Source organism: Peromyscus eremicus, chromosome 14, assembly GCF_949786415.1.
Source record: "Peromyscus eremicus chromosome 14, PerEre_H2_v1, whole genome shotgun sequence".
In the NCBI taxonomy this organism is placed as follows: Eukaryota; Metazoa; Chordata; class Mammalia; order Rodentia; family Cricetidae; genus Peromyscus; species Peromyscus eremicus.
The window spans coordinates 45875870-45947958 of record NC_081430.1 but is presented as its reverse complement, the minus strand read 5'-3'; the positions used below and the strand labels follow the sequence as shown (position 1 = coordinate 45947958).

The window sequence follows — 72089 nt, the reverse complement described above, 5'->3', positions numbered from 1 at the left end:
ATCCTCTCATTCCCTAATTCTGGAGTCCAGATTTTAATTAAAATTCACCTTGCTCTTTGTTTTCCTAGTAGAATGCAACAGAATTTAATCCACAATTTTTATGTTAACTAGCTTCTTAATCATCCCCTTTTGTCTCTTTTTGCGAGTTTCTGTCTTGAAAGAGAAAGATCTATCTAGTGACTCTGTCTCTCTATTGAGGAAAGTTATTAACAAGAGCTGTCAGCTGCGAGGGCCATTCATCCAATCTATCAGTAGAACTCATAGAAAAGCTTCTGTAAGTCTATTTCTTGGGAAAGCCTCACAATGCTGGTGGAAAGCAAGGGAATGAATTGAACGGCGTAGCTTGCTTTCTGTAATTTGGGGCTCAGAAGTGCTATTAAAAGTCGATCAAGTATTTTATCAGCTTCGCTTGAAGCTGTGGATGATGGCTTCATGTTGAAATTCTTTTCCCACATGCTAGTGACAGTATCAGAAAATACGTGGAGATGAATTTTCACATTTTCCTTTCCTGGCTAGGGCCTGCTGGAAAGCATTTTCCATGTGAGTGATGTGGCATGTACATCTTTAAATTTAGATATTAACACAGCATGCATACCAAACGCACAATGCTGGAATGATGAAATGAAATAGCCAAAGGGGGACCTATTTTGGGCCAATTCACAGTTAATCATGCAAGCATCAATCAATTAAACATCTCTTCCCATGGTGGGGCATGAAGCTTATATACTCTGATCACAGATATACATTTGGCAATGGTTAAAATATGACTTTATCATTCCTGTGTTAACATTTCACTCTTCAATACCTTAACATTCAGCATTTAGATTTGACAATAATTCTCAAAACACAAAGCGACAGTTGTTTTCAAAGTTACAAACATAGCCCTGGATCCATTATGACTTCTTCAGATACTTTGTCTATGACATCAGTTGGCTTGCTACAGAAAAACCCAGGCAAAGGTCACCTGCTTCTTCAAAATGCAATACTTCATGGCACATTTAAAATTGAGTCTTAAAATGCAAGGTTTGATGGTAGGAGCTGAGTGCAGCATCCTGGTGGCATCTGGCAGTTTTTGATCTAAGGCAAGTAAGTTAGGAGCTGCTGGTCCCCAGCAGCTCACCCTTGTGGAGCTCTGTTTAAGCAGAAGGATAGAAATGAGGACTTAAGTGTCGTGGGTTTCCTGCAAGAAAAATTTAGATACACATTCTGTTATTTCAGCTGCCAGCTTCCTAAAATGGGTAAAGATCCTTGCAGTCACTCCATGTGGCTTATTTTGTGTGTGGAACCAGCTCTTGGCAAATTTAGAGAAAACAACAGTGATAGAAGTTCAGCAAATATTTCTATCAACCCCAAAGGATATAAACAATGACTAAGAGGCTAGATAGCCATCCTTACACACACGTTTTATTGCTTCCTAACTGTGTGCTGTTCTCTGGAGCCTGTGGGCAAGCGAGAAAAGGAACTGATTCATTGCTGATGCTGCACCAAAAAACAAAACCAAAAACAAAACAAAAAAACGTTTCCCTTTACAATGAGCTAATGAGCACTTATCATCTAATGATGAGGGTTAGAAAACACAACTTTGAACAATTAGATATTAAAGCAACATTTTAAAGTTTTTCACCTTAGCTTTTCTTCTTTTGGCTTCTTCAGAGGACTCCCACACCAAAGGGAAAGTGAGAACTTCCTGTGGCCTGGCTTGTTGTTTGTTTCTACTCTTTTTTGGGGGCCCCCGTCCCAGCTCCCAAATAAACCACACAAGGAGGCTTATTCTTAATTAGGACTGCCTGGCCTTAGCTTGGCTTGTTTCTAGCCAGCTTTTCTTAGCTTAAATTAGCTCCATCTGTCTTTTGCCTCTGGGCTTTTCCCATCCTCTTACTTCTGTAAATCTTACTCTTACTCCATGGCTTACTGTGTAGCTAGGTGGCTGACCCCCGAAGTCCTCCTTCTTCTCTGGCTACACCTCCTTTCTCCCAGATTTCTCCTTCTATATAATCCTCTCTGCCTGCCAGCCCCACCTATCCTTTCTCCTGCCTTGCTATTGGCCATTAATCTTTTTATTAGACCATCAGGTGCTTCAGACAGGCACAGTAACACAGCTTCACAGAGTTAAACAAATGCAACATTAACAAAAGTAACACACCTTAAAATAATATTCTACAACACTGGCTGACTTCTTCATGTGCCTCAGTTTCCATGTTATGTGTGATGTGATACACAGCTGTTCTCTCACTGTAGAGGTAGAATTGATTTCTTCACCCTATAGGATACAGCAGAAGTGGCTACATGCTACCACTGAGCATCACCTCAAACTGTCTTGCCATTTATTTGTTTTCCTTTTGGTGCTTTTGCTGTTGCCCAAAGCAAGACTTGGCTATATATGCAGGAAGAAGGTGCTGCCATGTATAGCCATAGGAGAGAGACAGTTAAGAACTGCCTAGCAAACTCTCAATGGCCCACATCACAGAGGATGTCATAAACCACTGCATTTTGAATAGTTGACTGAGCAACCCCTCTGGGCAACAGCCCATCAACAAACACACAGATATGTACAAAATGATAATATAAAATCATATTTGCAACACTTCTGTATTTTTACGCATATATGTACAAATATGTATTGATAGATAAAATATATAAATCACACATGTATTTATTCAGTCTTATACCACATATGTTTCAGACAAAGATTAACACATACCCAACAATGATCTATCAAGATTGTTTTGGAGCAAGCCAGTTGGTGGTGGCGCACACCTTCAATCCCAGCACTCGGGAGACAGAGACAGGCAGATCTCTGTGAGTCTGTGAGTTCGAGGCCAGCCTGGTCTACAGAGTGAGATCCAGGACAGGCTCCAAAGCTACACAGAGAAACCCTATCTCAAAAAACCAAAATAAATAAATAAATAATAAAAAAAGATTGTTTTGGAGCTGGAAAATACCTGTCATCCAGTGATGTCATGACCATCATAATGTCTTACCCCATGCTTGTTGTCATGTTGGTACGAGCAAGTCTATTGTGCTGCCAGTCATGGGAGCATATATTACACATCATTATGTACTAATCTTTACATAATGTTAGTGTTAATAAAAGATTGAATTTCTGCTCTATGTATTTTATATGGTTCTTTTATTACTACCCTGGCATCTAATCCTGTTTATACGAAAAGGTTGCTGTAGAACAGTGTGCTGTATTACACTGATATCAGCTCCATACTTCTTGGGTTTAGGTGTCTCTTGATTAGGTTAAGAGGCAATGTCAAGCAATTAATCTATACCCTTTAGCTTTGTGCAAGTTTATTCTGTGATGTTTGTATAAGCACAAAAAAACATTTATCAATATGTTTCCTGGACATTTTCCTCATCATTAGGTGATGTATAATTGTACATAGAAATGTGAGTTTCACCTTTCTGCCAGAATAGACCTTTCTTTGTTTTGCCTTTGACAATTCCCCTTTGAAAGCTCAGCTGGAGTTTCTTGGTTTGTTGCAAAACTCACACAGAGTGAATGAAAGGCAATTGTTCATATATCATGTATTCAGAATTATATAGTTTAGTGTCCTATTGAATTTGATTTTGGGAGCTGTGACAGTTAGTGTTAATTGTTCACATGACTGAATCTAGAGTCACCTAGAAGAAAGGTCTTCGAGAATGCCCATAGGGAATTACTTTAATTGTGTTTACTAATGTGGCAAAACTCATGTTAATTGTGGATGAGATCAAACTTTGGACAGGAGATCCTGGATGGTATAAAACAGGGAAAATGAGGAAGACACTAACATGTATGTGATGTGGGGTATTCACAAGAGAAGATCATGCAGACATAGGTTTAAGCCAATAGAAAGTCTTTATTATTTGGCAAGCACTCTGGGTATTCAGGATCCAGCGGAGCCCTGAGCCTTCCTCAGGGTCAGCTTTTAAGCACAAAACCCATGTTCTAGGTTGACATACTTCAGTGAACAGGGACGGTTAGCCAGAAGTAGAACTACAGAAGCCATAAAGCAAAGTTAGGACATTTAGAAATATTCCCAGAACTGTGGATTTTTATGGATTAGGCTTTTGTTTTAGTTTTGGCTGGTGGTGCTGTTGATGTGCTGAGTTTTACAACCTGAATGGCACTTCCATCATGGAGTCAGTTGTGTTAAGGTCTGGGGGTCTAGCTATATTTGGGGCCCTATTACGATATGTATTACTCTCTTTCTGCTTCCTGACTGTGGAATCAATGGGACCATCTGCTTCAAGCTCCTGACTCCTTGACTTCCTTACCATGACTGACTGTACCTGGAACCACGACACAGAATAAGCCCTTTCTTCCTTAATTTGCTTCTGTCAACACATGTTGTCTCTGTGACAGAAAAAGAAAACAGTCCAGAAACAGTGTGACTTATTTATAAACATTCTGTTTGTTGAGAGATCATGCAAATCAAAATAAGTCGAGTGTTGAAACAAGACGGCAACATTGACCTCCATTCTCCCTGAAAAAGAAGAGATGAATAATGTAATTTTCTTAATGTAATTAATTTCCTAGTTGCTACTGTGCCTTTAAAATACCAAAAGGTCTGTTGTTGGGAAATACAGGGCTTTGCTGCAGGAACCACTCAGAAGCAGTGTCTTCCACATTTGTGCCACAGTTGCATTTGATGAGACTAGAGAAGGATTAATTAATTTCTCTGCTCAATGGGAGTTTAATTATAGCTTGCTAAGTAAGGCTGGAAATAAAACTTGGAGTTGATAATGGTATCTCTGCCTTCTGATCGATCTCTCTTCCTCGACATGTTTGGCATGGCGTTTTCCCAGAATGAATAAAAAAGGCTTGGCTTTTTGGAAATAAAGGAAGTGGTATTTGACACGAAACTAATCAAATCTCTTATTCCCAAGACATTTTTAAGTTGCTAAAATTTTATTTTAGTTTGCTTAGAATATTTGAAAAATAAACATAGAAAATTTCGTGTGCTTTATTTTGTTGCTGTTGTTTAGGTCATTGAATGTGAAATAAATTTAATTTAGTACAAGCACCATTGTTACTGGGGTGTTAAGTTGGAGCTAAGTTTAAGATTACTGTGTAGAGATCTTTGTAAATTCTCTTATTAATGAGGCTAAGCAACCAGAAAGCAGCCCTGATTTCCCCAGTAACATCAATAAGGATCATCCAAAGTGAGCATTTCTATAAGTTCCCAGAATACCATGACAAGTATTCTTGTTTATTGCTTTATACATACATCTACTATATGCTTGTACAATCTACTATTGATTTAGCATTTTCTTAATGTAAGCAATAAAATACTGCATATCATTATAAACTAAGGAAAATCAATAAGTAATCCCCAAAGAAGAATATTCTTTATACTCTCTAAAAGCAATGCATTGTCTATAAAATGTATTTATGATAGCAATCCACAACTTGCAAGTATTTTTTATGTAGTTCACATGATGCAGCCTAAGTTAGACCAACTGCATGGAGTTAGGGAAGTGGCTCGGTGGATAAAGAACATTTGCTGTGTGGGCATGAAGACCTGAGTTCAAATCCCCAGAACCCATAGTTAAAAAGAAAGATCAGTTGTCTCCACACTCATTTCTTAACCCCAGTGCTCACAGAAGGCTCTTTGGGTCATGCTGGCCACAAGCCTTGCTCCAGCTTCAGAACTAGACCCTGTCTCAAGGGAATAAGGTAGAAAAGTGATCAAGCAGGATATTAGAAGTCCTTATCCAGCCACTGTCTGCATACAATCACTCCAATCTGCATATATCACACGTTCACATTCACTTGCACACACACACACACACATACACAATCATACACAAACACATATGTACACATACATACATATACACATATACATACATGTACACAGACACACACATACATATATACACACAGACACATACATGCATACACACAGACATACACACACATACATACATACACACAGACACATACATATACACACACAGACACACACATACATACACACATGCATACACACAGAGATACACACACAGACATACACACATACACACACAGACATACACACACACACAGACATACACACACACACACACACACACACACACACATATACACACAAAACCATAACCTTGAAAACATGACAAAAGATGTCAAAAATGCCTTTCTCCGAGTGTTTAACTTATTTGAAGACAACATTTCCTAATGAACAGAAACATTTAATTGTATTTCTTGGTTTTAATCTTTTTATGTTTAAGTATATTTCATTTTCTTAGAAATTCCAAGTGACTCTGATATTCCTCTATTACTTTTGCATACTACAAATGATGATTTTTGTGGAGTGTGAAATTAATGACTTATCCACGTAATAATTGAAAATGAAGGACTGTTATACATCTTTAATGTTGTCTGCATATTTCCCAATGATAAAATTTTGATAATGGCTGGTTGGTAACACCTCTCATTCAGCATCTCATCTGCATTGTCTATGTGACATAAAACCAGGAAGTGGATCAGATGGTGAAACTTTTTGCAATGAGAGATGCTCAGTGATAGCAAAAGCTATATGATGACTAGGGACCGGAAAGGTCAAAGGGGGTTGTTGTCCTCAATTCTGTCTTCATTGAGCTACAGCACATCTATTTGGCAGGCAGTGGGACTCTGCCTCAGGACAAAGGGGGATAAACTGAGGCAGAAATAATTATGCTGGGGAAGCTGACATGAGAAAAATATAAAAATGCCAACAATTGTTTTCGTGGCTGTACAAAACAAATGTTGATAAAACTGGGGAGAGCTTTGCTGAGTGATGTTTGAGCGGGCTCTTGGAGAATCCCAGCATTATCATAATAAATTTACATTCTTCCTCCTTTATCCACATATCCAATTGATCACACATCTTGTTACGTATGCTCTCCAAATCTATGTGGAACCTGAGCCTTGCTCACCCCTTCTGATCCCTTTCTCTAGTTCACACCACTGTAATTGTGTCATGGAAACTTTTAGACTATTTTGTTGCAGGGACCCCTGCTGTCCTCCATCAGTGTGTCTCAAGAGCCAAGTGAATCAGCTCAGCACTCACAATGTGGTATCAGTGGCTTTCAATCACTATTAAAGTATGGCTCTAATCTTCACTGTGCCCTTGAAGCCCACATCTTATCTCTGACACTGTTATTTCCTCACATTGTGCTAATCTCCTCCTGGCTCATTTTCCAAGGAAAGCCTTTTCTTTTTGTTCCCCCAAAGTGAAAAGACCAATATAATAATAGTTAATTCTATGTCAGTGTGGCTAAGCGATAGTGCAGATATTTAATCAAATGGTATTCAGTTGTTTATATGAGACTAATACTTAAAGTGGTCAATTTTAAGTAAAAAGAACATTTCCTTGCACAATTGATGGCCCTCTGCCAATCAGTAGAGAGAGAGACTAGAGGAAAGATGACTATATGAGGTAAACTGAATAGGCAGCCAGCAGCCTGTGGTCTCCTGATTGCGCTTGCTCCCTGGGTGTCTAGTTTCTCAGTCTCCCATTTATGTTTTGTGTTTATCAGACTTCCATATCTGTACAAGATAATCCTTATAATAAATCACTCTGTCTTTGTCTATCTATCTATCTATCTATCTATCTATCTATCTATCTATCTATCTATCTATCTATCTATCTACCTCTCTACTTTTCTACCTTTCTACCTATCTCACAGTCTGTTTCTCTGGAAGCTCTGACTAGTGAACCCCTCAAAGCCTTCACATATGCTGCTCACACCACAGGAAACTCTTCCAGCTAACTCTCATAATTTCCTGTTTCAGCTTAACTGAAACAGAGATGTGAGTTTTGGTGTTTTTTTCTTTTTGTCTAAACTCAATCAGACCTCTTGTTTAAATTTACTTTTATAAATTTTGTGTTGCTTCATTGTACATGTGAGAGTGAGTATGTTCATGTATTTGTGTAATTATATAATATATGCAATTCACTTTAGGACTGTATTTTACAATCCCCCCCCCACCATCATTTTTAAGGGATCCTTAGTAGACATTTTCACCAATTTTATGACACCACAAATATATTATGTACAAAAAAAAATAGCCAATTCAACACCCAGAGGGAAATTGCTCAGTGGTGATCAGGTGCACCATGATAGAGGCTTTGTGGCATCCAAGACACTGCCTTCCCTGTTACTATCTTCTTGACGTCATGCTAGAACAGATTCTGCAACATAATGTGTCCTTAATAAACATACTATGGAGGGATTAAGTCAACACAGAGTTAGGGATGACTTCCTGGAAAACACTTCTTGAATCAACATAGCTTGGTCCAACTCCTGATTTATTTCTTAGTTCCCTTGTGTTCTTGGGCATACATCTTCAGCTCATTCCTTATTTTTAAAGTGGGAATAATGACCAGTTCTAAGTCATAGTGTGTTACCATGGGCAAAGTAGAAAATGTATGAAAAGTCTCAGTAGAGCACCCAATATAACATTAAATATTATGTAAATAAAAACATTCCCTTTGCCATGTGCCGTGCTTACACCGGGAGGTGGGTAGACAGTGTCAGCAAAAGACGAAAGGTAGAAGGAACATCACACACAGCACTATCTCACTCTTTCCCCTAATCTAGAGTTAGGGATCATTTAGTTCTTCTTATCAAGAACTCTGACTAAATATATCTGAATTTCCCAAGACAGGGTGCTTGGGACAGCTATGAATATTTCTGTAACAGTCAGTGCACTGGGGAATAAGACCAAATCACCAAGAATTGGGGAGTTGGACCATTGGGTGGTTCCTGGAAGTCATTCAATCTCTTTAATTCTAATTTTGTAAGGCAGTGGTGTTGATCACAGCTGCCTCCTTCACTTATACTGACATTTAAGGAGGAGGAAAATTAACATGTCTTTGTGACAGAAAGGTATGTTTGTTTTTTATGAAAGTATGATTATTTAATATTTTTTTTTCAGTGTACGCCTGAATTGTGCTAAATGGGTATAGATGAGTCAGCTTAACTGCTGTTCACCACATCTCTGGAATGAAGGAGTTATCCTTGCTTTAGAGCTGGGGAAACTGAGGCTGGAGCAGAGTTATTTACCCACTGAAAATTACAAAAGTGGTGAAAGATGAAACCAAGATTACTCCCTAAGGGGCAGTATTCTGATAACAGGGCCAATCTTAAAAAACATGGTTCTTGTTGTGACTCCAGTGAACTGTCAGGATTGGTGATGGCTAATCTTGGTTGTCAACTTGATACAGCTTGGAAGAGGGAACCTCAACTGAGGAATTGCTTCCATCATATTGGCCTATTTGCATGTCTGTAGAGCATTTTGTTGATTGCTAATTGATGTAGCTAGGTCCAGCTGACTCTGGGTTGTACCATCCATTAGCAGGTCAGCCTGGTTTTGTATAAGGAAGGTAGCTAAATGTAACCCTGTTAGGAAGCCAGTAAGCTGTGTTCCTCCATGCTCTCTGCTTCAGGTCCCACTGTTTAGTCCTGCCTTGAGTTTCTACCTTGGTTTTTCTTGATGATGACTATAATGAGTAAACAAATTAATCCTTTCTTCCTTAATTTGCTTTTGGCAAGTGTTCTATCACAGTAACAGAAAAACCAAATGAGTATAGGATTATACCATGATGATTGCTTAATACTTTGCTTTAAAATTAACCCACACTGAAATTTTGTGATATGAATATTAGTAAATTATTTTTTATATGCAACAAATTTATTTTCAATAAAATACAGTTACAATTTAGCAAACTAGAAAAACACATTGTGTGGAAAAAAGAAAATGAGAAGGGAGAATATTAGTAAATTATTAATTTCAATATAACAAGTTTAAAAAACCCAAGATTTAAGAGTCAGACAGATATTGTCCTGGTCTGTGTTTGAAGATGCTGTTGGACAAGGTCACAGTTTGAATTGATAAATTTAATAAAACAGGTTATTATTAATAATATATATAAATGTTAGTTATATAGATATATGTCTAGATACATACACACACACACACACACACATATATATAGGTGTGTTTAGATAGAAGCATTTATACACATTAGTATTTATAAATACATGTCTACATAGAACATACATGTATTTGTTTATGTGTAAAATAAAACTGAAATATAACCTGACATTTTTTTTTTATTTTACGTATGTGGAAATGAAAAGAAACCAAAGGTGGCAGGTCTATCTGTGTGATATTTATAACAAGACCTATAAAGAACCAGTCCAGTTGTTAATGTCATGGTTTCAATGTATATTCTGGATGATGTTAAAGGATGTTCTTCAAGTGCTTCATCCACTGGGGGTGGGGTGGGGATGGGGACTACACAAAGTCGTATGTAAGAGCAGAGTCAGTTCTCATTTAATGCCTATGTTTGCATGCAGGAACACCAAAACAAAGTTTTATATGTCAGAGAAGCAGAAATGTAAAGAGAAAAGTGGTCTGCCATCCAACTGACATGCTCAGGTTAGGAACTGCATAATCAGGGAGCAACTGGCTCATCAATGTATTGTCAGAAAAGCACCTTGAATTGTTACTTCCATCAGGTGCCTGTGTTCGTTAAGTTTTTGGCTCCCTGATCAAAATCCTTGACAGAAACAACTTAAAAGTGGAAAGGTTTGTACTGGCTCATGGTTCCAAAGGATTTGGTCCATGCACAATCCATGCAACTCAGCTAACGTCATGGTAGACCAGAAAGGGGAGAAGAAAATAGGAGTGCCTGGCTGGGTCTCTCGTTCTTCCCTTTTTATTCTATCCACTCATGTAGCCCACCGGTATGGTGTCACTCACTCAGAGGAAATCTTTTTTCATTTGTTATTCTATAGAAAGAGTCTCACAGGCACGTTAATGGGTGTGTCTGAATATCCTGGTGATTTTACTTATAGTCTGGTTGACAAGGTGAAGCACCGCATTTTCCAACAAAGGTAATCTTTCTTAATATTTTAGTGAGATGAAAGATCAGTTTTAATTGCATAGTTCTCCAAACATTTTAACTAAATGAAATTATTATCTATTTTCAGATAATTGTTCAAAGTGCAAACTGCTGCAGGGACGTCCGTGAGGATCTCTTAGGAAAGGAAGTCAAAATTCTTTTTGTTCCTTATTTTACTTGTTTCTTTTCTTCTTCTTTCTCTTTTGTTTCTCTGTCTCTTCTTTTTCATTCCTCCATCCATGCATTTCCTCTTGACGTCTGTTCTGAGTTGTCTTAAGGGTGAGAGGACTTGAGGCTGGTATGAGGACCATTTCCTCAAGCAAATTATCTAGTCACATCTTTTCTGTGACCAACTTGGTTTTCCTTCTCATCATGTAAGTTTGTAATTTAATGGTGCTAAATGTATTTTTAAGGTGATTTAGCCTATCACGAATAATGTGTATTCTGAGACGATAGGGATCTGAAAAAGCATTTCTTTATATTCTTTACTCAGAAACCGAAAGAAATGGGATCTTAGAAGATGGTATTCTTCTTAATTACTAGTGATGCCTCAAGTGAGGCAATTTGAATCTGAAAGGTCCCTCAAAGGCTTGTGTGTTTGAATATTTGGTCACTAACTGATGAAACATTTCGGGAGTGAGGACTTGAGTGATATAGGCTACTGGGGATGAGTCAGAAAGTTTTACAGTCTTGCTCCACTTTCTGACTGAGGATTTAGTGTGGCCAGTGAGTTTGGTCTCCTGTCCACAACACCTTTTTAGCTTTGGTGATGGATCTCCTCTGTCTGTAAGCCAGAATAAACACTTCTTCCCTAACCTGCTTCTTGTCTCACCAATGGAAAAGTAATTAATATCCTTTGAACCTCCCTAGATTTCTTTATTTTTTTCTTTTCTTTTTTTTTTTTTTTTTTTGAGACAGGATTTCTCTGTGTAGCTTTGTGCCTTTCCTGGAACTCACACCGTAGCCCAGGCTGGCCTCAAACTCACAGCGATCCCCCAGCCTCTGCCTCCCAAGTGCTGGGATTAAAGGCATGCGCCACCACTGCCTGGCCCTCCCTAGGTTTCTATGGATGAGTCTGTAGATTATAAGATTTCATTTAAAAGGCAAGAGGAATTCTAATAATGAAGATGGGAGGAAGTATTGATTTGTGAGCATGAAGGTTGTGCAACTGTGAATGAGTGGATTAAAAGTGGGCTATCTACCATGATGGGCCACAGCCTTCCTCCTGTCCTGTGTCTACAGTTAGGGTTCCACTGTGACCCCGACAAACCTGAAAAATGTTATTCTTCAAGTGTTGACAGTATAATCAAAAATACCTTTCACAAAACAATATGTTCTGTTCTGTGGAATTTTATTTATACATATTTTCATTAAAACTTTTTAAAATTTATTTATTTTAAAAAAGTTTTTTTTTTCATTTTATACACCCATCCCAGTTCCCACTCCCTCCCCTTCTCCCATCCCCCCACCTCTTCCAATCACCCTCCCCATCCACTCCTAAGAGAGGGTAAGGCCTCCTTTGGAGAGTCAACAAAATTTTTAATACTTTATGATAGGTTTAATTTACTTTGGAGATTACAATGTATTTACATCATTTACCCGCCCTTCCCTCCCTCAAAACACTCCCAAATACTCTCCCTTGCTCTCTTTCAAATTCATGGCCTCTTTTTTCATTAACCGTTGTCATATGTGTATATGAGTATGTATGTACCTATATATTTGTAAATCTTATTCAGTCTTTATGATATTACTTGTAAGTACGTTTTCATGACCGACCTAACACTGGCCTTCAATAACCTCACTAGCCTTTAACTGGTCAATTCTTAAAGCTGAATTGAGAAATAACAGTTCTTCCAAAATGACAGTAGAGTTCTTGACTCCTAACCCTTCCATTGTCATGTCTCCTTCTGAGAGAGACCACGGAATCGTTTATTCTCCCAACAACAAGATCAATGGAAAAATAGCAGATTTAAAAAATATGAGCTTCTGCAGATAATACTACACTGTTTATGATTTACTGCCTGCCTGGTATGTCCATGTGAGTGCATGCAAATGTGTACTTGTATATTCAAATGACTACTCACTGGGAGAGGCACTATGCCAATTTCTTTTTTCACTGAATTTGAGGAGGGGATTAGACAGGTGAATTCTTGAAAAGCACCTATTTTGGTGACTTGCTGGAGCAGTGCTTTTTTATTATGGTTGCAGAGGAGAAGACAGAAACCCCAGAGGCTAAATTACTAGAGACGGTATCACACATCTCTTCATTGTTGGAGCTGATGGTTGAGTATAGACTTGCTCTACTCAGCCTTTGATCTACGGTAAAATGTCAAGGGAAAAACTGTGTGTTTACTAGCAAACAACAGTCAGCAATGGGTGCAGAGTCTCTTTTCCATCATTGTGTGCTGTCTTTGATGATTATTATGTCAAAGGTTAAAGGCTCATTTGTGTACTTTGTAGTGTTGTTGTCAGCTTTCCTGTGATTCAGCTTGGGAGTACATAAAAGGTTCTCTACTTTGGTTTTCCCAGAGGCAGGTGGGATTACTGATGTGAAATGGGATACAGGGTAGCTTCGTAATTTGAGGAGAATGTCCGGTATCACACTAAGATTAAGTTAATACACAGACTGATGAGCAAACTTGTAGGTACCACACGATGAGGCTGAGTCTCAAATCAGACTGAATGAACTCAAATATCATCTTCACTGCTTTCTAGCTTTTTGACCTTTATAATCCTACTCAACTTTTCAAAGCTTTGATTTCCTCACTGGTGAGATGAATAAAAGTATTTGCATAGATTTATTGTGAAGGTTAAATGGGTCAATAGTTACAAAGGACTTAAACTTCCAGGTGCAGAATAAACATTCAATGCAATAATTCATAATAACAATAAATAAATATACTCTCGATGTTGCCATTAGATGTCTTCACAGAGCTTGGAAATATATAAGGGAAGCAAGTAGAAGGCATTTGGCCTTCATTTGTCAGGCTAAACTCATGTAATGGTGTGTAATTTGCACTTTTTAAAGATTCCATGAATTCAGTTGGGCCATGAGAGTGGGGAACTACCAGCTGAATGTGGAAAAAAATGAAGCATACATTCTTAAAGGTGTGCTATAGCCTTCAAGAGCTGCTGGAGGTGAAGATCCACAGTGAAGGGAGTGTTCTCTCCCGCACAAAGCCCTGTGGTTTATTTGGGGCTTGGTCGAGGAGAACATCATGTGTGATAATGTGCTGTCTCTGAGTCATTCTTACATGGAGTATCATTGCTTATCTGGAAGTGATCACATACGAGATGGTGTTCCTTTAGGTCTGTGGGCAGAGAAGAAACCTTATACTATAGTTCCTTCCTCACCAACCTTCGTGAGAACAAACCTTTATTTTAATATGAATTGTAGAGATAGCTCTTTCATTAATTTGAGTGGCTTTCCTGTTATTAAGTTTGAACTTATGAAAGAGGAATTAATAGTAATGTTTACACCAAACTCACAATGGGGTACACTCAACATCTCTGGGGAAGCATTTTAGAAATGTGTATTTCCTGACCTTAATCAAGCCTAATAAACACACACTTCTAGGAGGGGAGATGTGGGCAAGAGTACAGAAGAGGGTAGGATTTGGGGTCACGCATTTCCAGTGCTCTAAACTCTTCCTTATTTCTACATCTCACTGCTCTCTCTCTCTCTCTCTCTCTCTCTCTCTCTCTCTCTCTCTCTCTCTCTCTCTGTGTGTGTGTGTGTGTGTGTTTATTCTTTCACAGTCCCACACATTTATATGACACTCACATATATATGAATGCATGTATATTGATCATGTTTATCTATCACTACTTCCCTCCAACTTTTCCTAGTGTCCCCTATTCCCTATCTTCCTGTCTCCCTGTCTTCTTTTTTTTTGTTATTAGTAAGCCCCTGAGTCGAATTAGTGTTACCCATATACAAATAGATGTGTGGTCCTCCAGGGAGGCTTGTTTTCTTTCAGAAAAGACTAAGGCAATTGGGAAGTCCCTTTTGCTTTTGAGCATCTTCAATGTTTGGTGCTAGCAGATTGGATCTCCTTGAGTTGGATGGAAAACTATTTACAAGGAGGCTGAATTTGTTGTTCTGATTTACCACTCCATCTGGAAACTGCCATTTAGAAGGAGTTTCTGACTTCCAATGACTCCCAAGAGCTCTGGAAAATAAGTTCCTAAGGACCCCTTGTAACTTTGAGCCAGAGGTCAAAATGTATTTTTCTCAAGTCACTTTCCTGCTCCAAGCAGGATGACACCTGGCCAGATAGGCACTTTCTTTAGCTTCTGGCTTTGATGCTCTCTGGTGGGACAGTGCCTAGCTCAGAGGAGTGAGAGGGGAAATTAGATGAGGCAAACCAGAGTACACGTAGCAGACAGCAAATAATATTATGGATATCTTCCAATTCACATACCTTTATTCTGTACCCGTTTTTCATTATAAACACAGTGTCTGGGGATTACAAAGATGCCTAACTAAACAAGCTACTAAAGTAACTAAGATTACCATCAATATAGATCCACACTCTGCTTCCCTATGTGGTCTTCATTTCATGTAGGAAATGTGTGTTCATCAGAGGCTTAGAAATTCTTCGTTAGCAATTTCACTGAATCAATGAGATCAGGAATTCCCAGCAGTCAATTTCCTACACCTACTCCCTCATGACACCTCTGTGGTCTTAGGGTTGTTTTTGTCTGTTGTTGTTATCAGGCTTTTGCTGGGTTGTTCTCACCTAGACAGCAGTTTCCTAACTTTATAGCTATAATAAGACATCACTTTATTTTTTTTTACACTGTGACTCCATTATGTGTGACAATCCTCCTGTAGATCCTTTATCCCCAGCCATCATCCCTATGACCCCTCCCTAAAACATGGCCTCCCCAGAACTGCATTACCAATGCATCACCATGGAAACCCTGAAACATGTAGTCTAGCATCCCTGATTGAATATCTTGACCCTTTTGATGTTTTACTTGTTTGCTTTGAGACAATGTTTCTCTCTGCAGCCCAGGCCAGCCTTGAACTCTGAAACCCTTTCTATACAGCCTGGTTAGTGCTGGGATTACAGATTTGTATCACCATGGCCAAGTACACTTATGTTCTTAAGAATGTGAATTCTTGTACCAATTAAAGGGTGAAAACTGATAAACACTCCTAAACCAGAAGCCTCATGAGCCCTTTCATGTCTTCAATATATAAACATAATTTGGAAATGTACCAGTGTGAGAATTTAGACTCACTACTGGGAAAGTTTGCTTGATGCAAACTCCTGCCCTGTTACTTCCATCTGTTTTTCTGTTTGGTGTTTATTGCCCTGAGAACACAGCTGACATTCTTGTAAAGCTCATCAGCAAACTGGTATTTTTATTGCTAAGGAAAATGGGAAAAATTACAGTGCTAATGAGTCCCTCCCTGTATACTATCCTCTTTCTGCGTCTATTAAATGATTTTCAACATTGTTCTTTGTTGTTGTTATTAGAACAATATTTATGAATTTTTTGGTGTCTCAATGGGGCAAGTCCATTATAAAAAAAAATGAGAGGGGGGTATGGTATGACAATCACTTTGCAGTTATAGTTGTTTTCTCCAAGATTAACTTATTTCACCTAAATTGAAGAAATACAAGTTGAAGAAGTCTTGTTAATTCTCTTTTTAAATCTATCTCTCTCTCTCTCTCTCTCTCTCTCTCTCTCTCTCTCTCTCTCTCTCTCTCTCATCTGTTCCCAGCCCCCTACATTAATTTAGACAACTTAATCGCAATGTTCTAAAAAGAGACTCGATGTAGCAGGAATCTTAAAAGTTCTTATTAATAAAATCAAACCTGATGCCAGTTATTGGGGTAAACACTGGAAGATGAGAGAGACAGAACAAGCCAGTTAACCTCACCTGGCCAACTTCTCAGCTGATCTTGTTTTCTCAGACTGGGAGCCTCTGTGTCCTCATATCCGAATGGCTCTCAGCTGAACTGTGCTGCTCAAAACCTAAAAGCTTGACCAACCAAATGCTTCTAGTTTCTGGTCCTCATGCCTTATATACCTTTCTGCTTTCTGCCACCACTCCTTGGGATTAAAGGCTCGCTTTCTAGCATTAAAGGCGTGAGTCACCATGCTTGGCTGTATCCTTGAACAGATGGATTTCTCCCTCTGGAATCCTAGGATTAAAGGCGTGTGCTACCATTGCCTAACTTCTATGTTTAATATTGTGGCTGTTCTGTCTCTGACCCCAGATAAGTTTATTAGGGTGCACAATATTTTGGGGAACACAATATCACCACAAGACTCAGTTTTGTTCAAATCCTGGCTTCATTGTAAATTAGTTATGTAACTCTGGGCAAAGTATGTCTCTTTCTAATCTGGCTTCTTTGTTTGCCAAATAAGAATATGAATTTTGCTTGTGCAAATGTGGTTATAGTGCTCCCTATCCATTTTCTAGAGCTGTAACTGAATGCCCCACACTGAGTAATTTATAAAGAATGAAGGTTTATTTAGCTCATTTGGAAGAAGAGCACTACAGAGGCATCTGTTCATAATCTGGTGAAAGTTTCATGTTATGGGAGTATTGCCTGATGAGACACAGCAAGCCTTTACATATAGAGAGACTGCTTTTATAGCAAAGCCATACCCCCATAACCAATGAATCTGTAAATACATCTATGACATCAGAATCCATGTGTTCCAATCACCCCCCCAAAGGCTCCAAGTCTACATAGTAACATACAACTCTAGAAATGCTTCCAATATATGAATTCCAGGAGACATACCACAACCATAAAGGGTTACTTATGCCAGATACCAACTCAGTTCCTCTAGAATAAATGACTCACTTTCCTCCAGATTCATATCTCAGCAACGTGATCTACCATAATAAAAATTGCAGTACCCAGCTACCATCATGATAACATGTGGCCATCTGATGAAGTTCTGGATAGTGAAATGTTAAGTGGCTAGAATGGAGATGCTTGAGGTTGCAAGGAAGCAGCTATGTTGAACTTCAGTGTAAGGTGGCCACAAGGAATGTACTGGCTCATTATTCCATAATATCAGGATGCAACCTTATTCTCTATTGTTACTCTATCATGTATGGGCAGTATTTTCCTTCCTTCCTTTTGTTCCTTATCCCCTCCTTTCTTCCTTTTCATGCTTAGCAATTGCTGAGACCATCTGTTTACTTTAAAATTTATTCCACTAGAATTTAACAACAACCCCACTTATTTACAATGTATCCGGTGCAGAAAGACAGTGGATTGGTGCAATAAGTGCTAACCATTGTTTGAATGAATCAGTGAATGACTGTAGACCGCTAAGAAGATTGAAAACTCAGGGTGGCCACTTTGTCAGGGACAAGTGGGGCAGTTAAATAGCAGGTGGAGTAAGAGTGCTGTGATTGGATATGAGGAGATAGTTGTATAGTAATTCTAATCAACTTATTCATGAACACAGTGCAAATATCCACTATGGTACATGGAACTAGATGAGTATATAAAGAGAGAATGCTTTGTGTATCATGGCCTTCCTGGGTAAGTTGTTAGGGACATTGACCTTGTAGCAAAATATGAATTGTAGTTGTTTTTCAGAGGTTGTCTGTGCCCACAGACTAGTGAACATCTGGCCTATAATCTTCATCATTTGTGGTGTCAAAGACAAAGTTAGCTTTACTTCTCATTTCCTGCACCTTATTTAGTGCTGACTCCATCACAGCATTTTCATTTACATCTGGCTCTTGGCTTCTTCTGGACCCTGTATCAGGGTGCTCCTTGTTCACCTATCCTGCAGATGGATCAGAGGTTCATTAAAACAACCTACTTTATTTGTCTCCTGCTTCCCCAATCAATAATCACAGGGCCCAGACTTTTGATTAGATGTGCTTTTGCCTGTGTGTTATCTGATCCATATGATTCACAGAGATAACTTACACTTAACACGTGTTTTGTCTGAGTCAGCTGCAAGTGGCTGGAGTGACCCACAAGGCAATGGTGTGTTCACAATATGTACGGAAGGAAAGCACAGATAAAATGCTCTTGGAGGAATTATAAAGTATAATGGATTAATTCTGTTCCACCAGAATTCCTCTCCTTCCCAGCCTCCATATCATCATGTGAAGAGCGAGGAATGAAGAGGAAGAAGGAAAGTGTAAGCATTCATGAATAACATCATTGACTTCATTTGAAAGAGGCAACAGTGCTGCTTCCAAAGCTGGATAAAAGGAAAAGAGATACAGAAGGTATCTGTGGCCCCAATACGTTAAAAATTTAGAAATTTGGAATAAGTTGCTGACAAAGATTTGGAGTAGGAATTTGCCAATAGAAAACTGATTTACCATAAAGCATGCAGAAAATCAGAAGGAAAAAGGAAAAATCAGAAGAGGATTTTGCCTTATTCAGAATGATCAGCACACACATATTTTAACAGTTTCTTTCTCCTCAAGTATAAGTGAAATATATTGTCCTTTAACCATAGAACTGTGAAGGATTGAATTTCTTTTGTTTGGGATTTTCCCCTCCAAGAGAAATCTGTCTGGAAGCAAACTATTGTGTTCTTGGATTTTCTCTATTGATAAAAAACAATTCTGATTTCTTGGCGAATAAAAAAGTTTTTCAAACATGCGGCTAATGAGAACCTTGAATACAAACTGCTTTAGACATTTACAAAGACTGATGGATTGGTCTAGTGCTAAAAAGAGCATGGAGATCATGCAAATCAATCCACACACTGGGTGAAGAAGCCAGAAAGATTAAATGATTTAAGCCATGACCATGTGGCTTATTGTTAGACTTCAAGGCTAGGGTGAAGTGTTGGATTTTGACTTCTCAATGCTAATTATTTAATGCTGAACTGGGCTGAGTTTCCTGGCTACAACTGGCTCAGTCATACCTCATGTCATACCTCAATTCACTCTTTCCTCTCACATGTCTTATAAGAATAGAACAATGAGAAAGATAATACTGAATTCATGGAAAGCCTCCCATCTTTTGTTCAGAATATAAAATCATCTAATGGAAAAAAAGAAAAAGAGCAAATAATGTTTAGGTGAAACATCTCAAACCCAAGGAAACTTGACTGGAAAGCCCTGGTTCTTAAAGCAGTTCGTGCTGAGTTTATGAACATATTCCACTGCCATTCCAAGAATTTATGAAGCTCTGATTATTCTTCGAGACCAAGGATGGAGCTTTTCATATCACCAAAGAGTATGATCTTTACAATGGTTATTTTTACAAGTATTATCATGGCATCTACTGTGGGCTCTAAAGTAAGTACATCCAAGTATTACATCATGGTATTTCAACAGCAAACTGCATTTATAGTAGTCCTACAGATTATGATGCTGAGTGACATCATAGATATCTTTGTAAAAGTATACTTTATGATGTTTGCATAACAATAAAATTATATTATGACCTGTTTATCAAAATTTAACCATGCTAAATGACATGTAGACTATACCTAATCTTCGCAAATGCCATTTATTCAAATCCCATTTAGTAGTTTCTATTAATTTATTTAAAAGTAAGCCAATCGTGTATCAGTTTTTGTACATCCTAAGCGACATGGAATTGACAGACTTATTGAGTTCACATTATAATATATAAGTGCTGCAAGCCAAAGCTACATAATTATGTGCATATTTTATGGACGAGGAATCTTAGGCTCAGGGAACCTAGGGAACTTTCAAGTAAATGATAGAAATTGCCTTCAACCTAGGTTTGTCATTCACAGTCATTTTCCCTTGCTCCCAGCTTGTTTACTTTGCCACCTGGGAGCTGTCCTAGGTGCTGAGGAGGCAAAGCCTTGAAACTATTCCATAATACCGTTAGAGAAATCAGGAGGACAATGTCAACATAGAATAATGTCGTGGGAGAACAATTTGTGAATCACAGTGTGAATCAAACTATAATCTGAGATGGTTGAGAAAAGAGCTTTATAGGGGAAAATGTCCATAAATGGGGGCCTGGAAGGTAGAGTTTTAGGTAAATGGCTAGAGCAGAAGATAGGAAAGGGTACACATTTCACATAAAAGACCCAGAATTGCAAATGATTAATTAAATACTTTAGTTAACCCATCTTTCTACTAGAAAAGTAATAGGATAGAGGATTAAAAGTTTTTTGAGATTGTTTGATAAGAAAATTTGAACTTAGATTAATTCTGTAGGCAAGGGATCCATGGACAATTTGTTTAAGTTAGAATATGTATTTTAGAATGGGAGGACCTTGAAATTGCCATTTAACCACACAACTCTATTGGTGGTGTGAGTAAATAGCCACAGGCATCTTTCAGCGCTTTAACTTCAGAAGTAGAGGTTTTGTAGAAGTGTGTTCTCATAGAGAGATGTTAACTATAAGAAAAAGAATGGCAGATGAAATCAACAAACTCAATTTGAAGATTATTCTGGCCATAATTTTCAAAGTATTAAGAGAGAAAATATGCGTGGGTGGGGGAAGACAAGGTAAAACACAAGATATCACAAAGTGAAAGCATGATTTAAGTTCTACAGTTTTCAGATATATAATTGTGTGTGAAATTCTTTAAAAGAAAACACACAATATTATACTTAAATAGTTAAATAACTGACTAAAAATTACCAAGGAGGTATCAAAGGAATTAATTAGGATTTTAAGCATGGAACACGATGATAAATGAAACATTTTAGATATAGCTTAAGGGGATATTTGTGATGAAAGGAATTATCCACAGTACTGCAGTAGAGTACTAGGGGATGTAAAAGTACAAAAAGAGGCTAAAAGTCATGAAGGATAAGTTCAGCTCAGACTTGCAGGATGAGAAAACTGGGAATATGAAGAGAGTTTAATTGGAAGCTTCAGAGTTGAGAAGCATGACATTAGTCACAAAAAATAAAGAAAACATTATTTTCAGAAGGTGTGATATTTCAGAGAATGCCAAACAGAAAGATTTTCAGAAAAGAGCAAGAACTATAGCAGATTCCCCCTTAGAGTAGACGTTCAGCAACAGTAAGTGGGAACCAGAAGAGTTAGATGGCTTCACTGTTCTAAGAAAAAGTGTCTGTCAACTTGTGAACATAGCAAAATGCTCAAGAACAAGTACACATAAAACATAGACCTCTCCAGATTTAAAGAAAATAATTGGAGAAAAGAAGAATTTTTTTCTTTCCTGTTTTGGTGGAAGAATAAACTGCTATAATCACCATGGAAGTCAACATGAAGGTTCCTCAAAAAATTAAAATTTGAACTACCATATGACCAAGCTATATCATTTCTGAGCATATACTCCAAGAACCTTATATCCTGCTGTAGAAATGTTTGTGTATCCATGTTTATCACTGCTCATTTCACTACAGTAAGGAGTAGGTATCAGTCCATATGTCACTCAGCACATAAATGGATAATGAAGGCAAGGTCCATACACACAACAGAATTTTACGCATCTATAGAGAAAAAAATGGAATTATGAGATTTGCAGGAAACTAGATGCAACTGGAAACTGTTATATTAACAGGAGAAAACCAGGCTCAGAAAGGCAAATACCACAACTTCTTTCTCATATGTGGATACTAGCTTATAATTGTTAAGTATGTACATCTATGTACACTAAATGTGAATAAAGTCAGAAAATTAGAAATGGTCCTGTGAGGCTAGAGAATCAGGATAAACTTGAGGTATGAAAGTGGTTGGAGGATTCTGATGGTGGAGAGGCAGAGCGGAGAAGTGGAGACAGAGACATGGGAAATGGAGCATGTGGGATTGGAGAGGGGTGGGGAATCAACCAAAACTAAGTATGTATGAAAATACTGTAAAGAAATCTGTTTCTTTGTAAGCTAATTTAAATAGATAAATAAATAAATAATCTAGTGGAGGGTAGCCACAGATATCCATTCAAGAAGCTCTAAACAATATCTAAACAGTTTTTCTTTCTTTCTTTTTAGATGCAATGGTTTGAGTGTGAACCACAGAATGGCCACTCGCATATTGTGTGGCTTCTTGTTCCTCCCTGAGCTTCAGTTGTCTTATTTGCTTAGTGGGGAAGAATTGATTCACATCAAGACTAAATTGGCTCTTGGCATTCTGATTAAGCTGGTGTTTTGGCAGAGGTACAGCCAAGGAGTTATGGAAAAGAGATGACCAAGACGTGACTCCTACTCCTACTGTGAGTGAAGCCTGCCACACAAGCCCTACGTTCTGTGAGTATCTGCATTGAACTTGTTTATTATTATTTCAGCCTCACGTTGAATGGAATTGTCTCTTTGATTTTTAGTGTCATATAATTTTGCAGGAAATGGAGATAGTAAAGGACCTTTGGGACAATAGATCAATATGTATAATGCAAACATGGCAGCCCAGATACACAAACAAGATTTTTCATGCTATTTAGATTAATTGTAGAATTGGGATGCTCATTACCTATATGAAATATTATATGAGTAAAAATAACCCCACATGTCAGCATGCAATTCAGCATGCTGTCATCTGATGTCAACTACTGTTCTCTTCCCTTTTTTTGCAAATCTGCTCTTCATTGACTCTGTCAGATATATTGATCTCATTCAAAGTATGGTGCTTTCTCAGTTATTTCTGATCATGCAATCCATTTGGTTTTCCCCACTGTTAATCAACTGTTCTAGTTCAGCATCTAAAATCACTTTTCTTGAGCTCATCATACTGACACACACCTGTAATCCCAGCATTTGAGAGGCTGAATCAGGAAGATTCTCGAGTTCAAGGCCAACCTGAGCTATGTAAGGAAGGAAGAACCCATCTCAAAACATGTAAACTACAACAAAACAAACAAAATCAGCTAGCAAGAAAGAAAATGCCATTTTTCTTACTAGACTCCCACTCATGACAGATTTTCACTTTGAATTTTCTCTTCACTGATACCGCCTTTTGCCTTGAGCATACAGTTTTCATTCTTTTCTTTATTCTGCAAATGATGCCTTAGCCCCAGTCTGGGCATAGAAAATATAGAGGAGTTAAGACAATCTGTTCCCTTCTCTGTTGGTAATGATGCTAGGCGCATAATGGGAATATAGTGAGCGAAAGACTGTGTGCATAAAAGCCTTAGTTTAAAATGAATTCCTCAGGATGAAAAGTGTTTACATCTCAAGAGTTATTCATGTGAGGCCGGCAGGACACACCATGTGTTACTAGCCTATAAGTCATCTTACGGAGTCTCATTAGTCTACCAATTTGTCACCAGGCTTTAAGGGTTGCTTGGTTTAAAAAACCATTAAATGTTTTAGTGGAAGGATAACCTGTCCTCAACCTCTTTAATAAAGGTTTAATAACCATTTTTTTTCTCCTCACATATAAGTAATTGTTCAACAGATTTCAGAGGAAGGAAAAGTATTGTGCACTAATCTAAGCCCCTGTAATTACCAGAGACTCTTCATTATTTTACCAATAGTCTACCTCTCAGCCCTAAAAATAATCTCAGCAATTAGATAACTACTTCACAACATTGGAAAACAGTCAGTCTTTGAAACATGAAAACAACAACAACAACAACAATCCCCCCACAAATCCTCCCTTTTTCTAAGTATAAAAACAGCGAGGTACTGATTTGAAATCATGTAGCAGTGAATAGTTTTATATGACAGTGGAGAGTTTAAAGCTTTCTTCTCATCATAGATTGATACAGGGATTTTTGTCCTTTTCATCAACACAATTTACCTCTATGATCCAGTCATCTACTACATGGAGACTTTCATTTGGAGAGACTAGGATTCGTATCATATAAAAGCTGCCTCTTCTGTTGCTGAAACAAATTCTAGGATTTTTAACACAAGGCTAATTATTAGACATATGGTCTATAATATCAAATGCCGATTTGAAATACTTGCTGAGAATGTGAATAGCTTCACATTGAGCCGAAACAATCTGCCAAGTCTTTTATTAGATAGCTGGAGGCAGATTCAAAAGATTTGGGTCTGACCCTTCAGTCTATTTCACTGTAACTGAATCATTTAATCAGATTTTATAAAACTCGGGGCTATAGTGCAACGAAATGTTAAGCACATCTTGCTCATTAGAAACAAATGAAAAACTCATCAGCCTTGAGATTCAGCCATTTATATTAAATATCTTCATAAAATGCTACCATAGATATGGGTGCTGGGCTGCTATAATCTTTGATATAGCCTATTTAAGAGATTTATAAAAATATATAGTCTATTTAATACTAATATTTCCATGGCACAAATGAATAAAAATCCAATGAATAGAATTCTAAAAGCATATTTTACTTTTTAATTTGCTGTTTAAGTGTTCCGTTTCTTTCTTTCAATTTGGAATTATCTTCATGCTATTGTCTCAGGAAACTGAAGTATGAGGCTAAATAAAGAGCACCCAATAGCCCTGTCTTTGATTTGTCAAAATGGAGACATTTGAAATTGAAAAGAGGAAACCAATGTCTCAAATATGCTACAGGTCATTTACCATAGAAGTCAACACTGATGATCAAGCTACAGTTGTAACACAAATTCCTAAATAGACCTTTAATAAAAAGTCTGGAGCCAGAAATTGTTGTAAATGCTGAAAGATCAGAGAGATAAATGAACAAGCCACTGCCACGTCTCACCTCTAGGACTCCTTGGCCTGAAAAGCCTTTAGTTCCTGTTTCCTCACACCTTATATACCTTTCTTGCTGGGATTAAAGCCACGTGAGTCCCAAGTATTAGGATTAACGGTGTGTGCCACCACTGCCTGGCTCTGTTTCTCTCATAGACTGAGTTAATCTCATGTAAAGCCCAGCGTGGCCTTGAATTCACATAGAACCAGATGTATCTCTACCTCCTGAGTGCTAGGATTAAAGGTGTGTGCCACCACTGCCTGGCATCTATGTTTAATCTACTGGCTTATTCTGTTCTCTGACCTTCGGGAAAATTTTATTAGGGTACACAATATATCACCACACTAGTTAGAAAATTTAAATAAAAACAATAGCTGTACTTTGGGAAATAATCATTTGAATAAGGATTTTTTTTCTTCATTATGGACTGTGGTCTCTGTGAACAAGAAACTCTGTGACCCCAATAGTCAGGGCTTATAGTGGCCACTCTATAAAAACTCAATAACAATTAGTTATACTGTACAAATTCTATATTTCTGATTGGAATCAAATCTGGTAAAAGCTGAAAAAGAATTGCACAAAACCATTTTCATATGCACCAGTAACTAGGCCTGTCCAAGCAATGTGGGTGTGGGCAGGGCAATTTTAGCAATAGGGATGTGAGCATTCCTGTGCACACTTTCTGCTCATGTTTGGAGGGAAGATATTCTAACTTTCCTATGAGATACTTGAGGAATATTTTTTAATGCAATTTTTCATTTAGTCAAAATAGAAAAATGCATTCAGCCCTTGATCTCCATGAACTTCACACTTGGAGAAAAGACAGGCATAGAGACATGTAAAATAGATAGGAATTAGATCTGTAAAATACAGGACATAGGCCTAGCTTAAATGAAGATGGAGAGATGAGTTTAGCAGGGACTGGAGAAATAAAACACAGAAATTTATCATCAGATGAGGTCAAGTCTGGGCAGGGTTTGAACGATTCCATGCATATGAGTATTTTTCAGATTTCCAGAGGTGCAGGCCATGTGAGCATGCCCAGTGCAAAAAGTAGAAGGACCCTGATGTTTGTCAATAAATCAAAATTGAAATTATACTCTTTTGTTTCATGTTTAGAGTATGTTAAAATGTGTAAGTCAGGTTTGTTGGAAGAATATCAGTATGTCTTTTTATTTTCATCCTAACTTATCTATACTAATTGAATTTTCATACCAAAAAATTCACTTAAAATTGGTGCCTTTTCCCCTGAGGACCAAATCTAGGGCCATAAGCTTGCTAGTCAAATATTTTGTTACTGAGGTAGACACCACCCCTTCAATGGCTGTTTACAAATGTAAGGACCAATTGAACACATTGCAGGTGTCAATAATTATTGATTTTAGTGAATGAAAACCTCACATCAGATTTCATAATTGCTAATCTCACAGTAGCTGTGTGCTTTCAAGTAGGAAAAGGCCTTCTGAGGTGCTACCTACTCATTTGATTTAATGCTTCAACTTATATCTTTACTGTTGCTAATCTGAAGAAAAGTTTCCTGTTCCTATTAGGTTCATCTGTATTTTTTAAAATTTATTTGTTGGTATGTGAGATGTCTGTATACCCATGTGCATGGAGGCCAGATGTGGAGATCAGGAATCTTTCTCCATTATTCCTCATCTTAGTTTTTGAGACAGGGTCTCTCATTAAACTTGGGGTTCACTGATTGCTTAGGCTAGCTGACTAGCAAGCCCTAGAGTCCTACTGCTTCTGCTTCCCAGAGCTAGGGTTATAGACTCATACTGTCCCATCCACCTTTACATGGGTGTTGTGTTACTGAACTCAGGAGGCCGTGCTTACATAGAAAGGACTTTATCCACAGAGCCAACTTCCCAGTCTGGTCTTTCTGTTTTAATGGGTGAGTGTACTGAAGAATATAGAGGACACAATTAAGACTGTATCAAAACTCAGATCTACCTTTCTCACCCCCAGAATTCCTGATGTTCAGTAGATGCTTATAACATATATGATGACAGAAGGAAGAAATACAACTGGAAAATACCGATGACAATCATCTCAGATTGCTAGAAAGGTCAAGTACACAATCTAACTAGAACCACCCTGGCATAAAGGACACTATCAATGTGGTGATATTTTATTTGTGCTGAAATGTAGTGATATTTTATTTGTATGTTAATAAATAAAGTTTACCTGAAGATCAGAGGACATAGCCAGCCATAAACAAAAGTCAGGCTGTGGTAGCACACACTCTTAATCCGATCACATGGTAGGCAGAGTCTCTGTGTGTTCAAGGACACAACTAAGCATGGTGACATATGCCTTTAATCCCAGTACCAACCATAGAGACCTGGAGGTCTGCACAGACAGGCAGTGATGAGGAAGTGAGATGGCTGGGCTAAGAGCCAATGAGAAGGCAGAACAGCAAGGCAATAAAGGTACAGGTTAGACAGGAAGAAGTTCATTCACTTGGGAAGCTATGGTGGCATGGTGAGCTAAGGTTAGCTGGTGGCTATTCCTATCTCTCTGATCTCTTCAGCTTTCACCCCTGTATTTGGCTCTGTGTTTCTTATTTAATTAAGACTGTTTAGAAATTCGTCTACACACCAAGAAACATTTCTTATGATGGATTGAACTGTATGCCATCGCACTCCACACCAGTTAGTATTCTGAAATGCTGACTTTCAAGACCTTATTTTGAAATAGTTTGTTTGCAAAGGTAATCAAGTTACAATGATGTTATTAGGGTGGATTGAAATGTTATAAAGGGGATTCCTTATAAAAACAGGGATTTAGAGACCAGCAATACAAGAAGACTCTACAGAAACATGAAGGCAGACATCTAGGTGATGTCTCTTTTTAAAGATTGATTTTCTGATTGGCATGTGTGTAGGGGATGGGCTGTGGAAGTTTATGTGTACCATGTGTGTTCAGGTGCCCATGGAGGACAAAAAAGGGTCTCAGATTTCCTGGAACTAGAGTTACAGGTGGTTGTGATCCAGCATATGGATGCTGGGAAATGAAATTTTATTTTTTGCAAGAGCAAAGTGCTCTTGACCAATGAGACACCACTCCAGCCCCTAGGTGGTACTCCTTTATCCCAAAGAAACCCAAAGATGGCCAGAAAACCACTGTGGGATGGGAGCGTCATGGGCCAAGTTCTGTATCTGAGCTGTTAGGAGGAAGGAACATACTGACAAAATCTTCAGACTCTTAGCCTTCAAAAATCCAAGAAGATACCTTTCTATTAGTTAAGCATGTTTTCTGTGGCAGCTATGGGAGATCAACATCATCCTCACGCCCTTTCCAGATTATGTCCTTATTCTTGCTTCTGAAATGTATCAAGAGAGGGAAAAAAAGTCCAGAATTTTAATGAAATCTAGAAATTACTACACATCTAAATAACTTTTGAAGCATTTTATGCAGTTGGTATAGTGTTTATATAGAGCTTATGCTATGTGGAGCTGTAAGCTCTGATGTTTCATTTTTGCAAAAACACCTCAGTAGAAATTTAATTTGCTCAGTATTGAATTTGGTTTGTCATTGGGTTTTTAAACCACAAAAGTTATTTCTATACCTTAAAATTTTCTGATCCTAGAAGTGTGATTTCAAGATGAGCCAAATGCCTTGATCCGAAAAACCATTATGCTAGCTGTCTCCATGGAGAAGGCAAGGGGATGAAGTGGTATTTTACACTGTGTAATATAAAACCTGCCTTGTTCCTGGCTCCTGAAAAGAACCTCTCAGGCCCCAGGGGGCTCTGGAGGGGTTTGAAACTAGTATTCTTCAAATCCTTATCTAGCATCCTGGAATACCAGCACTACTCATTCTTCCCCTGCTGTGGACCTTTTGTCAGGTGGTGCCAGGCAATTAGTGCCTCTCCAGTGAAGAAACAGATCTTAAAGATCACTGTGTTCTCTGTGAGCTTGGGGATCCCAGTGCAGCAGCTGCTAAGGCACTCAGCACCCCCCTTTTCCAGGTCAAGGTCAAGCCTTTGGGGTGTACCTCAGTTATCACACCTGTTTCCTTGTGTCAGAGGCATACTTATCCATCCACATATGTATCACTTCCTCCAGACATTGGGTTCTTAGAGAGCAGCACTTGGGTTGTATGGTTTTCTATACCAGTAGCAATTTGCAGAGTGCTTGACTGGTCAAGGCACAGGCTTCTTCTTTGCATGGGTGCACAGCATTCTCTTAGCTTACTAAGAGAATGTGAGAGGAGAACAGCTGTTTCGCCATTATCCCCCCGAGGCCTGAGGGAGCTAGAATGTTTACTCATCAGTTCCCATCAGCTGGGAGTTAGTTCCTTCATACTCTTGCTTTACAGTGTCTATATGAGCTTTGATAGTTTTGGTAACCTGAGAGACCTAAGGCCAAATAAGCCAGATGCTGGGGCAAGTAGAAGCCTATATTTAGCCTACCTACCCTTAACCAGCCCATTCCAACTAAGCTTGCCTTATGCCCTTAAATTTGTTGAAACTCTAGATCTCTCTAGAGTCTTGTTTCTTATAAGATCTCTTTCATGAATTATTACATTGGTTCCACTCATGATCAGGTATTTTTGTGTGTGTGTGTGTGTGTGTGTGTGTGTGTGTGTGTGTTAGCAATAGCCATAGGGTATGTAACCATGGCCTTCCTATTCAGTTCTACTGCAGGCACATGGGTGAGTTTACTCATTTCCACATTGTGTCGGTGTCTGAGCTCCATGCTTCGAAGTACAAATGGCTCTTGGCCCATTGGAGCGAGCGCTCACCCTGAGAAGGAAAATGGATACTTTCTAAGTCATCACAGGTACATATTCCTAGTCACTGTCTTTGTTAGTGTTCTATTGCTGCGAAGAGACACCATGACCACTGCATCTCTTATTAAGGAAAACATTTAATTGGGGCTTGCTTACAGTCCAGAGGCTTATTCCATTGTCATCAGGACTGGAAGCATGACAGGATGCAGGCAGACATGTGCTGGCAATGAAGCTGAGAGTTCTACATCCAGATCTGCAGGCTGCAAGAAGAGAGAGAGCCACTGGACCTGGCTGGGGCTTTTGAAACCCCAAAGCCCAGTGACACACTTCCTCCAACAAAGCCATAACTACTCCAATAACACCACACCTAATAGTGACACTCCCTAGTGACCAAGCATTCAAATGTATGAGCCTAAGGGGGCCATTCTTATTCAAATCACCACACACTCATATACAGAAATGTCCACATGTACGTTGTATGACACATCCTGCTTTTATCTTGGAGAATTCCAGCCCTGGGTTAAAATTAGGTAAAACATCAGATGAATAAGAATGTAATTTCCATTCAAAAGGTAGAGCCTTCTTGTAGCTCTCCAAGGTAGGTTGCTAAGGTTTATTTTCACACATCTGACTATACAACTTTGATTGCAACGGTTTTGACTTAAGGCATTTATTGAAGCATTAACAACAACAACAACAAAGTTGTTCAAGGAATAAAATCTTTATGGAGACTAGAGACTATGTGTTGATGTAGGCCCCTAGAGAGACAGCCTCCTCCAAGGATTAGTGGATCAGTTTTTTTTTTTTTTTTTTTTTTTACCTAGAAGTCTGGTTCCTGAGGGACCAATGCTGTCAGCCTCAATGTGGTTTGATGCGGGGAAACAGTTTGTGTCTGAGTGTTGCCTACTCACTACTACAAGAGACAACAGGGTCAAAGCTGAGTTAAACTACTTTTTAAAAACCTTTAAATACCTTAGAACTGAAGACCCATCTTAATATTTCATCTTGAGTCAGCTTTAGGTTGGACTAGTGGCTATTGGTTAATTGATTGATATTCATTCATTAGACATCCTTGAACATTCATTATGTATGTTGTAAGATACTGAGAATGCAAAACATAAAGGGTAAATAAACTTTACAACTGCAAGTGAAACCATTATCAGTAAAAAAAAATCTTTCTGTCAAGCCACAAGTTCAAGGTGGTGCTCTAAGTAATTTATTCGGATAACTTTACCAAGGAGACATTATTTCTGCATCACTGAGCAGAGGCAGAGATTGGAGCACAGGAAGGTTAAGTAACTTGTCCATTGTTATCACGCTAGTAAGCTCTAGAGGAGAAATCAGAACCAGGTCATCTGAACCTCTCCTACTGCTCAGTTTTCAGATCTTAAAAACCCTTGGCTTTCAAGTAGGAGGTAATTGATGAAAAGATAAAGTGTGGGGCCTGGAGATTGATCTCAGTTGTTACAGTGCCTGTGAAGTATGCAGGAGGTCTTGGATTTGATCTCCAGCACCACATGAAACTGGTGTGCTGTGTGATGCTGTACACCCAGTGATCTACTAATCAGAAGGTGGCAACAGGGTGATGAGAGATTCCAAGTTGCCTGGTGTTCATGAGACCCTGTCTCAAAAACCAAACAACAAAAGCAAAACAAAATTAAAACAGAAAGGATGAGACCAATAATATTTATTAAGTGCTTTCTACATGCCAAACCAAGTCCCAGGTTAAACATTGTAAATGTCGGGCTTCATTCAGTCCTCACTGTCAGTCTCTACAAGGGGCCATTGCCGTTATCCTGACTTTGCAGGTAGAAAGTTGAAGTCCCAAACAATGGATGACCTAGCTTGTAAATGGCAGAATCAAATTCTGGAGCAAGCAGCCTAGCCTCCCAGCAATTCCTCTTTTGTCTCCTTGTTGATGTCTGATGGGGTGAACTCAAAGAGCTGTGATTCCAAAAAAAAAAAAATGTATTGAAAATAAGTTAGGTGGGAGATGGTAAATAATAAAAACATTCACATAGTATCAATAAGTCATCTGAAACTTGGAGGCTGGACAGTGGTTGGGCCAGGTGATGACACTTAAGGGGACAATAATGGCAATGACAGAGCAGATCATGGGAGGACTCAGTGGCAAGAGGGTGCTTTGTTTGCTTAACAGAACTGCAAGAACCCTTTGTTCTTGTATAATCAGCATGGAAGAGTGAATAAGAAATACGATGAGTCATGTCTGGACTAGGTCTGAAGAACACAATGGGGTGAGCTGGATCCTGCCTAGATAATGAAGACTCCTGGATTTCAGACAAAGTAGTGTAGGTGTCAGATGTCTGTTCCAATAAAGGTCATTCTGCTGTATAGGTTATGACTAAAGGCAGAGAAACATGAAGCAGGCTGATACAGTCGTTCCTGGGATGGGGAGACAGTAAATTGCCCATTAAGATGGCAAACTGGGCAAAGAGAAGTAATGTTATGTGTTTTAAAAAAGGAAAAATGATGGATACATGTGAGGGTGATGGGAGAAGGGTGAAAGATAACCCTATGCTTTCAGCTTGGGCAAATGGGTAGAAGGTGGGCAATTTGCTGAGGCAGGATGGATGCTGGGCTGACAGTTTCCCCTGAGGGCATATAGAGTTTGATTTAGCTATTGGAAAACCTGTCAACTGCCCAACATGATATCAGAGATTGGAGGGCACCTCTAAGGAATTTCAGGTTCTTATACCTGTGAACAAAGGATTGAACTGAGAAACACCTGTAGTAGAACAGAGGCCATTTATTAAGAAAAACTATACTTCCAATGGAGGAAGTTGCCTGGGGCAAAAAGAGGAAGTTCCACAGCTCAACCACGTTGCAGAAGGGTAGTAGCTTCTATGCTTTCTTGTGCATTCTTTATCTATTACATGTTCTGTTATATACAACTTTATGCATCAGATGTCTCATTAGCATCTGAACGCTGCACCTTTAATTTTAGTATTACAATGAGCTACAGGTCTTTCATCTTCAGACACTTTGGAGTACATCTGTGTCTTTAAAAATGGCCAGATTCATTTTGCCTCAGCCTTCTTGGCCTTCTTGGCCTCCAGGTCTATTTCCTATGCTAATCTGCATACTTCCCACAATATTTTCTGGATCTCACTCTCTACCCTAGTCTCTTGCCTTAAACAAGTAGTGTGAAGTCTGATGCTGGAACACTGTAGAGCCTACCTAGACTTCTGTGAGAGCTGAGGAGGAACAAACTTATCCATCTCTAAAGAATTTAGGCTTTAGAGTACATGGACATGTCTACTTGAGAATCAAGTAGCCGCATTATAACTGATGAGCTCGATTCAAAGCCTAAAAAAGTAACTTCATCTGGTATCACATATCATTTTCTTTTGAAGACTTCAGTAATATTTTGTATCAGCCTAGCCTCATGCTGTCTTTCCAAAACTTTCATATGTATTATCTCATTAACATGTTTGCCTTGAGAGCCCCTAATTGTTGGCTCCTCTCTAAAAATTAGGTATGGTATTTTAGAGGCAGGAAGAATTTGATACATTCTTGATTAGACTAAGACAGGCCAAGGGTGGATAAAGAGATGCTCAAGTTTACATCCATTTATTGGGATTCTTCACGGATCTCGCGGATCTTGATTTGGTGTTGCTAGTGGCCAGAGTCTCCTTTCCAAACCACTCCAGGGTGACTGTGAACTAGATGACGAGAGAATACAGAGATTCCCTTTTTCTCCTCAGTGTTATTTTGTTATATAGATGGGAAGAGATGCTTTTCCCTCCACTCCCTATAATCCAAGCTACAGCAGCAGCTTCAGTTCTTGTGTCCCAGACAGAGAATTCAGATCAGGGCACGGATGGAGAAGACGAGTAATTGAAGTTTTTTTTTTTTTCAAAAGACGAGAAAACAAAAGGAGGAACTGAGTACACCCTCCATAATTGAGGGTGTATCAAATCACACGGCAAGGGCAGAGGGCTGTGTCTAGTATATGGGCTTCTAAATCTTATCAGGGCTTCTAAATCTTATCATTTCTCATCACTTCCCCTCCCTTCTCCATCCCAGGGCAGTCTGAGGTTGTCTCCCTCCTGGGTTAGACAGAGGTCTTCTAAAAAAGCCATCCTTTCCCACAATTTAGTGTTTGTTTGTTTGTTTGTTTGTTTTCTTTACCATGATTGAACTAGATGCAAACTACCCTCAAAGTTGAGAAGTTTCCTAGGTGAAAAGGCAGCAGTATTTTGTTCCTTGAGTTCATGGCAGTCAGCTGGAGCTTGGTGATGATGGGATTTGTTGCTTTGTTTTCCAGAACCACGTCTTTCCTCTTCTCTGGTCAGTTTGGCTGTCCTGAGTACAACCTCTCTTATTTACCACCCCCAGTGTTTTCAACTTCTCTGTTTTAATCCTAATGTTTGCCTTATCCATAACGTATTCACTAATCCTTGTTAAATTTAGATATAATGCTATGAGTAAGCCAGAGTGGGAGATGTCATTCCTGGACCTTAGGTGACAGAAACTTTCAGATCTTAGAGGCACACCTTTGAGATCCTAGCATCAAGCTCCACTTCTGCAGAAAGAGAGTTGCTATGATTTGTTTTCACAGATCATATGTTGAAGTCTTAACTCCCAGTGTGGTGTCAAGGGGAAGGACCTTTGGAAGATGATTCAGTTCTGAAAGCAGTGCCTTCATGATGAAATTAGTATTTTGAAGAAAAAGGCCCCAGAGAGAGCTTTCCCCTTCTGCCATTTGAGGCTGCTATGAAAAGAGGCCTCCACCAACCCATAAGTGGGATGTACAACATAGTGCACAGTGGGTCTGCCAGTACCTTCCTCTTTGGCTTTCCAGTCTCCAGAACTTAGTGACATACTTTTTTTTTTTTTTTTTTGCTTTGCTAGTCACCTAGCTGGTTGGCATTTTATTATAGCAACCACAATAGCTTGAAATACTGAAAGAATGACAGGACCCATCATCTCCTGGCTAATAGTTTGGTCCTTACAACAATGCATATTTCCCTTCATGCAGATTTGGAGGCATAAGGAGTTCAGTGGGATTCAACAGACTTGGCATTTAAATGTCTGTTCACATAGGATGTTTTCATCCTCAAGCGTATTCAACTGCACATATGCAAGAGCAGATTACCCCGAGCTGTGTTTGAGAGGAAGGGCAAGCTTCTATCAGAGGTAATTAATAAACTCAAATAGAAAAGGGAAGAGAGGAGAAGCATTGATTTTGTGTTAATACCAATCAGACATCACAACAAGTTCTGGCCCTTAGTTATTACAGGAAGCTTGGGGTCCCAGCTGACCCCAGATTTATTTACCTGTGCCCCACTGCCCCTGAATTATGGAGTTACACTTTTAAAGCCCAATTACTCTGTCTGGGAAGTATCTTCTGTGACCAGCAACGGTATCATTTTTCATGAGATGATCTTTACTTTCGTATTTAAATCCAATTTTCTTTAATTTAAATTTTGCTGAAGGCAGCCATATTGCTGTATGTGTAAATGAAGGTAGATGAACATTTATGGTGTCAGTTCACAGCTGTTCTTACGTTAAATAATTACTGCTCTCTCCCATGGATCTGAGTTTGCAATGCCTACAGTAATCAATTAGAAGCATAAGTCCTTTTCTATACCATTGTGATTAGGAGTGGGCTCAGGTGGAAGAATCTGCATGGGCTAAGAGACATGGAAATAAGGCTAAAACTTAGTTAATGAAACAGCTTGTATGCATTCGCCAGAAGTCCAGAAGCACCGTTGCCTTTCCAGATTTATTGCATTTTCTTAAAAGGATCTAAATTAATGCTACATTAATTACTGCTGGGTATGCACCCTGCAGCATATGTTGCTATTAATTGTATCCATTATCACAAAATAAACATCTCTTTATAACAACAAATGATGCTTCGTTTTCATATGTGGCTTGAAACGCCCTCCTCCACAGCTGCTGTTACTTCTGTTTTGGTGCTTTCTTTACAAAGAGCCACCTGTTACAATAGATATTTCATTTGTTTTTATTTGAAGAGGGAAAAAAACCTTAGACAACAAAACCCTACCACCTTAAAACACTATAATCATACCAGCTGTAAGACACGATGATATTGGGAACTTCAGGGGAAGTTAGCGTTTTTTCCCGTCCCATGTTTTCAACACTTGTGGCTTCTATACCTTTCCCTTATCTCTTTCCTACCTCAATCTATATTTGTTCATTTGTCTATGACATCTAGAGATATATCCTACTAGTTTAAATATCTTATATTGCCAAGAGGCTAAGGGTAGCTCCTTTGGGTTCAAGGCAGGATTTATGTCCCCTGGTCCTGTAATGGGTTATTTTGTGGCTTAGCATTTGGCTATGCCGAGTGCTGTGGACTGCATGGAGGAGCTGTGTGACCTTGTATAAATCACCCAACCACCCTGACCTTCAATTTTCTTCACTTCACAAAGGGTAAATAAATAATTTGTTAGAGTTAATGAGAAGACCAAATGAGTTGACACACGTTTATTGCCTAGAATAATGTTAGGAATTTGGTTCTTCCTCAAAGCTATTGACTAGTGTGATAATTGATGTTATTACTGTTAGTGGAAGTAATGAGCATCCCATAATCAACATTTAAAACATCTGCTAAAATTGTGAGTATTTTTCTCCCTTCTGTCATGTATCCCTTCAGAGACCTTGGGTGTCATTTTTACACAGATCCTGATCTTTCAGACCTGGGAATTGAAACCAGGTCCTTACACTTGCTATGCAAGTGTCTTAGTTAGGGCTACCATTGGTGTGATAAAACACCATGACTAAAGCAACTTGAGGACAACAGGGTTTATTTGACTTACACTCCCATATCTCTGTTCATTGGTTTGAAAGAAAATGGCCACCAAAGGGAGTGGCACTGCTAGCTGGTGTGGCCTTATAGGACTAGGTGTGGTCTTGTTGGAGGAAGTGTGTTGTGGTGGAGGAGGACTTTGAGGTCAAAACTCAAGCCATGCCCAGTGAGAGAATTCTCCTGTTCCCTGGAGATCAAGACATAGCACTCTTAGCTCCTTCTCCAGCACCATGTCTGCCTGCATGTCAGCATGTCCCACCATGATGATAAAAGGACTGAACGTCTGAACTATAAGCCACCCCACTAAATGTTTTCCTTTATAAGAGCTGCCATGGTCATGTTGTCTCTTCACAGAAACAGACACCCTAACTAAGACACTCTATTCATCATTGAAAGAAGTCAGGACAAGAAATTAAAACTGCGCAGGAACCTTGAGGCAAGAGATGATGCAAAGGCCATGGCAGGGTGCTGCTTACTAGCTTATGGTTCACTCAGCCTTTTTTCTTTTAGAACCTAGGACCCCAGCCCTAACCACAACAGGCTGGACCCTTCCCCCATCAATCACTAATTATGAAAATGCCCTATAGGCTTGCTTACAGCCCAATGTTATGAAGGCATTTTCTCAACTAAAGCTCCCTCCTCTCTGATGACGTTAGCTTGTGTCAAGTTGACATAAAACTATTCAGCACAGAAAGCATTCAGCTCCTGAGTTATTTAGTATTAAGCTATGCACTTAGTATTTATAAACAGGAGAATATAATTGTGAATTAATCTGACATTGAACTCAGTTTCAATATGTGTTACTGACTACATCACAAAGATTAAAATTGCTACCCTTATTAGCAAGAGCTTCTTACCATTGGTTGCTTTGCTGCCTCTTTCTATAAAGAGAGAAAAAATTACCTTAGGATTTTTATCATTCACTCATTCATTAGTTTTGAAAGCCTTGTTTTCAAGAAATACGTGGCTATGTTTGGCACAGAAAGATAGAGTGGTATGTGTTAAACACTTGGAATGAAAAAGAGATTGTGCAGAATTATAGCAGCCATAAATAGCTTACAACCTATGGATCACATGCAGTCAATGATAGCTATGACGGTGGTCAAACACAAGGTAATAATTTAAAAGATTATTAATTTTTGTGGGTTTTTTTGTAACTCAACCACACAATTCTCAAGTGTGAACATTGTGAATGACACTCTCTTATTACAGTGTTAGAGGTTGGACAAGCCTGATACTGCCTGATGTAAGTATAATGCTTATAGGCTACTGAACAAGAGAAAGACTGTCCCTGGTGAGGCATGATCCCAAGATTCTTTTCCCACTGTTGTCCCTGTGACAGGCCTTCCTGGTTCTCAGTCGGGGGAGGCAGCACCACTGTGGAAGGGCTGGGCTTGTGTGTTTAGCTATATGCCACGGTTGTAGATCACCTGATTTCCTCACCATTCTCCCATATCATAGTCTTGAGGAGATGCTTGTGCCTTTTTGTGAAATAGTTTTTGGATGAAACTGAATGTGGCACGTGCACCTTCTTAGAGATACAGAGTCAGTTAATATGGCTACTTATTGTTACACTAATTAAATTCTGTGTTATTATTATTATTATTATTATTATTATTATTATTATTATTTAGTGCAGTATCTGTTAGCATCTCCCAAGATCTAGTGTTCTACACTGAGGACACTTGACATTGGATGGTGGCTACCTTCCTCCCTATGAAGGATGTCGGGAGGGAGTCTTTCTCCTGCCCTTCCCTAGCTCTGTGGCTAAGACTCTTGCTTATCCTCCTCTTTTTGCATTTACTATTCCTAAACAGTTAATGTGAATGGCCCAGATTTTTACCTGATTCTGACAGTAGGTGACTCCGGGAAGGTCTTACTTCTTTTTGAGTATACTTTCTCACCTACATAACACACCCAGTCAGGTCTGCCTTCCAGACTCTATGTGTGTTCTAGAATGCAAGTAAGATAAAGCATGTTGAGATGTTTTGACTGGCATGATATCAGTCTTATTAATTATACTTTATCTTATTCATGGAGCTGATATGCTCCTACCTGGTGCTGCTTCCCTGACCTACCAATGCAGAAAGCAAAGTACAACAAAAGGATATCACTTGGGCTATATAAAAGATTACTCAGCCAGACAATGGTGGCTCATGCCTGTAATCCCAGGACTCAGAATGCAGAGGCAGGAGGATCTCTGTGAGTTTGAGGTCAACCTGGATTACGAAGTGAATTCCAGAACAGAGAAACCTTGACTTGAAAAATAAACAAACAAACAAAAAAAGAAACTGCCCCCCAAAAGAACCCCCCCCCAAAAAAAAAACACCAAAAAAGAAAAGAAAAAAAAAGAAAAAAGATTACTCCCTTTTATAATCCTAAAATTTCCCTGTTGAACCTATACCACAACTTGCAACCTGCTTTGCTTGGCACTTAGAAATGAATAAAGGAAAGACAGACACTAAACGAACATCAGACATGAAGAATCAGAAAAGCTTAGGTCTGGTAGGATGTACTCTGATGGAGTAACACCAACTATGCAGCAACTGGGCACTTCAGCATGTTTATTTTGTAAGTATAGAGGAAGAGGTTAGCAAGTCTCAGAAGGTCTCTGGAGGTGAAAAGTTTGAGGCTGTAAACATCTAGAAGGAGAAAGCTAGGTTTTGTAGACTCTGGTCAACCATTCATAAAGTCTACCACTTGCACAGTCAACATCGCACTTGGACCAAAGGAAGGAAGGCTTTGTTAATTCAGAGTCCAGACAATATATGGAAGACTTTGCTGGTTTCCATGGGTTTGAGGCCTTGGCCGTTGACATGGCCATGGCCATGTCAACAATATATATTCACTCAGGACTTCCTCTACTCATTACACATTTACTCTGCGCTTTCCTGGCTCTTCCACAAACCCAAGCAGCATCTCTGAGGTTTGTGAGCGTGTGCCTCCTCCGGTGCTACTCAGCTTTGTACCCATGACACTCTGGATCTGAGTAGTTGATCTATACCCTAAGGTGCCACCTAGGGCATACACTGGTTTATCCTTTTTCACATCCACTGCTAATTTTTAGTCTCAGCCTCTATCATCTCCTAAAATTTGGAAGGATTCTCATAAATAGAAGAGAAATGGAAGCAGACATAGAAAAGAAAAAATAAATTTATCATATAGTATCTAACAGCAGAAATAAACAGTGCTGTGAAAAGTGATGTTAAGCACATTTAGTGGAGCAACTCACTCTTAAGTGTATGCACAGGCTACTGTGCCAAGTATGGTAATAAAGAAATGGATTTTAAAAGATTGTCTTAGCCAGCAATCCATCCGCTTGAGCTCCCTGACATAGGTATATGTATATTTTAGTAACTTTAGAAGCTTAAAATTAACAATAGAGATACACTTAGGTGGTTGGGAGAAGGGGGCTTTTAATTCTTGACTGGGATCAGAAATTGACACTTCAAAATGTAATCTGGACATAAGGATTATTTTGAGATGAAAGCAATTAATCAAGAGATTCAGAAAAAGTATTATTGGTCCCCTATTGACCTAAAGGTAAGGTGGGGTATATGCTTGTAAAGGCACCACCTTCCTCTCTAACAGAAAATGTGCAATTTAGTTACCAGCCTCAAATCTAGATTTATATTAACTCAGAGGTGACACAGAGGTAATCTGTAACAAATCTTACCAACCAGCTCTTGTCTCCCCTTTTCCCCTCTATGTTTACCATCTCCAGAGTGGTTGTTCTAGACACTCAGTGTGTTCTTCCTTTGTCTTGTTACTTCTCTAGCTATGCTTTGTGAAGATGTTACTTAACCTTCAGTTCTAACCACTCCTTTGAAATACCAGTTTAAATGTTCTCATCTGTAATTAAAATTCACTGGTTAACAAATATCCTTTTTGTCTTGCTAGTTTCAGGCCAATTAAACTATATAGAGGAACAAAATTCATAGGTGTTTTTTTTTTCTTCTGTTCCTGCACTGTCCAGGAAGCAATGGAGAACACTTTGTACTCTAATGAGTGTTATACTAGGTTAGAATGTTTCTTTCTAGCTTGGAGATCTGCGGCAGAAGTCCCTCTGTTGCATTCCTCCAATATTTTTACACTGACGTGCAACCCACTGCTTAGCTATAAAAACTCTATTTACATGAACTGAAAAATTTAATAGACAAGAGTCTTTAAAAATATGGGATCTATAGAGGACACTTTTAACGAAAAAAAACCCGTTATCTGTTTAAAAAAAAAGAAGTTAGTGTTTTTATTTATTAAGAAATTTTTTATTCCTTTTACATACCAATCACAGATCCCCTCTTCCTTTCTCCAGCCCCTCAAGCCTTCCCCCACAACCCACCCCTCATTCCCTTCTGCAAGAAGGTAAGGAAAAAGTTAGTGTTTTGCTGTCTCAAAAATGCTAAGGTTTCCAGGCTGAGCTAAGTGTCCCTGCATCCTGGAGGAGATGGGAATGGAGGGTGGGCTGGGGGGAAGGCAGGGGTGGGGGAGGGGGGCGGAGGACAAGGGAATCCGTGGCTGATATGTAAAATTAAATTAAATTATAAAAAAAGAAAGAAAAAATGCTAAGGTTTCATGGAGATTTTTGAGAGTATAGAATACAAGAGTACTTTTAAAAATCATTTTCTAAGTGACTAGAATTTGTACTGCTTTCCATATGTTAGAAGATAATTAAATTTTAGAGGGATGTTTAAAAGACTAGCATCCTAGTCAGTCTTATCCCACAGAGCGCCTTGTCTTTCTCTCTAGCTTATTTCACTTACTGCAGTAACATTCAATGTTCTCTAATCATTCCCAGATGCTCCACAGTCCTCTGTATATATGTCTGCATACGATTATTTTGTCCGAAATTCCTCTCCAGGTGACCTGAACTGTTTTTTGTTTTTTTGTTTTTTTTTCTTCTCTGTTATGTGGGGGATTAAACTCAGGGCTTCATACATACTAGGCAAGAGCTCTATCACTGAGCTACGGTCCCAGCCCCTCCGATTCTCCTTTGGTTTTAGAATTCCTGCCCAGACTTCATTTCTTCTGGGAAATCTTTCAGTCTCCCCAGGCAAATTCATCACATAGCTTTTTGATGCTTTGTTGGAGAGGCAATTGCTGGGTGTTGCGGGGGTACAGATTTATAGCCCCCAGAGTAGGTGTTCTAGCAGGATTATTGGTTAATCTTCCAGTGAGTCATCTGTACTTTTAAAAAGGGGTTTTAGAAAAAGAGAGAAAAAAAAGAACAAACATAGATTTTAGTTTCAGGATTAGTCATTTACGTAAAGTTGTTATTTCAATTATGTAAAGAGAATGTCAAAACAATGAATTATACATTAAGATGACAAAATTGTGGGGGAGTGACATTATTATTGGGGATTTGGAATTTCAGAATAAGGAAGGTTGCATATAGATTGGAGAATGACTAGGGAACATTTTGCTTTTTTGTTGCTGTTGGGTTTTGTTATTCTCTTCTCATGGGAATGGTGAAAAGCCCTGGGAGGGAATTTGCAAGAACATGAAGAGTTGAGGACTTTTCAAAATTCAAAGGCACTGAATTACCTTGGGCATCTTGTCAAAACACACAGTTTTGTCAGTCTAGGCCATGACCTGAAACATTACCTTTTTACTAAGATCCCAAGTGTTGTAAAACAGAAGAATCAAGATTAAAGATTATCAAGATTAAAAATATATACATGCATAAAAGTATTCTCCCAGGATAGGGAAGATGATTCTGTGATTAAGAGCATTTGCTGTACAAGTGTGAAGACCTGCGTTCAAATCCTCAGCTCCTACCTAAATAGCCAGGTATTGTAGCAGGAATCTTAAAAGTTCTTCTTAATAAAATCAAACCTGAGGCCAGTTATTGCGGTGAACGCTGGAAGATCAGAGAAGTAGAACAAGCCACAGCTACCTCACCTCACCAGTTCCTTAGCTGATCCTGTTTCCTCAGACTGGAAGCTTCTGTGTCCTCATCCCAATGGCTCTCAGCTGAACTGCTACTCGAAAGCCTGAATGCTTAACCAGCCAAAAGCTTCTAGATTCTGGTCCTCATGCCTTATATATCTCTGCTTTCTACCATCACTCCCTGGGATTAAAGGCTCACTTTCTGGGATTAAAGGCGTGAGTCACCATGCCTGGCTGGCCACAAGTCACCAATGTGGCCTTGAACTCACAGAAATCCAGAGGGATTTCTGCCTCTGGAATGGTAGGATTAAAGGTGTGTGCTACCACTGCCTATCTTCTGTGTTTAATATTGTGGCTGTTCTGTTTTCTGACCCCAGATAAGTTTATTAGCATGCACAATATTTTGGGGAACACAACACCACCACAAAGTATGCCATATGTACTTGTAATTCCAGCAATATAGGATACAGAGTCTGGAGGATCACTGGGGCTTGTGAGCTGCCAGTCAGGCTAAAGAGTCAGTGAGGTACCCTGTCCTAAAGGAGTAAGCTACGACTGAGAGCATTCTCCCAACACACTTTCCTGCCTTCTGTGTTTGCACAAGCTTATGCACCTATGAACACATATGTATACAACACACACACAGACACACACAGAAATATGCACACAGCACAGACACACGCAAACACTACACACACACACACACACACACACACACACAGGTTTCTCCCAGGTTGAAGTTGTAAAGCTGAACCTATTTAATACCAAATAGTCACTCAGGACTTCATGTAACAAGAACATAAATTCAGTCTTAGGCTTTTTGCCTTTCTACCTGTGATTCAGATATAGCCATTTAATTTTGCCCTCTATAAGTCTGATCTTGAACATGATTAAATATAAATTGGTTGCTAGGAGAAACAGTAAATGAGACTTCACAGTGGGAATAGATAGAAAATTTAGCTGTTAGGTAGTCAAGAGAGAAGAATGGAAAAGTAAATTATTAGCTATCTTCATTCCTATTCATCATATAACTTTTAATAATAACAGGATATCAATTAGGTGAAGATATCATCTTCTCCACATTAAATGTGTTAATTGACACTGCATTGCTTAATCAATCTTGTTAAGCACTAATTACATAGCTGCAGCTTTTCTTCTTTTTCTCTATCATTTCTTTGGGGGGGAGGTGAGAAAGGTAAAAGGAGAATTGGTTACCAACTGATAGCTGTCAATATAAGACCCCGGATTTCCTAACCTGGAAAGGGAGCTTGTGTTTCTCACCCTATCATATGGCATGAGGAAGCTGTAAATGATGAAATATTAAGATAAGAAAACATGACTTGTTTAGCTACTTTTCCAGGATCTAAACAATAGTTATTAAATGGATCTTGTTTCATGAAAATAATGATGATGATGATGATGATGATGATGATGATGATGATGATGATAAATAGCAGTAAGAAATGTGAAATGGTTTTTTAAAAGTACAGTGGGTCAAATCAATGGGTAGAACAAGGTCAGGGGCTTCACTGGAATCTTAAGTGCAGAGGTTCCTATCTTACTTAGTACAGATGAGTGCAGCTCTCAGACCCCTTTAGAGAAGCTTCTTTGTGCAATGGATCATGGTTAATGTGGAAATCAGTAACATATCAACGTTCAGAGAATAAGTATTGGTGGGGTGCTCAGCTACATGTGAAACATCTAAATCACACCCCTCCACCTCTGCAAAAGCCCAGAGAGCTTCATGGAGAAGGGGGACAGAAAGTTTCTAGTAGCCAGAGGTGGGGGAGGGCCAGAGTGAAACAGTGTCTTCTGTACATTCATGGACTCAGCACAGCTGTGGTTGCCAGAATAATATCTGCACATGATCAACACAGTCAACACTGAAGCATGGAGTGGGTAGGAGCTCATGAGCACCACCACCAACTGAGGAGCTATGGAGATTTGATGGCTTCTGGTGGTGGGGGAGGTAGAATCAGCTTTTGTTTTGAAGATGTGGTCCCTGTTACATTGACCACCCTCCTCTATTACATGCCCCACCACTGTGAGTATGCACCAATTGGACTTGATGGGCTATTAAGAAAAGAGAGGCCAGAAAGTTAGGAGAAAGTGGGGAGGGGGGAATGGATCTTGGAGGAGTAAGGGGAAAGGACAGGGTATGAATATAATCAAAACATACTGTATGGCACTCTCAAATAGTTAATAAAATTATATGTTTAAATGAGTGGTAGGCAGAGGGGAACAAGAGAAGATGGTTGATGGGTGAGTATTATCAAAGAGTTATATGCATGAATAAAAGATACCACATTGAAACTGAAAAAAATTAACACTTATGTTTAAATTGGACTGAGACAGACATTTCTTACAAAATTAGAATGTTTATTTGGAAAGCATAGGAAGGGGTCATGAATGAATTCATTGTGAGGCCAAAAACCTTTCCAACCCCAATCTCTAAATCCACCTCTTGGTACTGCCATTAGCATGAAATGCACAAAGAGATTCCAAAGTACCAAGAAAAGTACAGTGGCCTATAAAACACTACTCAAGTTATAGTTTGTATTTTTTTATATAGTCAGATTGAGGGAAAAGAAATCATAAATGAAATTAAATGCTTTCTGAGTCTCTGTTGAGCCTATTTTTCAAGAATTGCAAGTGAAGTTTTAAGCATCCATAAGAATGTAATTATGCTTTCATTGCTTAATGTATGGACTCAGATTCCGACTTAATTATTCTGTGACTAAATTTATATGTCATTTGTGTAGTAAATCTTGGCAATTGCTCTCCCAACTATCATTGGAAATGTAATTAACTTGGGTTAGATAAGTTTTTACAGTGAGAACTAAATGCAGTGTAATACCGTGGCATTATTTAAAAGGCAAAGGCCAAATACATCTTCCTTCTAAAGTTTCTTCTTTGTTTGCGATTTCTTTTCCCATAAGGCTAAATGCTGAGTTTTTCCTTTCTCTGCTTTCACATTTTTGTCTGTTAATTGGCTGCTCCTTTTTTATTTTCTCTTTTCTTTTGAAAGAAAAGATTCTTTTCTTTGTATTGCATCGTTTATGAAGAAAGTAGTTTATTTTTGAAAGAAGCTTCTCTTTATGATAAAGCTGTTTGATTGTTTTCAAAGCTAAGGTTCTTTCATTTTCCTAGTTAACTATTAATTTCTTTTTGTAATTTGTGCTGAAACTTTCCCAGAAGGGATATTCTACTGAACCTAAAAAAAATTGCATTTTTATGGCAATGAAGATATGATGCCCTGTATTATTTTTATTTTGACAGACGCAAGTGATAATTGAAGGCAAAGACTTACAATGAGGAGGAAAATCACTGGGTAATGTAGTCAGTTTCCATTTGAAGTTGAATCAGAAGGGCCTGCTGGATAGTCTGTCCTGCTTGCCATAAGAAATAGCTTGGTCTACCAGGCTCAAACAGTGGAAATTTATCCCATGTGGTTCTGGAAGATGGAAGTTTCAGAGCAAGAAGCCAGCAAGGTTGGTGTCATTGTGATTCTTCTTGCCAGGGCCACTTTACTGTCCTCAAAAGGCCTTTATCTGTGAATAACCCAAAGGAGAAAGTTCTTTACTTTTTCTATTTAATGGGGGCACCAATTCTACACCTAAGGCTCAAATTCCATGAAAGAATATAAATGCAATTATGCTCCAAGGACCCCATCTCTACAAAGCACAAAAATACAAATATTGGAAAGGAAGAATGTACCTCAGTCCATAGCAGATAATAATTACCTTCCTAGAGGTTTGAGATTTGGGGAAAGCATGCTATCACATCACAATTGCATACTGTCATGCCCGGGCATGATTAATCAGTTTTTTCTTTTTTTTTTTTTTTTTTTTTTTTTTTTTGTCTCTTGTTCACAATGGAACTACTGCGGTAAAACCTTTAGGAAGTGGAGCCTAATGTGAGATCCTTAGGTTACTGAGGATGTGTTCTTTTTATTTTCCCAAACATTTTACTTGAATATTAAATTAAAAACATAATCAACTAATCATGTAGTGTACATTTCTCACATTAACATGAGAAATAAAACAATTCCATCATAGTAAAAGAAAAGCCTATTACACACACACACACACACACACACACACACACACACACACACACAGAGAAACACCTTAAATCATGTAGTATCTTTAAATAGGTGATACCATTGCAATCCAGGACAGGGCTGTAAGGATCTACAGAAACACACCACACATGTCAAAAAACAAAACCAATTGAAGGGCATCTAGGTTGTTTCCGGGTTCTGGCTATTACAAATCATGCTACTATAAACAAAGCTGAGCATGTGCCCTTGTGGTATGATTGAGCATTTCTTGGGAATATGCCCAAGAGTGGTATAGCTGGGTCTTGGGGGAGATTGATTCCCAATTTTTTAAGAAAGCACCATATTGATTTCCAAAGTGACTGTATAAGCTTGCATTCCCACCAACAGTGGAGGAGAGTTCTCCTTGCTCCACAACCTCTCCCGCATAAGGTGTCTTCAGTGTTTTTGATTTTAGCCATTCTGACAGGTGTAAGGTGGTATCACAGAGTCGTTTTGATTTGCATTTCCCTCATGATTAGGGATGTTGAGCAATTCCTTAAATGTCTTTCAGCCATTTGAGCTTCCTCTGTTGAGAATTCTCTGTTTAGCTCTATAGCCCATTTCTTAATTGGACTGTTGGGCATTTTGATGTCTAATTTCTTGAGTTCTTTATATATTCTGGATGTCAGCCCTCCATCAGATGTGGGGTTGGTGAAGATTTTTTTTCCCATTTTGTAGGCTGTCGCTTTGCCCAAAACCAAAACAACAAAAAATACCCAGTAAGAGTTAAACCCTTAACATTACCATCCCCAGAAAGGGGTGTTCTTAAAAGGGATGGTGGGGCCTGGGTGTCTTCCTCTGTCTGTCTGGATGTTTGCTGTCTGGGTGAGTGTTTTGCTGATTCGTATTCTTGCTTTGATGCTCTTGCCAGAGGCCCAAATCTGATAGGGTCCCGTGATCTTGTATAAGAACCTTGAAAATGGTAAGATAGCCTTTTTTGTTGTATATATAAGTTAATTTCCCCAGAAAGTATATCATAGCAATGGGAAACATGTGACTACAAAGTTATTTAAACTTCTATTACAAAAGAACTCAACATCTTAAGGATCAAAGTTTTCTTGGATCAGGTTTTAAAGTTGTGTTGAAAATGGAATTAATTTTTTTTGAGAAGCCGGAGTTTACAGAGGTCAACTGCTAACCTTGCTCTTTGTTTAGACAGATGGCTAGCATTTGTTCCTTTAGCTGCATCTCTATAATCTATTACTGTCTGTGAGTTTCGTGCAACTGAAAGGCAGCCATGCAGCATTAGTCCCTTTAATGTCTGTTTGACAGATGATAAAAAAAATGGTTTGAGTTGATGAAGTGCTAATTCTGAATAGACACAGGTATGCTAAAGGAACAAAAATTAAATAAATGTAATAAAATTTAAAGCAAATTTTCTTAATGAATAAAAACCCATAGCTTATTCACTGGGCACTGAAAGCATGTTTTATATTGGGTTCCTCTTTTCATGTTTTTACTGTATTCTACTTAGCATCATCTAGAACAGCTTTGAGGATGGCCATTGAAGCACCACTTTTCCCAGTGATCCACTTTTTAAAGAGACACTTTAGGTTTTGGTTGGAAACAGAATTGTACTCCAGGCTAACTACCTAAAAGTTTAACAGAAACTAACTAGTATTTTAAAATAACATTTTAATAATATCTTTGCATGCTTTCCTCTATATAACCAGGAAGTACCAGATGTGGAATGTAGAAGGCCTTATTTTTTTTAATGAAAAAAAAATAAAGACAAACGTTCATTCTCAGTGCTTAACTGAGTGCCTCTTTGGCGTGTATGAACAGCGAGGATGAGAAAACATATCATTTGCCTAAAGCTGGAAGCTTTCAAGCTGCTTGCTTTGCCCTCATTTATAAATGTGATGGTTAGTCTCCACTGTGGAGGGCTTGTTAGGAGACTTTTCTGGATTAGGTTCATGGGTACACTACTCCATGGGCTGGTCTTACGGATGATGTAAAAGGGAGAAAGGGAGTTGCACAGCAACATTCACTCTGTTTCCTGACTGCAGATGCCACGTGACCGGATGCCTCCTGCACCCGCCACTGTGCCTTCCCCAGGATGAATGTACCCTCGAACTCCGAGCCAGCCTGAGTCCCTCCTTCCCTCAGGTGCTTTTGTCTGGCGTTTTGTCTAAGCAACCAGGCAAGTGATTAGTGCACTGGCTAGCAATGTTTTATATTTGTATTTTTCCTTTTCTTGAAAACAGTAATATTTCTTACATAATATATCCTAATTATGGCTTTCTCACCCTCTACTCCTCCCAGCTACTCCCACCTCAGCTCCCATCCAAATCTACTCCATTTCTGTCTCTCGTTAGAAAACCTCCAAGCTCCATATATACACTCCAGCATTGTCATACCCACATACATAAATAGTAGATAAACAAATGTGATAAAAACAATTAATATTAATACATAAAATTTATTCCTTCAGGAATTCTTTTTAGGTTGTATCAGTATGCTATTTCAAATAAATTAATTAAATTAGCATAGATTAAATCATACAATATGCTTTTCTGTTTGGCTTCTTTTGCTTGTAGACCTCTCATTACTGTATGCAACAGTCTCAGAGATAATCATACATATCTATTTCTTTCTATATATTTATAGAAGTTCTAAAATTATACTTTCCACACCCATGCATAATGTGCCTACACTAGTTCCAGTTCTATACAAATTCTGTTCTTGTCTTCTGCAATATATGTGGTAATTTTCAGTAGGTAAGTTACCAGTTACTTGTCAATGTTTCTATTGTAATGATAGAGTTGTTAATCCCATCCGTGGGAAAACTTATTTAAATTTTAAACAAGAAAGCCTCTTCATTGAGGACTCCTTTGATTAATTTATCTTTTATATTTGCTCGCTACAGGTTTCTGACCATGTTTCCTGTTCATAAATAAACTGTGTGTTAAGGTGTCTTTGTTATAAGGGATGAAATTGATTACTTTATTATTACCATGCTTTGCTGGTTTAAAATATTATAGCCTAGTAGATTGCTGTCATCTTATTAATTATGAATTAATTTAATTTGTGGAGGTTTAAAGCGTCAACTCGTTTTCTTTAATTAACTGTTTTGCATTGCATTGCTATAGGAGTCCTTTATAATGGTGATGTGAGCTAATGACAGGGTCTTTCATTGTGGGAGACCAGGTCTTGAATTTCATGGGTGTCATAAATAATGTGAATCCTATCTTGTTTTCATTGCCACTCATAGGAACTGAGGTTAACTCTATCAATTGACTTACTAGAGAGAAACTATGGAAGGGAATTCCTTGAGATTTGCTATTGGGAGGGTGACAGGAGCTGCTTTCTGCCTTTGATAGACTATCAGTCCTGTCGATTCAGAATCCCTAGGGTCTATTAAAGTGTGGTCCCCTAAAGGCTCATGTGTTTGACTTGGTGCTATGGGAAGGTGGTAGAAACTTCAAGAGTTAGGGCCTGGTCAGAAGGAGGAACTTGTTGGTACCTGCCTTTGGAGGGTCTTTGAAAACCTCATTCTTTTTCTTTCTTTGCTTTCCCAAAAGCAGGTGAGCAGCCCTACTCTGCCATGCTGCTACTTCATTTCAGGCCTACAGCAACCTACAGTATCATAGAGTAAAACCTTTGAAACCATGGGCTAAAACAAATCTTCCTTCTCTTTTAAGTTGTCTAAATTAAATATTTTGTCATAGTAACAGAAAAAAAGACTAATATAAGATCCTTGGATTATAGAACCTACATGATTTCACACAAGTTGGTTCAACTCCCAGGCTACTGTATCTTCAATTCTAACTGAGAAAAAAATTTTAAAAATGTCTCAGAGAGACAATCAATGTCTTAGTATGTTGATAAAGGAGAAGAAGAAGGATAAGGAGAAGAATGAGAAGGAGGAGGAGGAGGAGGAGGAGGAGGAGGAGGAGGAGGAGGAGGAGGAGGAGGAGGAGGAGAACAACAAGGAAAAGGAGAGAGAGAGAGAAAGAGAGAGAGAGAGAGAGAGAGAGAGAGAGAGAGAGAGAGAGAGAGAGAGAGAGAGAGAGAGAGAGAGAGATAGTGCAGAGGTACATAATATTGTGAATGTAGAAGTTCAAGTCAAACTACAGGCAGGATCAGTGTCTGATGAGGAATTGTTCTTTGCTAGTAAGTGGCATCTTGAATATCCTCAGGAAAAGATGAATGCCACATCCTTATATTACAAAAGGGGCAGAAAGGGAAAAGGGGCTTAAGGAGTTCCATTTAGCCCTTTTAGTGGGTCTTAATCCTTATAAAAGGAGCTGCTATAATTCATTTAATTTATAAAGGTCCTACTTAATAACACTATCACATTGGCAATTAACTTCCAATATATGAGTTTCAGGACCACATTCGGATCATGACAGATGGTGAAGGGAGTGAAGGAAATTACAAATGGATGAAGTGGCACCTTCATTAGAAGCTAGTGGTGTTGTAACAGTTGCTTTCCTGGTTATTAATTAACTTTGTTTTAGATCTCTGCTTCTTACCCTTCAATTAGCTCTTCTTTCTCCATTTAATTCTTCTACCAATCTAGTGTTCTCATGTATTCTTTTCCTTGGTCCCAAGGATGCCAAAGACAAATAAATCTGTTTTAATGTAAGAGTTTAAAGCTGCATTTTATTATTCTGCTCCTTCAGCTGAACCTTTTACCACAAAGGGAATTTTTATTCTATTTCATTGAATAAGTGAAGAGAATATGTTAATATGCTTGAAAGTTGATTGATACATTTTCAGTTTGTTCATTAAGCATTGTGTGTGTATGAGAGCGAGAGTGACATGGGGTGGGGAAAAAAACTTATGAGAGCGTTTGGAGGCCACATGCTGTGTGTCTTCCTTAATTACTTTCCATTCTGTTCATTGAGGCAGGGTCTTTCATTAAACCCAGGCCTTGCTTATTTGGTTTGTCTAACTACCTAGTTTGCCCCAGGGATCCCCTGTTTCTGCTCCACTAGCATTGGATTGCAGGTGGTCCACCCTGCCCACCAGGACTTTCCATCTATACTGGGAGTCTGAATGTATACTAAACACTTTACAGACTAAATCCTCTCTTCAGCCCTTCATTAAGAAATTTGTACATACAATTTGGAAAACGTCTTTAATTTTCCATGCCTTGTGTGCGTAACTCTGGAATGATTTGAAAAGTCTTCCTCACTGTAAGCTAGCACTGTTCACAGGTATTAACCAGTAATTCCTGGCATGTGCCAGGCATACTTGTAGTTACTTATGTATAACTCAAAATTTACCCTGTAGTTACCAATGAGGGTCATTGGTAATCTTGATAGTTGCTAGCGTGATTGGACTTGATTGATAGAGGTGAAGAATAGAGAAATTGAGAAATAAACACATGCAGATAATTCCTTTGGGGGTTTTTCCTTCAAAAATGGAGCAACCCAAAAAATAGGGAATTAAAATGAACTTCTGATTTCTGGATAGTATTATTATTTATACACTAACAAGAGTTACTCAGCCAGGCAGGCAAAGGGTGTTGGTAGATAAAAGAAAGGCATCTGCTTGTGCAGTGTCCTTGAGAATTGAGGCAAGGTAAAGTTTGTCCCACAATAATGCCAGACTGCAATAGATCTTTGATGGAAAAGAGTCACTCAGAGTGAGAAGGAGAAATTGAATACGGCTTTTCAGTGTTTATTATCAGCTGAACTATGCTTAGCTGTACTTTCGTCACAGCAGTGTGGCTGCACAGAGCTGTTGCCCACACGGTGGCTGTTTAATCCCTGCTCCAATCTACCCCTTCTGCTGCCCTTACAGGGGCCTTCTTTCCTATCACCGGGTTCCAGGCCTATCTTTGCATTTAGCACAAAGGTGAACTATGGTGTGTCTCCAGCTCTTTTATTGAGAGACAGCAACATTGGACCAATAGCACCTGTGCATCTATAAAATCTAGAGCGCTGTGTGAGTACTAGTGAGTGAGAAGTGGTTTTTAAATTCTTCAACACAGTCATTAGTCAGCTTGCTGTTTTTCTGCTTCTGTTTTGTACTAATTAGTGCCTACTTATGTAGTTCAAGTTAACCCACAAAACAGAAGTGGCATATTCAGCATATATATATATATATATATATATATATATATATATATATATATATATATGCATAATCTTTTTTTACCTAAAAATGTTTTGAATAAAATTGGGGAAACTGAAATGTTTTTGAAAGTACATGGGAATAATATTATCTTGACTTTTTAACTCTTTGTACACAACCCTAGGTTGCATAATTTATGAGAAACCTCATGCGGACTAGAAGTATACATTTGACTTGTGGCATACATGCATGGAATGAAATATTTGTGCTCAACTGATTGATCCAGTGACAGGGTACTGTTACTTCAGTGGCTGTTGGTATGGGAGAGGCTGGATGACAGGACCACACTGAGAGAAAGCTGCTCTTTTCCCTTTAGCCACTGCATAAGAGGGAAGTTTTAATAGCTTTAATTACTGCTGCAGGTTTCTTTGAAATTCCACAGCTCCTTAGCACAGTCCTGATAACATTGCAGCCTCTCTGGGAATCAGTGCCATGAGCAGCGGGGGGCCACTGATGTTACCCACATGAAGTAGCCTTTGATTTCTTCTTATGTAAAAGCTACTTATCATGACTACCACCTTGACTTTCCCAGTTGCTCTGAACTGATTTCTCATTCCTATTAGCAGATTGATGTTTTATTTAAATGAAACATCTGAAGAACTCTTTTTGTTTGGGGGGCAGGGTAAAGAAAAAATTATTCATAGAATTGTTTCTACTCAATAGGACTTTCAGTGCTTGATGGTCCTGTTTAGAATCTAGAATCAGAAATAGACAATGGGATAATAGATGAAATTTGAATAGCTGAGGGTGTAAAGTACATAACAGTGTAATGTCAACATTGCTTTCTTGATTTTGAAAATTGTACTCTGGTTGCTTACGTCTGGTGAATCCGGATGAAAAGCACAATGGGATTCTTTGTACTGGTTTTGTGTCTCTTTTGTAAGCCTAGAATTATTTTTTTGTTGGGGGATAAAATAAGTCACTGTTCTGGAGTTTTTTTTGTATTATCCCAGCTCTGAAAGATGAATGTCTCAATAAAGCCAAATCTAAATTTTCCCTGGCCGCATGACAATGGGGAAAGTGATGCTATGTTTTGGGGAAATAGAACATCTGTTAGACATGATGTATTTCAGAGCAGAGGCATCTGAGTTTCTGGGGATGACTTTGAGGAAGACCTTGGAAGATAACCCAAAAAATTCCATTAGTAAAGATGGTGGTCACTTGTGACTTGATGTTCTGTGGGAGAAGAATTTGTTTTCCCTCCATAAACTTAACAAGTTAATTGGGACCAATGGATTGAAAATACGAGAAGTGGATTTGGGCTTATTACATGGAAAGAATTCTAACTTAGATGTATTCAATTATAGCATGAACATATTGTCTATCAATAGGACTTAAACTAGGAAACCATTAGGTTGGTTTTTTTTTTTTTTTTTTTTTTTTTAATACTGCAAAAGAAGACCTAGAATTTTCTACCAAACAATGAACAAAAAAGCTCTGAGGACTTTCCCAGCTTTGGTGGTCTGTCAGTTTGTTTCTGTGACAAATTAGTAATGCTCCCAACTGTATGATTTACTGTATTAATACTACTGATTGCACTAAACCACTAATACCAGACATGTGTAAACATGTGTATTTATATGTGTGTGTTTTCTCCTTAAGGCACAGTGTTGGAAACCCTTGCCACAAAGTGATTATTTGTATGGATTATTTATGTGGCTAATATTAGAAGCTACACAGTGGCTATTAAGTATGATTTATTTGTCTGTAGAACAGTAGCATAAGACTGTTCCAAATATACCTACAGGGTGCAAGTTTGAAATTAATGTGCTAGGGTACTTTAATATAAGGAATGTGCTGGCTGGGTTCACTGGTGTTTGGTACAGCCAAAGGTTCTTACTTTGATGGATGGTTGTGTTTCCTCTTGATCAATGAATGAAACATCTCTTCTAGGTCAACAAAGAGGGAGAACAGTGGGGGGTCCTGCCTACTGCTGGATGAAGTTCAGAACCTGGAAAGAACTCTGCATTTGTAGAACAGATACTAGAGAGTGTGTTTGTTTGAATCCCAGAACATCTTTTTTTTTTTTTTTTCAAGCTCATGCTGTCTATTTGGAATAAAAATGAACATCTATTCCTTCTTTACTCGTTGAAGTGTCTTAAATGAGTTAGATAGTATCATGGAACCATCTTGATGTTTGTATTTCAGTTTTTTGTTTGTTTTCAATGAATAACAGTTGATTTTTGATTACATTTTACTCCTTCATTTTGGGCACACGTACAGGTTTTTGTGGAGGCATGTATGTGCCATGATATATGTGTGGAGGTCAGAGGATAACTCGAAGGACCTGGTTCCTTCCATTTTGTGGGGCTTAGGAATTGAACTCTGGTCAGTAGGCTTGTTAGTATTTACCTTTATATGTTGAGTCATCTTCCTTGCCCATGTTTTTAAATAAAAATATGACAGGTTATATTAAACCATACTAAACCCTTAAAGATACCTTTACTTGATTGAGGGAACAAATGAAGTCTTTGGTGAATGTGTGTTGTTTGACATTGCATGACCATGCCAAGTACCTTAATGTCTTGCTCTATGAGAGTTGCATAGCCTTCCCCAGGTGAGGCTCAGAGGAATGGCAAAGACTTCCTTTGATCTAAGTATGAGCATTAACAATGTGTGCAGAAAATGACCTCTATAGCTAACCCCATAGATGTTTATGGCCTAAAGACTTCTCTTACAGAGACTGCTCCTACTGAGGTTAGCTATACCTTCCTCCTTGTTCACAAACCATGCCTTCTTGTTTATGTGTATGTCCTAAGCCTGCCTCCTTGCTTAGCTGTAAGCAATAACCCACCTTCCTGTCCACCTGTGTGTCACAGATACTCTGAACTTCTGGGTTGTCATGGCTTCTCCATCAGAGAACCAAGGCCACTCAATCCTGGCTTTTCTGTCTGTGTATCTGTCATTTTTTCATTCCCTCACTTTCTCAATTAGATCAACCCCTGGATCCAGGCAGAGCACAGCACTTAATAGGTCTAACTTTTTCTTAGACAATCAAAAACACAATATGGTATTGTAATTGGTCAGTTTAACTTCAGTTACTAGGATGTAGGGAAAAAAAATCCTCTGCTTCATCACAGAGGCATAGAGGCAACTCTCACAGCCCACTTTCACCTTGCAGGTAGCCATGAAAAAGTTCTATGTGGAATATTCCTTTACACTGTGTGAATATATGTCATTGTGATTGGTTTAACAAAGAAGCTGACTGGCCAATAGCTGAACAGGATAAGGTTAGGCAAGAGAACCAGACTAAGAACACTGGGAAGAAGGAGTCAGAGGAGTTGCCAGCCAGACATGAATAGGAAACAAGAGGTACAAGATGAAAGAGGGGTAATGTCATGTGGCAGAATGTTGATTAATATAAATGGGTAAATTTAAAATGTAAGAGTTAGCTAGTAACAAGCTTGAGCTATTGGCTGAGCATTTATAATTAATATTAAGCCTCTTTGTGGTTATGGGGGAGCAGGCTGATGGGAGAGAAAAGTCCACCTACAGTTCTATGCAACATAATTAAAAGTCACTGGGGCATCAGGAAGTAGTTTTAAGGTATCCTTAAAAATATGTGGATTAGGGACACAAAAAGAGATATCCTATGGAGTAACTTCCTACTGACTTAAATTCAGCAAATGAGACTCTGGTGGCAGAACAGCTAAAGGAGGACTTCTGTGTAAACAAGTGGCTGCTCTAGAGATGAAATGGTCCTCCAAACCAGGCCCATCTTTCAGGAATTCAGACATTTTGCTTAGCAACTTTGCAATCTTGGAAAAATGGCTTGTGTTTCCCAAGTTATATTTGCCTTACTTGTAAATCTGAGAAATATTTATTTCAAAAGGGCTGTTGAGTAGAAGGGATATTTGCAAACTTCCATCATACTATCTTTCATTAAACTGGCACTAAAATTTTAATTGTGTTTACTAAACAGTAGTCTCTTTCAGGACAAGTAAAATGACTCTGGATGTTGGGATTCTATGACTCTAGTAGAGTCCTTTGGAAGAATAACTGACCACTAAGTATTGATAGACTTAATTTCAGTAATTTTAGTTTTTATTTTCTTGAGAGGCCAACTTGAGTGATCCTTGTCCTTGATGACAATGTCATTGAGGTTAGGCTGGGAGGCCAGTCCTGGTCCTGAAGTGCTGTGGTTGGCTCTTATTGTGTGTTAATTCAAAGATTATCTCCTGGGGCTGGGCGTGGTAGTACATACCTTTAATCCCAGCACTCAGGAAGCAGAGGCAGGTGGATCTCTATGAGTTCAAGACCAACCTAGTCTACAGAGTGAGTTCTAGGACAACCAAGGCTACAAAGAGAAACCCTGTCTCAGAAAAAAAAAAAAAAGATTATCTTCTAAGAAACAAATATCAATCACAAAGAAATACAAATAAATAAATATATGCTCTTCCTTTTAGAACCAGAAAGAGTCAGTTGGCCCTGTATTTAGAAGAAAGCGCTGGAGATTTTGTTGAAAGATTAAGAAGTGTTCAGAAGTATCTAAATGATAAAGCAGGATGGTTGTGGAAAGTGTATCCTTCTGGCTACTTTCCTTAAGTGCAGTGACATTGGTTGCTTTGAGCCCCTCTGCAGGGCCATGGAAAATCAAGTCTTTCTGGAATGATCTTTAGTAAAGTCAGGTGAAGGCAGCTGCTTCTTACATGGATGACACTGCCCTTACTCCTTCAAGATTTGGCTATTGTCTCCATCTTTCAATTAATTCCAGAATAAAATAGTGGCACTAACTTTTCCCACATGGCATTCAGTCTCTTCCTGGAAGCATCTCTGCTTCCACCTGCCTCCTGTGAACAGTGCAGACTGTGATCCGCAAACAGATGAGTGTCCCATTGCGCAGAGCAATTAGTTCGGAAAGAGCCTCATTAGTTTTGAAAATTTTGCCATCAGGTCCCTGTAGTTAAATTTCCCAAATGACCATTTTTAATTTAAAAAATTATTAAGATTTTTTTTTGCTTCTCTATCATTATCCCTTGCTCTTTTATATCTCCACAACACTCCTAAAATTTCTGAGCTACTTTTAATCATTTCCTTCTTTTTATAAAGATTTTAAAATATATTTTACATTAAATGGAGTGAGTGGTTCTATATTAACATCCCAAACCTTCTCCAAGTACTCTGCAAATACATCTGACTATTTTCAGGTTAATGGTCATGTAAAGCCTATGGAGATAACTGAAGAGTTTAAATGAATGCTTTTCCTACCATGATTGGCAGTTCTGCTCCACAATGGAATACAAAGAAAGACCTCTTACCATTGATGAACATTTTGGAGATAAAGAACAGCACTATGGCCTGTGTTGACTGTATGGGTCTATAGGGACTTAATTATCTAAGTGCAGCAACTTGGAACGTCATGCTGTATATAAAAATTAATGAAACTAAATGGTGAATGTACCAGGGTAAGCATTCATTGAGTTCATGATGCATATCAGAAACCACGAGCTTTGAAGCCAAGAGGCACCTTGACTTATACTCCAGACTGTGTACACACGTGACACCTCTGAATCTGCTTGTTGTCTCTGAAAGCTTGGAAAGCCTGTGTAGACACCCCAGGGAGCAATTCCAACACCAAGCTGAGAAGATGAGGAGAGACAGCTCCAGTGACAACTGTGTTTCCTTTGTTCTCTTACTGAATGTGATATGGGAAGCCGGATCTAGATTTGAGACACATCTATCACTGGCTACCTACTGGAACGTGGGGCCCTTGCTTACCCTTTGAGTTATTTTATTCTTATGGAGGGATTCAATTTGCTACTGAAGACTGAATTAATCACCTCCTTGGTTCATTGGATACCATTGCAGTTGGTGAATTCAAGGATCCTTTTGTTATGTCCGTACATTGAATTTTCATCTATACTATCCAGTTCTATGACTCCAGCTTTTCAAAATATTTAAGACTATTATTTTGTGAGTGTGCATATGTGTGTATGTATGTTTGTGTGTATGCATGGGCGTGTGCGTGTGCATGTGCGTGTGTGTGTGTGTGTGTGTGTGTGTGTGTGTGTGTGTGTGTGTGTGCAGGTATGCCACAGTGTGCTTGTGAAGTTCACAGGACAATTTTATGATGTCTTTATTTTTTTTCTTACCATGGATTCCTGAGATGGGAGTCAGTCTTCAAACATGTACAAGCAAATTTACCTGCTGACCAGTCTTGTGTTTATATGTGTCATTACCAATATATGTTCTTGTAAAACACATTAATGTTTTGTTTGCATATAGTTCTAGTTTGCACATAGTATTCAATGAATTTCATTTTTGTATTTATTCACAACAACCTATTTTATAATATCCATCTTTGTTGTATGTGTAGAAACCTAAACCTTACTCTATTGTACATTTCTACTATATTTTAGTATATATCCATTTATATCTACTTATTCAGTGGTGAATATATTTTCTTTGTTGGATTTGTTTCCCCTATTGGATTGGAAAAAATTAGAAAACTGACATTTTCTAGTGAGAAGGGCCTAGAAGGCTTATGTATTCCCAAGAGGATAGAGAGATTCATCTCTGAATAGCAGTGTGTGTGTGTGTGTGTGTGTGTGTGTGTGTGTGTGTGTGTGTGTATTCATATAGTTATACACAAATGAATATGCATAAACAGAGAGAGATATATGCAGATTATGGTAGATACAGAAATGCACAACTGTGCATGCACACAAATGCACAATCTGACCTATCAAGTGTGTTACTGGAAGCATGGGCAGTATAGGCTCCTAGCATTTAACTGCTGTACAGGAAGAGTAGTTAGGAGGAATCAGAAGTGAATCCTAGGTGTCAGATCATCCTTTTCCCACATGAGTTATGGTAAACTCAAGAGCCCATGTATGTTCCCCCTGGTAATATTAGAGCAGGGTCTACATCCTTCTTGCACTGTGACCCATATAATAACTTGAGAAAGCCCACAGAATCCTTGTCAAGACAACATGTTTAAATGAACGAAAGAAAATGAACACGATTTCTCAGGTGATCAATTGTGTCAAAACTTTTCTAAAATACAGATTGTGTGGTACTGTAATTAATGATGTGTTTTTATCAATACATCAAGGTAGTTTCCAGTGATATATACAGGAAGCAGTTGCTATAGCTGTGAAGGGATGATGACAGGAAGGGCTGTTGGTCTTCAGCAGCTTTTATAAGATATCTGTGATCATGCTGTTGACAAAGTCATGGGTACTGCTAGAATTCTGAGATGGCCTCAGTTCCAGGTTCAGAACCCTCAGGAGCTTTAGATCATCACAGGCTACTAATGACGGTACTCATCTACAGGCTTTCACTGAGTGTCTACTCAAAGAGTGAATTCACGTTGTAATTCTAAAAGATTCAGTGTTGAAAGGTGTAAGATCCCTTCATGTTACCCTGGAAATTTGGAAGTGGGGAAATGCAAGGATGCCTGGCCACTAAGATCTGCTGCATCATTCTATTGTCCCAATAGTGTGAACTATAGTAACTGCAAATTTTGTGGGGTGATGATGTAAGTGATACTTGTTCTCCCTGGCTATGTACTGACAAAGAGTAAAAAGTAGAATTGAATTCTCCTTCCTATGCTCTCCTCCCTAACACCCTCTGTCCCCTAGTCTCCATCTCACAGCCCCTACAGTCTTTGTAGACATCCCCTAGAAAGCAGGAGTTTTCAGATTTCCCAAGAGTGTCTGGCGGTTTTGTTATTCATTCCTCAGGTCCATAATCCCTCTTTGATTCAGTAGCTCCTGCAGCCTTTTATTTTGAGGGGAGGCAGCCAAGAGTTCCTGATAATTTGTCATTGTGACAAGAACATATTAGTTTTACTATTTGAAAAATATCAACTTAATGTCATCTTTATAGGATTGTCATGAGAAAGAAATGAGGGAATGCAAGGTAACCTGGCTCAGCTGCTGGGGTAAGTGTACATAGTAGGTGCACATCCTAACTTCCTTACACTTTCTGAGCTTGTAGCATGGCAACAATGATCTGGTGTGTATCCATCCATCACTGGAGGAAAGGAAGATAGCAGAAGTCATTCACCCCGAGGCAGCAATTCTCAATACTGGCTAAATTTGTAATCACCTAGGTGTTTGTAGAATCATTATTCCGTTCCCCTGATTATAGTCCTTTAAATATGGGCCCAGGTAAGTATTTGTTTTGTGGAGTATTTTGTTTGTTAGTGTTTAGTTGTAAAACAGGGTCTCACTATGCAGTCATAGCTGTTCTGGAACTCACCACGCAGACTGGGCTGGCCTGGAATTTCCAGAGATCCACTTGTTCTGCCCCCAATGGATGAGATTACAAGCATGTTTATCTTCTTAGGATCCAAGTATTTACATTTTTTAAATTAAAAAAAAATTGTCAGGAGATTTCAAAATTAAGTGTGTCTGAATGGGATCTTTGGCTTGATTTTTCTTCTATTTATATCCATTAATTTATGGTGATCAATGTGAGCAATAAAATTCCTAGGTGAAATGCTCAATTTTCATTTAAAATCATAAATTTAAACATTTTTATGAATACCTCCTCATCTACAGACATGGTATGAATACTTAGACAAGTACTTGAAAGCACTGAGGGGCAGGATGCATTTGAGGAGGATGAGATCACGAAAGTTCTAGAAAATACCATTTCTAATCATATGTTCACAGTGAGTGTAAAGCTAGTGAGATGATCCATTTGGAAAAAGGTTGGTTAACATGAACTTGATAGAAAAAACATAGCAATATTCTTCAAGATGATAGTGACATCCATTTTTTTTTTTTTCGAGACAGGGTTTCTCTGTGTAGCTTTGTGCCTTTCCTGGATCTCGCTCTGTAGACCAGGCTGGCCTCGAACTCACAAAGATCCACCTGGCTCTGCCTCCCAAAGTGCTGGGATTAAAGGCATGCGCCACCACCTCCCGGCAGTGCCATCCATTTTTATGAAGGTTTGTCTGTAATGTTAGGTCTGCAGGAGATTTGACATGTTGTAAACTGTGACTCTGGCCTGTGTCATTGATCATTCTTCTGGCTCTGTGGGATTTGAAATCTACCAGACTTGGAATGTATTATCTAGAGTTATTATAAACTCTAGTGTCTTCATGTTGCCTGCCAACTCAGAGATATATCTGTATGCTCTTTCCTTGGAGTGAGGTGTGGGAGGAAGAGAGACAAAGATTTGGCATGAAGGGCGCTTCCTCAGGGAGGGGGAGCAGGGCAGATGGCCTTACTAGTAGGGGAGAGGAAATATAAGCCCCAGAAGAAATGATGACTGAAGATGGATTATGGATTTCCCTCAAAAAACATTCATAAAGCAAGAGCAGGTGGGAGTTTACATAACTACATTGATAAAAGGAAGAAAAAGTTGAACTCATACAAAATTTCACAGCCCTTTCCTTCCTTCCTTCTTTCCTTCTTTTCTTCCTTCCTTACTTCCTCCTTCCCTCCCTCCTCCCTCCCTCCCTCCCTCCCTCCCTCCCTCCCTCTCTCCTTCCCTTCCTTCCTTCCTTCTTTCCCTCCTTCCTTCCTTCTTTTCTGCCCCCTATTGCTCTCTTTCCTCTCACTCTCTCCTTGAAATATTAAACAATATTCATTTTTTAAGGTCACATTTTCAGACCAATGGAAAGCTAGAATTTGGCAGCTTAGTTTTTTGATCCTTGCATTTTCTTTATATTTTAACTGTTCCAATAATTGCTGTAACCTAGCAGCCAAGGGCAGAATGCTGTATAGAGACTGAACAAATAGCACAATGAAAACAATACTGATGACTGCCCAGAAGAAAAACTCTATGGAAGGCAGAATGGCTAGAATGTCTTACTCTCCCCTTAAGAATATAAATATTGCAAGCTGCCCAGCAGCCAGCATGGGTGAGCCTGTGTGCAGTATGGCACTGGTCCTTTGTTTCTTTCCCTTTCTCAATCATATTTATCTCTCTTTGTCTTGTTTCCTCAGTTTCTACTCTGTTGAATGTCAATTAATTTGATGGATGATTTTCTGCTAATAGTTTGAATGTTAATGTATTCATTAAAAAATGATAAAAAGCGTTTATCGACTGCTTCCTAGTGTCAGAAAGTATGTTAAAAGCATTCACATATATGGTCTCCAACCAAGTTAACATTTCCACTTCTAAGGAGTCTCATAATTGATTCTGAGAGAGAAAATGGTCAAGATGGTGGACCTTTGGATTCTTGGCAGGAGAGGCAGTGTGTATCTATTGTCTGCCAAGTGTGATTGAACTTCATAAATCACAGTGATGGTATGCCATCTATTTCATCTGTGGTGGCCTGTTAGACAATATATAAAATTCAGGTTAGAAGCCCCAGGTTAGACAACAGCATCTTTTATTTCCCATCATTGTCTGCCACCACTTGAAGTGGTGTTTGAGTCTAAGTTTCCTGTCAATAACAAAAGAAATATAGTCAGTAAGTCTTTCATGGATGGCTGCAGAGATCAGGCATTATTGGCCTATTTGTAATTTGAAATGATCCGTGAGTAGTTTAATTGTCCCAGTGCCTGTTACTAATGAGACTTAAGTTAGTTTTCTTTTTCTCTTTTAGTGGTGGAGTATTGACATCAAGGCTTGCGCACACTAGGAAAATGTCCCTGGAGCTGTAGGACCATCCCTTACTCAGGCTCTCAGAAACATAATCCCCAAGGCCAGTTTTGTCATTTCCATGGTCATTTATTCAGGATGATATCTTGAAACTCTTTAATCTAGCAAGAACTCTGCCCTGAAGTAAGATTGCCCTATTAACACATGCCAGGCTTATTATGGATTCTAATTTAGTTGGGGGAATGTATGCTTAAAAAAATAACACATGAGGGGAACTATTTTCAATGAAGTGTAGTTACCTTTAGAGACTGGCGTTAAATTTTTTATTTTTAGTTAACGTGTTGATCATACATATTAATGGAGTTTCTGGTAATAATCTATCCCAGGAATACAGCATATTCTAATAAATTCCAGCCTCCCTGAAAACCCCTTCTCAACCTCCAGGAATCTCCATTCTGCAGTATGTTTTGCTATTCTTTAGTTTCTACATTTAAGAGAGAACATGTTCTTTCTGAGTTTGGCTTATTTTATTTAACATGAGGTTTTCTGGTTCCATCAATTTGCCTGAAAATGGTAAAATCCTGTTCTTCTTTGTGGGTGAATAATATTCCATATATCTGACATAATATCTTTATCCATTAATCCACTGGAATCATAAGTGGATTCTGTATCCTTGATGTTGTGAATGGTGCCTCAATAACCATGGGCGTGCAGGCATCTCTTTGTATGTTAATGCTATATCCTCTGGATATATTCCTGGGAGTAAGGCATATGTATCAATAAGTAGATCAATTATTAGACTTTCTAAGGAGGTTTTTTTGCTGTTAATTGTAATAGCTGTACTAATTTATATTCCCATTAGTAGTGCTTGAAATTTCTATTGTCCCCACATTCTTCTCAGAGATTTTTATAACCATCACACTCTAAACGTGGTGAGATGGTACCTCACTGTAATTTCAATTTGTATTTCTCCAACATTTGTGTTTCTGTTTGAGCTATGTCTATTCATTGCATTTGTTCATTTTTAAATCATGTGAAATTATTTTTGTTCTTCACTGAGTTCCTTACGTATTCTGGACATTACTTCTTTATGGTGAGCATCATTATTGTTTCTAGTCGGCAGATTGTTCCTTTACTCTATTTATTGTTTCCTTCTCCCTGCAGAAGCATTGTAGTTTAGCAAATCACATCTGTGTATTTTAAGTTCCACTTCCTGTGCCTTTATATTTTTCTTTTGTTTTCTGTGCTTTTGGACTCATATTGAAGAGTCATTGTCTTTGCTAATTAATGTCATGAGATATTTCTGTCATATTTTCTTCTAGTAGTTTGTAGTATCAGGCCTTATATTTTCTTTGGTTAATTTTTGGTTGAATTTTGTACATCATGAAGAGAAAAAAGATGAGAGGAAAAAAAGTCTTAATCTCTTGGCTGCTTTCCTGCATGTCTTAGAATTTGCTAAAACTCATTAGGTTATAGGGATAGTTAAAAAGCACAGGAATTAAAGTCACTTGCCACCAAGCCTGATTACCTAAGTTTGATCCTTGGGCTCCTATTTGGTGGAAGGAGAGAACTTATTCCTGCAATTTGTCTTTTGGTCTCTATATGAGCACTGTGGCATGCGCACACGCACACACACACACACACACACACACACACATACGCACGCACGCACGCGCACACGCGCGCGCGCACACACACACACACACACACAATCAACTGTATATAAATGGAATATCTATTATTATGTCTCTCAGTTATGTGCATTTGTTTGTATGTTCCCTTTATCACGTACTTTTTGTTAATATCTCTCCACAGGATATCTTGAAATCAAGAATATGTACATGTAACATTATCTTTTCTGTTTAACATTGCTTTAGGTATTTGGTAGTTGATTATACTTCCATGGGAATTCCAAGATTGTTTCCTCTACTCTGTGAAGAGAGCATTTGGGAATTTTGATGGGAATTACATGGAATCTATATTGATTTTCATAGTGTGGACATTTAAAAATAATCCTTCCAATTCAAAAATGGAATTTTCTTCAGAGAGGGAGAGAGGGAGGGAGGGACAGAGGGAGGAAAGAAGATGGAGTGAGGAAGAGGGAGGGAGGAAGAGAGATAGAGATAGATAGATAGATAGATAGATAGATAGATAGATAGATAGATAGAGCTAAAGATTCTGTCTTCATTCTAGAGGTTCCTTTATATTTGGTTAAATTTATTTATGAGGACTTACTTTTTGTGGCTACTATAAATAGGATTGACCTCATGGTTTGTTTGTTTGTTTCACAGAACAACAGTCGTTGTTGAGTTTTGAAAGTACCCCTGGCTTTTGTGTGCTTATTTTAGATCCTCAAACTTTACAGGATTCATTTGTTAGTTCCAATAGCATTCCCATGAAATTTGTAGATTTCCTAGATACAGAATCATACCTATAAATAGGGATGCTTGATTTTCTTTCTTACTGTTTGTGGATTCTATATCTCTTTTGATTGCCTGATTGCCTTGGCTAATATTTCCAGTACTATAGTGGATAAAAGGTGGGTAAAAATTGTTCTCTTATTTTAGATCTAAAAGGGATAGGTTCTCAACTTTTCCCTAATCAGTATCATATTGACTGTAGGCTGCATTATCTACAGCTGTAGTTATTTTAAAATACAATTCTATACCAAATTTGTTTTTAGATGTTGATTATATTTTCTTCACCTATTAAAATGCTCACATGGTTTCTGTTCTTCATTCTGGTGATGTAATATAGTACATCCATTTATTTTCATATATTGAGGTATTCTTATATCGCTGGTATAAACCCAACTTGATTCTGGTGAATGAATTTTTGCATGCTGTTGAATGTTTTGTTAATATTCCAGTGAGAAAATTTGAATATAATTTTTACAAAAAATAATGATCTGTAGCAAATGTATGTGTCTCTAGAAGGCCAGTGGTCAATAGTGGCTGTCTTTCTCCATCACTTCTTGACCTGATATTTTGAGACATGGTTTGTCAGTGAACCTGGAGTTCATAGATTTAGATATTGTTGTTAGCCAGCAAGACCCAGGGATCCCCCTTTCTCAATACCTCAGAACTAGAATCACAGGTGAGCACCACCATACTTGCATTTTTAAATGTATTTTTAATTAAAATATAGTTATATCACCTTTCCACCTGCTCCTTTCTGCAAACCCTCACATAAGCTTCTTCCTCCTCCCTCTCAAATTCATGGGGTCTTATTTTCTTAATTATCATTGTTACACACACACACACACACACACACACACACACACACACACACAGAGCCTGATGAGTCTGTTTAGTGATGCTTGTATGTATGATTTTAGAGCTGACTAATTGGATAACCAATCAGTGGGCTCATCTCTGGAGGAGATTAATTCTCCCTTTCTCAGCAGTCATTAATTGCATATAGTTCTTCATCTGGGATTGGGGCTCTGTGAGATGACTCCATCCATGTTGGCATGTGGATGGGTATCATCATTACGCAGGTTGTGCTGGGATTTTTATATAGATTCTTGGTATTGAACTCAGGTATTCATGCTTACACAGCAAGCAGTATAATTACTAATCCATATCCCCTGTCTTTAGATTTTAAAAAATGTATTTGATTTATTGTTGTGGGGGACATACGTACCATGGCGTAAGTGTGTAAGTGAGAGAACAACTTTTGGAGTTCTCTTCTCCTGCTGTGTGGCAGATGCTTTTATCTTCCTAGACATCGTGCCAGTCTCAAATTTTTTTGAAGGTGGAGGGAAGCATTTATTGCCATAAACGTTCCATTTGTATTGCTTTTCTTGAATCTCATATTTTTTGTACTTTTATTTTCATTTGTTTCAAGTTGTCAAATCCCTATGATTTTACATAGTTTTTATAGTTCCTTCTGATATGAAGTCTCATGTTTTCCCCATTATGGTCAGAGAAGATACATGACATAATTTTAATGTTTATTAATTAGCAAGACTTGCTTTTTGGACTACTATATAATTTTTTCTGGAAAGAGTTTCAGGTGGTGGGCAGCGGTGGTGCACACCTTTAATCTCAGCACTCGGGAGGCAGAGCCAGGTGGATCTCTGTAAGTTCAAGGCCAGCCTGATCTACAGAGTGAGATCCAGGACAGGCACCAAAACTACACAGAGAAACCCTGTCTTGAAAAACAAAACAAAGCAAACAAACAAACAAACAAAAAAGCCGAGGAGTTTCAGGTGGTAACAATAAAAATGGTATTGTGTAGCAATTGCATGAAAATATCTGTAATATCAAGTTCATGTGTTCTGTAGTGTAATGCAGCTCTACTTCACTGTTGACCTTTTATCCAGACTGTTTGTTGATGTGAGTGGCTTAACATCTCTAGCTATGATTGCATTGTCCTTTCTCTGACATTAATTCTAATAATATCTTACAACACTAGGTGGTTTGGAAGTAGGTACATATGCATTTATAATTGTTAACTCTTGTTTGTTGAATTGACCCTTTGATTATTCTATGATGGCCTTCTCCATTACTTTCACAATTCACATCCTTAATTTTTTTTTCTGATGAATTAGCTCCTTCCATTTGCTTTTGGTTTCAATTTGTGTGAAATACTTTTCCATCATTTCAATTTTACTCTTTGTGTTTCTTTGCGGGTGAATTCTTGTAGGCAGCATATTGTTGGATCTTGCTTTTGTATCCATTCATCCCATTCTATATGTCTTAATTGAAGATTTTAATCTGTACATTCAAAGTCACTGCAGATATTTAAGGACTTACTGCAGTAATTTTTATTATATATTTTTTTCTATTTGTTTGGAATATTGTGTGCTGTATTCTTTTCTGTTTTCAACTTTGTGATTTGGTATTTTTAGTATTAATGAATCTTGATGCTTGCTGTGGGATGGTCTGTATGTCAAGTGTGTTGCTGATTGGTCAGTAAATAAATCACTGATTGGCCATTGGCTAGGCAGGAAGTATAGGCGGGACAAGGAGAAGAATTCTGGGAAGTGGAATGCTGAGAGAGAGACACTGCCAGCCGCCACCATGACAAGCCGCATGTGAAGATCCTGGTAAGCCACGAGCCATGTGGCAAGGTATAGATTTATGGAAATGAATTAATTTAAGCTGTAAGAACAGTTAGCAAGAAGCCTGCCACAGCCATACAGTTTGTAACCAATATAAGTCTCTGTGTTTACTTGGTTGGGTCTGAGCGGTTGTGGGACTGGCAGGTGAGAGAGATTTGTCCTGACTGTGGGCCAGGCAGGAAAACTCCAGCTACAGATGCTTCCCTACTTTCTAGTTCTATTTTGTACATTTAATTTACCAGTGAGTTTTAAACATCATGAATTATTGTTTTTGGATGAAGGGCTACCTTGCATGCCTTTTGTTAACTTATTGGTTATTAATTTCCTCTAATTTCTCATCTATTTCTGAATGATAGCTTGGCTTGGTATAGAATCATTGAATGATATTTCTTATTTTAAAAACAATTTAATAGTTCTTTGAGAATTTTGTACAATATGTTTTGATCATATTCAACAGTCAACTCTTTCTAGATCCACCCTCATTTCCTATCCACTCAAATGTTGCAGAGTATTTGTTTAACTATTTAAAGATGTGTTGCATTTGTTTATGTTGTGGTGTATTTATTTATCTATGTAAAGATGTGTTGCATTTATTTAATTATGTAAAGATGTGTTGCTGTTTTACCTTGCCTGCCTAAGGCACCTGATTAGTCTAATAAAAAGCTGAATGGCCAATAGCGTGGGAGGAGGTATAGGTGAGACTTCTGAGAAGGGAGAGTAAGTAGGAGGAGGAATTTAGACTCCAGGGAAGAAAGAAAAAGAGACACCAGGGAGATGCCAGAGGCCAGCCAGCCAGACACGGAGAAAGCAGGAAAGTAGGACATACAGAATGAAAGAAAGGTAAAAAGCCCTGAGGCAAACTGTAGATGAAGAAAACAGGCTAAATTAAGTTAAAAGACCTAGTGGGACAAGTCTAAGCTAAGGCTAAGCATTCATAATTATTAATAAGTCTCCATATCTTTATTTGGGAGCTAGTTGGTGGCCCAAAGAAAATTCCAACTATACTCAAATTTGTGAACTTTATTTTATTTTATTTTATTTTCAACTCATCAAGACCAATTTGTACTGCTCAAATATTTTTGGATGCATGGCCTTCTACTGAAGTGTGATCAACTTACCAGCAACTGCATTCTTAGGAAAGCTTTCTTACCCTCTTCTATCAGCTAACAGTTGCCAATAGCTCCATGACTATGTGTGAGGTTTGAGATGCAGCTCCCATCTCCATACTAGGATTTTGTCCGGGTTGGACTTCTACCTGTCTTGTGAATGCTTTCACAACCATTGGGAATTCATATGTGCAGTTTCCCTGCTATGCCCAGACAGGGAAGACTCTTTCCTGTAGTAATTCACCACCTCTGGCTCTTACATATTTTTTCTGTTTCCTCTTCCACAATGGTCCCTGAGCTTTGGATGAGGGAATATAGTATATGTGTTCCATTTAGGGATGAGTGTTCCTCAGTCTCCCATTCTCTGCATTTTGGTTAATTGAGGGTCTCTGTGTTAACCACCATCTACTGCGAAAAGAAGCTTCTCAGATGAGGGTTGAAAGGTGAATTTATCTCTGGGTATAATGATAAATAACTTGAGACCATTTAGTAGAATAATAGTAGTAGGTTCTTCTCTGGAGTTGGTGACTTGTATCTTCATGTGTTTTTGGCCCCCAAATGCACCAGGTTTGAGTTGTATCTTGCAGAGTGGGACAAATCTAATCAGAATGTGGTTGGTTACTCCTGAGATGTTAGTGTCATTACTGCACCAATCAGCGTGCCTTGATAGGTCAGTCATCACTTAGAGCATGCTGTGTTCACAGCTGAGTATGCTTGATGGTTACTTTTCCCTTCTGCTGGAGTGTTTAACCCCTGCCCACATATGAAGGTGAGCAGTATGGATGAAGCTTACTCGTTAGTATCAGTCTGATTTCTCCACATTTTATGAGTCAAGTATGTAGTATCTTAAGCAATAGGATAATACTGTCATGTTCTAGAGGGTAAGCATGAACAATCAAAATGGCCTGTGATGTTTGAAGGTCTACTAGATTTTTATTTTGTTACTTGAAATATGTCATTGGATTCTTTCCTGGCTGCCAGAAAAGAATTTTCCTTTCTGCTAAGAGAAATGGTGTCAGCCCTACTGACATTCCCCTAAACATGACACACTAATTGAAGAATTCTCAAAATACCCTTTTGTTTTTTACACTCAGACATGATCTTTCTTTCTTTCTTTCTTTTTTTTTTTTTTTGAGACAGGGTTTCTCTGTGTAGTTTTGCGCCTTTCCTGGAACTTACTTGGTAGCCCAGGATGGCCTCGAACTCACAGAAATCCACCTGGCTCTGCCTCCCGAGTGCTGGGATTAAAGGCGTGCGCCACCACTGCCCGGCCAGACATGACCTTTCTAAGTGCTGGGTTTGAATTTATTTTCTATTTCATTACAGTTACTAAAGTTAGAAATAGTTAATAAATTGAAAATTATTTGAACTTAAATAGTAGTATACAGTGAACTATTGCATTCTTGAGTAGTACAATGAGTTTACAGGTATGCTTTTGGGTATTTAAAGTTTTAACTAGAAATATTTGCCATCTGTCACCGAAATGCACTATGAACTGAAAGGGATTCACAGTTTCAATGGTAGACCACACTGCATTCTTTTCCTAGATGCCACATTTTCTGAAGATGCTGCTTTGAGACTATATACTTGTGTTAGAGTAAAATGGGGTTAAAAATTGAAGGTAGCATTTCCAGTTTGATCCAAGTATTTGAGAATCTAAGCAATGCCCCACAGACATATACACCACACTAGTAAATAACAACATAAAAATGTCACTTTTTCAATTTCTATGTATAAAATCTCCAAGTGAATATGTTATGATGTAAATATTTACTAATCTGATTGGATCTCCCTAGTTAATAAATGACTCTGTTTGGTGTTTCTTTTCACAAAGCCAGGCTACAACAATAGAAACTGTAATGAACGGCTAAGGATACTGTGAACCTTTGGTATGCTGGGTGATGTGGGTAACTTGTAGTGAGCCCAGTACCTCCTATTATATTTGATAGATGCTTTCTTCCTTGAAATACCTGTGCTCAAAGTCCTGGTAATGAGTTTATATTAGCATGATTTTATTTCATTTGAAATTCCTGAAGTACATAGCAGGTCATAAAAAGGGAAAAATCACAAGCAGTCGACACTGAGACTTGGCATGGGGCAGGGCTGATGGGAGATGCCTCAGTTCTGAGGTGTAGTGAAATGTTTCCACTCGGTTTTGAAGCTATAGGTCATTCTTAAATTATATTTTCCAGTCACTCTGCTTAGAAATAATTTTCTGTGTCTCTGGAATCTTCAGTGTCTGAGGAGGCAAAAGAAAAGAAAAGAAATTTGACAGCTTATCAAATGTCCGGGATAGTGAAAACATTGTCAATGAAGGTGCCCGGCAGCGTTAGGCTGAACTTCAGCAATCAGTTAATAAGGGCA

The 72089-nt window shown here is 38.5% G+C and overlaps 1 long non-coding RNA gene across 1 annotated transcript; it reads left to right on the top strand.

Annotated features, from left to right (window-relative positions):
* Positions 1 to 22800: 22800 nt before the first annotated feature.
* Positions 22801 to 49098, top strand: LOC131924672 (uncharacterized). The gene is made up of 4 exons (XR_009382989.1): positions 22801 to 23047; positions 30078 to 30224; positions 46139 to 46350; positions 48971 to 49098. It is a non-coding gene; the product is annotated as an uncharacterized LOC131924672 (long non-coding RNA).
* The last annotated feature ends 22991 nt before the right edge of the window (positions 49099 to 72089 follow it).